This window comes from Natator depressus, chromosome 3 (assembly GCF_965152275.1).
Source record: "Natator depressus isolate rNatDep1 chromosome 3, rNatDep2.hap1, whole genome shotgun sequence".
In the NCBI taxonomy this organism is placed as follows: Eukaryota; Metazoa; Chordata; order Testudines; family Cheloniidae; genus Natator; species Natator depressus.
In genome coordinates this window covers 142,309,340-142,381,428 of record NC_134236.1, presented here as the reverse complement: position 1 = coordinate 142,381,428, position 72,089 = coordinate 142,309,340, and the positions used below count along the sequence as shown (strand labels likewise).

At 44.0% G+C, this 72,089-nt stretch overlaps 1 protein-coding gene across 2 annotated transcripts; it reads right to left on the bottom strand.

Annotated features, from left to right (window-relative positions):
• Positions 1–22,962: 22,962 nt before the first annotated feature.
• Positions 22,963–61,658, bottom strand: DRC8 (dynein regulatory complex subunit 8). 2 transcript variants are annotated; one of them, XM_074948943.1, is made up of 7 exons: positions 61,512–61,658; positions 43,617–43,701; positions 35,431–35,503; positions 29,900–29,979; positions 28,893–28,935; positions 28,720–28,786; positions 22,963–25,326 (listed from the first exon to the last, which is right to left on the bottom strand). In XM_074948943.1, exons 1-7 carry the CDS (start codon positions 61,540–61,542, stop codon positions 25,211–25,213), a joined length of 495 nt encoding a protein of 164 aa, XP_074805044.1. In that variant the 5' UTR covers positions 61,543–61,658; the 3' UTR covers positions 22,963–25,210. The 2 variants fall into 2 exon arrangements, with proteins under 2 accessions (XP_074805044.1, XP_074805043.1); XM_074948942.1 differs by lacking the exon at positions 61,512–61,658 and adding an exon at positions 61,188–61,266.
• Positions 61,659–72,089: the final 10,431 nt, after the last annotated feature.

Genomic DNA, 72,089 nt, shown 5'->3' with positions numbered 1-72,089 from the left:
ACTGGTTGTACTGATAGGAGGAATATAGGCCAGTAGGTATAGAAGGTGGAAAACTGGCAAATGGAAGTGAGTTAATGGCTTCCATGCTGTGGACTAGACTAAAGCTTCTTCCTATGTATACCTAATGGTAGGAGTTAGGTGCACATAAATAAGAAGCACAGAATGGGTGTGGAAGGGTACAAGCACAGAGCAGTGTAAATAAGCCCCATGAAAACCCAAATAAAGAAATGTTTAAGTTGTCCTTGTTAGTGCTGCACTCTTTCATGCAGCTGGAATAACTAATGTTAGTAGGGACTTGACAACAGAACAGACATATGAGGCATTAGGCTATAATAATCCTATAAATGCATCAGATGAAACACAATGTGAGAGGCTAAAGAATTTACTACTCTACACACCAGCACATCTATAGCATACTAATTCTAGTCAAGGCTTGAATATCTGACAAAGAAATGCATTTACAGTGCACTAGGACTGCGGGATCTCTTTCCACTACATCTTTAAGATTTTAAAAACTTTAGGACATGTTCTGTGAGCACAGCAGACCTGAGAGCACCAGTTTCATTTAAAACCATGTTGTCAGCATCTGATTCAGATATATATTTTTTTCACTAAGGTTAAGGCTGAATGTGAATCTTACAGTGAGCAGATTACTGAAAATGTTAATGCCCCATTTCTCTTTTTGATATACATCTATTGCATGCCAGTTAGATTATTTACAGAGAAAATTCAGTGGGCTAGTGACAGGCTTATCTATCTTACATTTCCTTCATATCTTTATAGTACTTGCTTTAGTTTCTTATTGCTCTGAGAGCCACGATATTATGCCTGCTTCTTCCTCCGTTAGCTCGGATGTGCTGGCTGGCAGGTTGGGGACACAGACCCCTGCCTGCCCACTCCTCACCTCCCAGCATAGGAGAAGGTGTAGAAGCCTGTCAGCTGCTCTCTCCATTCTTCCCTGCCCACCCACCTCCACCCCTGCACAGGTGCTGGTTATGTGAGTACAGCAGGATTCACAATTGAGCCCCAAATTACCACCCCTATTTTTGCTTTGGCCAGTTGAGAGGTGCTAAACTTGAAAGAGCAGGTCAGAGGGGCATGGAAGTGGGAAGGTGAGGACAGTTAATTCTGTGGCATGCCTCCCTCTTCAGAGGACCCCACACCCACGGAAGCCTCTCATTTGCAGCATTATGAAAGTTTGGGTGTGTTCCATCAAGTTTAGCCCCACCCATGGAAGGAGTGAAGCCATGAAGCAGCTGCACTCCACAACATGATCCCATCCACAGCCATTTTGATCTAGTCCCTTTCCAGAATATAACTATGCTTTCACTCTACAGCAGAGGGAAAACAGTCAAATACATTGGCAGCTATCAGTGCTAGCATAATTTCAGTGGATGTCAGGCAGCAATTAATAGGTTACTATTTCCACACATTGGAAAGCTTTTGCATAAAATAGAGCAGAATGAGTAACCCAATGTTACCAAGTTTGGCAGAACATAGTTCTTTAACTCTTTAGAGAGGACTTGGTGACACACAGAAGTTGCATCAGTTTAAGTTGATTTGAAAACAGAATCAGTGCAACCCCCTGTGCAGACAGTTACATCAGTTTACAGCTGGTTTATATGGTTTCATCTTGCAACTGTAAATTAAACTGATATGGTGCAAGCTAAACAGAGGCCTGGACTTCACTTAAAATTTAGGTCGACAATACTACGGCACTCAGGGGTATGAAAAATCCATACCCCTGAGCACCAAAGCTATGCTGATCTAGCTCACAGACTAGGTGCAGCTAAGTCAATGGAAGAATACTTGGGGAGGTGATGTTCTTATGGCACTGGGGAAAAAACCCTGTTCTGTCACTGTAAGCTGCATTTACATTAGGAGGTTATGCTGGCGTAGCAATTAAATTTGACATGCAAGCCATTTTCCCCCTAGCACACCTGTAATACAACTGATGTCTACACACAAGAGTTCTAATAGTTCATAGACTTTACAGCCATCATTTATTAGTGTGCTCAAATTACATCCAAGGTTCCCATTGGGGGAAAGCCCACTGCAGTCACTTGCACCCCATCGATCCTTTGTCAATTCTTGGTGGCTCTTACTTTAGGGGGAGCCAATCACCACATGCTGCCACTCAGCCTCTAGCATCCCTCCCCCTTTCGGGGGTTGAGGTGAGGAGACATTGTCCCCCACAGCAGCACCTCCATCAAGCACATTGGTGCTGTGGTTCCCGCCCCAAGTAGTGTCCCACTTCCTGGTTCTCATTTGTCCCCAGGGGTTTAGACACAATGCTCCCATCTCATAAGGAGATGCCCTTGGGATGCCCGCTATGTTACCTTTTTGATTTGTAAATCTACTGGTTCTGTGGATGAAGGGAAAGCAGTGGATGTATTGTTTCTTGACTTTAGCAAAGCTTTTGACACTGTCTCCCACAGTATTCTTGTCAGCAAGTTAAGGAAGTATGGGCTAGATGAATGCACTATAAGGTGGGTAGAAAGCTGGCTAGATTGTCGGGCTCAACGGGTAGTGAAAAATGGCTCCATGTCTAGTTGGCAGCCGGTGTCAAGTGGAGTGCCCCAGGGGTCGGTCCTGGGGCCGGTTTTGTTCAATATCTTCACAAATGATCTGGAGGATGGTGTGGATTGCACTCTCAGCAAATTTGCAGATGATACTAAACTGGGAGGAGTGGTAGATACGCTGGAGGGGAGGGATAGGATACAGAAGGACCTAGACAAATTGGAGGATTGGGCCAAAAGAAATCTGATGAGGTTCAATAAGGATAAGTGCAGGGTCCTGCACTTAGGATGGAAGAATCCAATGCACCGCTACAGACTAGGGACCGAATGGCTAGGCAGCAGTTCTGCGGAAAAGGACCTAGGGGTGACAGTGGACAAGAAGCTGGATATGAGTCAGTGTGCCCTTGTTGCCAAGAAGGCCAATGGCATTTTGGGATGTATAAGTAGGGGCATAGCGAGCAGATCGAGGGACGTGATCGTTCCCCTCTATTCGACACTGGTGAGGCCTCATCTGGAGTACTGTGTCCAGTTTTGGGCCCCACACTACAAGAAGGATGTGGATAAATTGGAGAGAGTCCAGCGAAGGGCAACAAAAATGATTAGGGGTCTAGAGCACATGACTTATGAGGAGAGGCTGAGGGAGCTGGGATTGTTTAGTCTGCGGAAGAGAAGAATGAGGGGGGATTTGATAGCTGCTTTCAACTACCTGAAAGGGGGTTCCAAAGAGGATGGCTCTAGACTGTTCTCAATGGTAGCAGATGACAGAACGAGGAGTAATGGTCTCAAGTTGCAATGGGGGAGGTTTAGATTGGATATTAGGAAAAACTTTTTCACTAAGAGGGTGGTGAAACACTGGAATGCGTTACCTAGGGAGGTGGTAGAATCTCCTTCCTTAGAGGTTTTTAAGGTCAGGCTTGACAAAGCCCTGGCTGGGATGATTTAACTGGGAATTGGTCCTGCTTCGAGCAGGGGGTTGGACTAGATGACCTTCTGGGGTCCCTTCCAACCCTGATATTCTATGATTCTATGATTCTCCCAGTGGTCCCTGACTGTGAACTTACCCTGCTGCAGGGACCAGAGTGTCTCATGTTGCTCTTGACCATTGGCTCAGAGCCCTGAAAAACAATCAGAAATGGACTGCATCATCTCCATGAGTTGCCCTATCCCTGGCTATTTAGGACACAGTTCCCTTCATGGCCTCTTGCTCTTTTCTTTCTCCTTCCTGACCATTCTAGTTACCTCTTGGTCTGGGATAGGCAACACATGGTCCCCTGCATCAAGCAGCTGCAATGGGTCTGTTAGCCAGTCCTGCTGCCCCACTGGGTCTTGGTCCTAGCCCTGCAGCCAGCAGGCCATATGCCTTGCATTATCAAGCAGATTTTGGTCACTGCCAAACTGCTGCCTATGACCCATGTGCTCTGTGTGCTTTGGTCCTTGTTGACTGCTGGCAATCAGCAATTGGGAAGTGGCCCAGAGTGGAGGGTTCCTATTATAGCTCCAAATTTCATATCAAATCCTGCAATATCTTGTGACTTCAAATCCTGTGCCAGATCCCACAAGACCTCAAGCGGAATCTGGGCCTTGCAGGCCTTTTTGCCCTTCCCGTCACAGGAGACACCAAAACTCACCCTTCACTAGGCTTGGGGCCCTCAAGCAGACTTGCTTCAAGAAAAGCTAACCACTGTGTGGTTCTCTACCGTGCATGTCTCCACCTATGCAGCATCCGTGTGGACAGAGACCACTGGTAAAACCATCAAAAATGGTGTAAGCAGCCCTCCCACGGTATAACAGTCACTTCTTAGGTAGCCTTTTGCTCTATTCTCTGCACTCTGCTGCACAGGGGTTAAGCTGGCCAGAAGCCATTTACCTGTACAAATCATGCTGGACATGTGTGGCGTTCAGCTGCAAGCTATTTCCAAAGCAAACAACTTCTACTTCTCAGTGTGATCACCAGAACATGTCAGATAGAGGTCAGTATACAACAAGTAGGACACCAGCTGACTTCAGGTTGCTGAGTGGGCTCTGGTATCTTGCTTGAAAGCAGAGGAAGTCCAGGCTGCATTTGATCATTCATACTGGATAGCTGGATAAAATGGGCATCATCAGGAATGGCAAGAAGTTAAGGGACTGAAGATCCTTTGTATTACGATCTGGAGCAAAAAAAATCAGTCCAGTTCAGTGTGGACAATGTACTCCTTTTATAAAGAGCTAGACTGAATTGTGGGACTCACCCCTACAACTTGTCTGAAGTGCCTGTTGGCAGCTTGAAGGCACCCTGGTGCATTAATGAGAGACAAGGAATATGCAAAGGACAACACCATTTCTGTGAACTGGAGGAGCTAACTAGATGATAAGCTAGACCAGGAGATAGCAGACATGTTGCCTAGACCTACAGGTTTCTTTGGAGTGGACCCAGGATCCAGAAATGGTTGTCAAGCTGGAGGAATCAGCGGACAAGGGCCCTTTTCAGGACGTATGCAGCTTTTCATTTTAAAATGTGCCAATGGTGGCTTCTTTTGCACGGTCAGCGGAAAAACTTAATACAAAAACTTGAAGGTGACCTCTTCACTATTAAGGTAGAATAACATTACACGTGTGGGCTGTGTATCATTCACATGTGCCCATTTCTGGATACAGGAGAGTGTGAAATTGCAGTTAAGGTTTTGCATTAGAGCAACGTTTCTCAAACTGAGGTCTGCGAACCTCTAGGGGTCTGTGAGGTTACTCCAGGGAGTCCGCAAGCCCTGCTGATCAACTCCTCCCCCTCCCTCCCAGCACCTCCCTGACGCTGGGGAACAGCTGTTCAGTGACGTGCAGGAGGCGCTGGGATGGAGGGGAAGGAGCAGCGATGGGGCACGCTCGGGCTCCCTACCTGCTCTGGCTCTGCATGGCTCCTGGAAAAAGCTGCCAGGTCCCTGCAGCCCCTAAGCACATGGGTGGCCAGGGAGGCTCCGCACACTGCCTCTGCCTGAGTGCCGGTTCTGCAGCTCCCGTTGGCTGTGGTTCCCTTAAGTGTCATTCAATTAAGTTTTTGTTTGAGTCAGTTAATGATTCTACTTTCCTCTAGGTAGCTGTGGCAGTACAGAAAGTTATAGGCAGCCCTGAGTGAAACAGGCTCAGTGCAGCAGCAGTAGCTAGAAGATGGACAGCAGCATGGTATTTCTTTAAATTCACACAGTTATGCTGTGTAGATATCATTATTCCTACTATTCAGATAATCTAATGAATTGCCCAACAGTGGTACAACTCACAGCCGTTTATAAACAAGTACTTTTTTACTCCATCTGCTTTCTTTTAAAAAATGCCTTGCAAACAGAGTCAAACTTTCCTTGTTTAAACAAAAGTTTGAGCTCTGTGATATTTATCAGCATTGCACAAGATGCGCTAGACGCCCAATGCACAAGATGGTTCAGATTTGGTTCATAGCGCAGCTTGAGCAAAATGCACTTGGTGGTCTCAGCTCAATGCACATGAGCACTAGACAAACACTAAATACTGCAGTTAAAGAAAGAACAGGAAGAGTGTCCCCATGTTGCCCTTTCTATTGTCCCTGCAACTAATTTGTAATTTACCCATTGGCAACGAAAAGTTAAAATTTGAGCAGTGATGAATGCATTGCTTTTAGAGTCATAGAGTTGAAGGCTAGAAACAACCACTCGATCATTCAGTCTGACCTCAGATGTGTCACAGGCCTCCAACCCCACCCAGCACCCGCACACTAAACCCAACAACCAAAATTGGACCAAAGAATTACTACCCACCAGAGACTAGACTGTTATGCACCACAGGGAGAGAATAGAGGGACCGAAGTGCACCAGTGCCTGAGACCCCCACAGTGGCAGGGAGATCATTAATTGAAATGTAGCCAGATAATCCTGGTAAGTGACCCACACCCACATGCTGCATAGGAAGGTGAACCCCCTTCCCCCTCCAAAATCACTGCCAATCTGACCTGGGGGAAAATTCCGTCCCAACCCCACATACTGCTCTGAGCATGGGAGCAAGAACCAGCCAGCCAAACACCTGGGAGAGAGAATGCTTGTTGCCACCTCAGAGCCCTGGCCCACCCTGTCCAGAGGCCCATCTGTTGCCGCGGCCACCCCTGATGCTTCAGAGGAAGGAGACAAATAAAAAAAACCCACCAGAATACACTGCGGGCAGGGGATGGGGGAGAGAATCCCTTCCCGACCTCTGCAGGTGGCAGGATGAAGCCCTAAAGCATGATCTTTTAGGAACGTAAGACATAATACAGAAGTGAACCCCATGGCTACCAAAACAAGCAATCCCTTCAGACAATCACACTCATGCATTTGTCCAGCTCTCTTCAAATTAACTAAATTGCTTGTCCCCACAAACTCTTATTGGGAAGTTGTTCCAGAAACCTCACCCCTCTGAGGGTTTTTCTAGCTTCCAGACAGAGTTTGATCATGGCCAGTTTATATCCTTTTCTTCTTGTGCCAATGTTGTCCTTTAGCTTAAATAGCTTTTCACCCTTTCTGGTGTTTAACTCTCTGATGTGTTTATAGAGAGTAATCACATCCCCTTTCAGCCTTCTTTTTATGAGGCTGAACAAGCCAAGCTCTTCCAGACCTGTCTCAAGATGGGCTCTCCATTCCCCTGATCATCCTAGTAGCTCTTCTCTGCATCTGTTCCCATTTGAATTCATCCTTCTTAAACATGGGTGAGCAGAACTGTACACAGTATTTCAGATGAGGTTTTACCAGTGCCTGGTACAATGGCATTAATACTGCTCTCTCTCTCTCTACTGGAAATGCCTCACCTGATACATTCTAGGATCACATTTGCCTTTTTCACAGTTGTATCACATTGATTTAAAAATGGTCAGTGATGTAGAATCCACCATGATGCTTGGTAAATTTTTCCAATGTTTAATTACTCTCGCCATTAAAAATGTACAACTTATTTCCTGTCTGAATTTGTCTAGCTTCAACTTCCACTCATTGGATCATGTCCTGCCTTTCTCTGCTAGATTGAAGAGCCCATTATTAAATATTTGTTCCCTATGTAGATACTTATAGACTTTAATCAAGTCACCCCTTAGCCTTCTCTTTGTTAAGCTAAATAGTTTGAGCTCTTTGAATCTATCACTATAAGGCATGTTTTCCAATTCTTTAATCATTCTCGGGGCTCTTCTCTGAACCCTCTCCAATTTATCAACATCCTTCTTGAATTGTGAGCACCAGAACTGGACACAGTATTCCAGCAGCAACCAGTGCCAAATACACAGGCAAAATAAACTCTACTCTGCTCCTTCTCAAAATTCCCATTTATGCATCCCAGGATCACACTTGCTCTTTTTGGCTACAGCATCACACTGGGAGCTCATGTTCAGCTGATGATCTACCACGACCCCCAAATCTTTTTCAGAGTCACTGCTTCCTGGGAGAAAGTCCTCCATCCTGTAAGCATGGTCTACATACTTGTTCCAATATATATACACATTTACATTTAGCTGTGTTAAAATGCAAGTGTTTTGCTTGTGCTCAGTTTACCAAATGATCCAGATCAATCCGTATCAGTCAGAGGCAGATTATGGGTTTGTGGGGCCCTGGGCCAGAGCAAGTGGGGGCACCCGCCTGCAGTCCTTCTTGCCCGCCCCCCACCCCCTGTGCTCCTGCTGGGGAAAAGGGGTCAGGGCATGAGGGCTTGCCCACCTCCCCCCCCTCGTCCGGCACTCCTGCTGGGGAGCTGGGTCAGGGCGTGGGGGCTTGCAGGAGCACCGGGCGGGCAGGTGGAGCAGGGTGCAGGGGCACCCATTTTTCCAGGGGGACCTGCAATTGGCCAGGGCCTCTAGGCATGGGCTCCACTGGCCCAGTGAGTAATCCACCCCTGGCCAGCAGCTGCCACTCTTTGGCTCCTCAACTTGGAAAGCAGTGGCACCGTCAGCAGTGGCACAAAATGAAGGGTGGCAATTGCATACCATGCCACCCTTCCCTTCATTCTGCCCTGCTGCTGGAGGCAGCGCTGTCTTCCAAGCTGGGTGCCCGGTCAGTGGCCACCACTTCCCCAGCTACCCATCTTGGAAAGCAGTGCTCCCACCAGCAGGGGCATGGAAGGAAGGGTGGCGATACCATACCATGCCACCCTTCCTTCTGTGCTGCTGCTGGTGGCGCGGTCATCTGAACTGGGCGCCCGGCCAGAGGCTGCTACTCTCCAGCCGCCCAGCTTGGAAGACAGAGTCACCGCCAGCTGTGACGCAATAGCCACCCTTCCTTCTAGACTGCGGTGGTGGTCACGCTGCTGTCCGAGCTGGCTGCCTGCCCAGTGGCCGCCACTCTCCTGCTGCTTTGAAGGTAAGGAAAAAATCAGAGACATTTTTTTATATTTCCAAAATCTGCCCAGGGGGAGATTGGAGGAGCAAAAAAGAGGTCAAGTCTGGGAAAACCCAGACATATGGTGACCCTACTTGCAACCCCCTACACTAGCCTTGCAACCCCCTCTTGAGTTGGGACCCACAGTTTGAGAAAGGCTGCACTAGGGGATTCCCCAACAACCCTGAGGTCCAACACGGCCAATAATTTCTGGTGGACAGTTTCCCACAACTTCTGCCGAATAAGTCCTAGATTTTCAGTGACCTTTTCCTCAGGGTTGGTGTCCACTTAATGGTAGACTGGGTGGGATTTGTTCTAGAAATGCTAAGAACACCAAGCGGGGGTCTTCGATTAACCATTGCATTTGCTGTTTCTGTTTGGGCCAGAATAATGGATTAAGGTCACTTAAGGGCCGAGTCAGGTTCTGGTGAAAAAGGCATTATGAGGAGGCCTTCTTGGTCCTTTCAAGCCTTCAGTAGGTTCATGTGGTAAACCCTGTCTCTTTTCTCTTCCCTGGAGGGCGGATTTAATAATCAACTGCCCTTGCCCTTTTTACAACCTTGAGTGATCCTTGCCACAGTTTTGAGGTTGGCACCAACAACAAACCCTACCACTGGGCTTAAATTTTCACATCCTGGTCCCATTATTTTAGGTCCATTCCTGGTTCTACTGAGATTTCAATAGGTTCTCGAGAGAGAGAGAGAGACTCCCACAGAGTCTCCAAGTTTTCCTTCAAACAGAACACGTATTGTACCATGTTGGTTGTTCCTGGGTCTGGCTCCTCCCATGTCTTGTGGAGGAGATCTAGGATCCTGTGGGGCTGCCTCCCATGTAGTAGCTCAACTGGGAATAATAGGAGGCATGGGATCAACCAGGCTCAGTGATGGGGATCTGAGGCCTTGGCCCTCCAGCCGGTTCACCAATTGAGTTTGGATTAACATAGTCCAACAAAGAGTATACAGTCCAACGTCCCCACAAAAGAAAGGGTCTTCAACTCACCTTTCATTGCCTGTGAGTGGCACACCTCTGGCTCAGGGTTTATAATGTCTTTATTCCCTCCTCCTCTCCAATGGAGGAAAAGGGGGGGGTCTATGTCCCCTCCATGAAATGGGTGGTTAGTAAGGGAGCCCAGGCCCTCCCTCTCTACCGGGTTTATGGTCAAATGCCTCACCCATAATCCTCTATAAGTTAGATCAAAGGGTTCTGTAGTCTTAGGGAAAGGCTAACCCCTCCTCTCAGGCCTGGGGTAACAGCTGCTAGCAGAATCTCTCCTGCAGCCTGGACTCCTGCTGCACCTTTAGTCAGGATCTCCCCAGGTAAGTCTCTTGTTCTCTGCCGTCTCTTCCCCTTCTGAGCTGTCTGGTTCTGTGAGGTGCTGCATCAGTACAAAGGTACCTCCCCTAGCAAAACAGGGAGAGGATGTGGCTCTGGCTCACTCAGCTCAGGGGGGCTGTCAGTCCACTCCTGGTATCTAGTAATCTGGACATCCTCTCCGTTCTCAGATCTGTCAGGGGGGTTGATAGGGGAACCCAGACCTGCCCCTCCATGGTTCCAGCTCAGGGCCCTCAAACTAGACAAGGAGAGTCAGAGAGTTTGCTGACACTGATACTGACAGTGCCCTGAGCGCCTTCCTACCTTCCCTCAGGCCTTTGTAGGCTCTTCAGGCTGTTGGCCTGTTTACCTCTTTCTGGGGTGTTGTTCCCAGGTAGCTCTCTAGCAAGGTGCTGGCTGACATTCCTGTCTCCTGCCTGCTCACTCCTCTTTAGCCACCCCAAGGTCTGCTTCCCAGCCCTTTTATCCTCCCAGCTGCTGTTAGCCTGCCAATCAGCAGCAGCTGGCAGTGCCTGTATTAACCCTTTGGTTGCTGGGCTAGTGTGGGAGTACATACAACCCACGACAGGCCCCCTTTGAAACTCCTCCTCCTCAGCTTGAACAGGTTCTGCAGGTGTGGTGGGGCAGGATCACAGTGGCCCAGGACTGCTCTCTAACCCCTCCTGGCCTGGTGTGGGGTTATACATCCCATCAGAGGCGTGCTAAAAGGTGCAGCCCCTGCAGAGCCTCGGGCACCCAGTGAAAGGATCAGATGCTTTGGAGCTGGCACATCACCCTGGCCGTGATGTCCTCCTGTCTCAAGAGAACAAAAGATTTTCTGATAGCATTTGGCTCTAAGGCCTGTGGATGCCTTTCCAAAAGACGTGCTCTGGCTCAGCCACACAGATGGGTTTGATGGAGGAACCACTTGGTGACATTCTATGGCCTGTTTACAGAGGCGACCCATGGGAGGGTCACAAAGGGTCAAGTGCCCCCCCCCAAGCAGCCAGCCTGGGTGGGGAGAGGAAGGGGAAGTGCAGCGCAGCTGACTGGGAGAGTGCCTGGCTGCAGCAGCAGCGGGCTGCCCTCTGCCCTGGCTCAGCTTCTGGTGACAGGAACCGACTCTGAGCATGCTGTGGTAGGGGGGCTCCAACTTGCTCAGCCGCTGTCCCAGAAGCTAAGCCCAGGCCAAAGGCAGCCCGTGGGTGCCGCAGCCAGGCACGCTCCCAGGCAGCTGCTGCGCTGCACCAGGCAGCGTCCGGGAGGGGCTCTGTCCCGCTCCCTGCCCGGCTCTGGCTGCCAGGAAGAGCAGCCGAACGTGCCAGGGTGCGGGGGGGGGGGGGGGATGGGGGATGAAGGGGCAGCAAGAGGACAGAGCCCTCTCCACATAACGTGGGGTGGAGAGGGGGTGGGGAGAGCAGGAGGGTCCTGGGCTGTGGGTAGGGAGGAGACACGTGGGGAGGTCAAGTGCCCCCCAGATTTCTGCTTGGCCTGTGGGAGGCGGGGGGTGGGTGGGGGAGGAAGGGGCTCTGTCCTTTTCCCGCTGCGCCTGCCCTGGCATGTTCGGCCCCTGCCTCTGGCCCCGACGGAGAGTGAAAGGAACAAAACCAGCCGCTTCTCATGCCAGCCGAGGGTGGCCACTGTGGGTCACTGCTCTGTGCAGCATGGCGTCTGCCTGCAAGAACCCGGCTGGGGAGGTGGAGGCATCCCACCCCCTTTGCTCACCACCAGGGCCCAGCTGCCAGGGACAGAGCCGAGCAAGCCACAGTCCCCCTTCCCGCCGGCACGATTCCGGCTTGCTTGGCCCCTGTCCCTGGCAGCCGGGAGAGGAGAGAGTGGATCTCTCTCAGGCAGCCACCGTGCTGCACAGAGCCAGCGACCCAGAGCGGCCACCTTCAGCCGGCATGGGAAGTGGCTCCCTCCCGGGGCCTGGCTGCCCCTCAAAGCCTCGACTGGTTTCAAACTTAGCAGGGATTGGTGCTCCGTAACAGACGCTAAGTGCGGTTGGCTGACAAAACAAATGGTTAAAAATAATAATAATAAAAAAAAGAGTAGGTGCCCCCCCCATGAGCAAATGTTGAGATGGCCGTTAAGAGGGATTGAGTGCTCTCAGTAACAGAAGTTTGTAAACAAGTGTGAACAGTGAAGACAAAAAGCATTACAAAATGACCGCATTACAACTCAGCTGCTAGGCTCCCCAGCACAAACCCAGCCCTAAGGTGTTAACCCAGTGGGGGTGCCCTGTTTATGTGTGAATCCTAACAGAAATGAACAGCTAACCACTGTTCACTACAAGGTAACAAACCCCTCACAAAGCTATGTGGCCCCACCCGTATGTGCCAGTGTTCCCGCACACACTTCTCCAGCAGCTGTACAGGGTGTGAAGTTGTCCCTCGCCACAGGCAGATGACATCCTCTGCCTCCCTGCTGTGCCAAAATGTGTGCGCATATGGCATCCCTGATATCCCTCGCCCACTGGGAACCAAGACCAATGTGCACAGGGGTGGGATCCAGTTGCCAGTACACAGTTTGTAAACCAGTCTTGTCCTGAGCCTACTTAGGACAGAAGTACTCCCTTGGACCCTCACAAATGTTATGGTGTGCACAGCAGACAATGATTATGAACAATGTCACACTGGCATCCAGACGAGTGTGTAAGGAGCAACAATGAGATTTCAGCCTACCAAATGCAGACTCCACCACCATTCTGCAGCTAATGAGCTTGTAACTGAACTCTTTCCCCCAGAGTCTTGATGTCGGGATACAATCTCATGAACCAAGTTAGGAGCAGGTATGCAGGGTCCCCCAGAATAAGAGCTGGCACAGCTCAGTATCATTTCTGGGGAATAAAGCTCCTTCTTCCTCCTTCAAGTACAATCCTGATCTCCTCAGCACCCTGCGAGCATGAACCTTTCTAGTGCTTCCCACATTTGTATTCATGAATTTGCCTCTGTGGTCCACTAAGCCTTACAGAATGAGTGAATCAGTAACCTTCTCAGTTCACATACTTGCCCCTTGTGATGGGCAAAGTACTGGGATATGGGTGCCATCAATGGCTCTTACATGGTTTGGATACAGCAGCCTCTCAAATCCAGCTGCTATTTCTGGAATTAGTCTTATAGCAACCTCCCATGAGTAGATCACAGTGTTAATTGCCTACAGTTCTGCACAGTCACAACCCTGACAGTGGACTTTCCAACATCGAACTGGTTTGCAAACGCTCAGTAGCTGTCTGGTGTTGCCAGCTTCCACGGGGCAATAGCCACTCACTTCTACGCTGGCATGGCTTCCCTGAATCACAGGTTCTGGAGCTGGAGGTTGGGTGCAAGCACCTCATACACCTGCTCCCTGAAGGTCTATTTCCTCATTACAGAATTCTGAAGCCACTACTGGTCATCCTAGGTTTCCAAAACAATGTGAGACCACTGCACTATGCTGGTTTTCCTGCACCAGAAGTGACAGTCCACCCAAGGGCACACCTTGTCAATGCCAGCATTCACCATATCTGTACCATGGGAACTGAACTAATTGTCATTGACCCTCAATGGCAGCCATCTTCGATGTGTCAGAAATTCTGTCCAAATTCTATCCAGCAGCTCACTGACCACCTACTCAACTGCATAACCTGGTGTCCTGCAATAAGAAGCAGGAGCGGAACCAAATCATCATCCCATTGCTCCATGTCTTCCTTCCAATATGGCAGGATGGAGACATGACCAGGAACTGCCACAGGCAAATGTGTGAAGGCAGAGCACAGTACCAACACCACACACCAAAGGGGTGGGGTTCCTAGAGTGTCTCCCCGTCAGCCCAGAACCCTGGGATACTGCTCCTGAAATGGTAGTACTAACGTCGCGTAACAGCAGCGGAGTGGAGGCAGGTAGACAGTGTTATGCATATGTGGACACTTGGTGCTCATATGGGGAGCATGCATGAGCATATCCAAGGTCCAGTAACTAACTATGTGTCAGTGTAGACGTGGCCTACATTTGCTTGGAGATTTGTAAGGTACCTATTAAACGGATTGGATTTGTGTACAGTGTCTCATTCCCAGTAATACTCTATTCTATATATTTACTGCTCTGAGAGTGAAAACAGTTTTCCTGAATTCATTCTTTGTGCCTACTAGTTTTGGGACTGGTCCTACTTTCCCTATGTCCCAAAGACTCTCCCTGTGGGAGTTTTGAGAGTGCAGGGAATGCAGAATGAAAATCTTCATCTGTAGAACATTTCATATGATTTCGAGGTTTGTTGCAAGTGTCAAGAGTTTATTGTTCATTATTTTCTTTTGTGATCATATCATTGTAAAGTCTGCTCTTCTCCCTAGAGAATAAGCATAGAGTGAACATTGGCACTCAACTTGTGTGTTATCGGGAGATAACACAAATGTATTCACGCTGTAGTTTATGGCTTTTTTCTTTCAGCTGACATTGCCTCCTATGGGAGCAATGGTTTCTAGCTATCATGGGCTCAGTGGCATGGTTTACAAAACTGCCATGCTTTCGCATTGTTAGTGGGCATTGTCCCCATGTATTTACACAACCATTGCTTTTCTAAATGATCAGGCCCTAAAACAGTGATGTGATAGAAGGAGCTTAAGGAGGCTTGTGGGAGCCCCTTGTTAAAATTTTGCTATTAAGCTAAAAAAAGATTTATAGTGATTTCCCTACATCTGGTGGACTTCACCATCTGTCTGAATACTGCTAAATCATCCCTGCTAGAGAGAACTTATCCCAGGGGCTCAGAAATGTCCTTACGAAGAGCAAGGCTTTTGCTTCTGAAATGTATCATATTGCATCAATTTTTTAATAGTTCCTGGAGAAGATTATCGCCCATATACTCCCTGCAGTCTCCACTTCCACTCACCTTCCACTGTGCTATACTAGAGAATCTAGAGAGTTTTTTTCCCCCCCCAAGAATAAAATATAGACCTTCCCAGCAAACACATTTCACATAAATTGGTTTGCTAAGATGTGGCCTGCCTTTTTAGTTATGGCTCTGAAAAAGCAATTTTTTTACCCGAGCAAAAACAAAAACAAAAAAATGCTTCCCCAGTCCCTCACTCCTCTTCTCTGACAAAACCCCTGAGTCCAAGGTTTTGTCAGGAGGCCAGAAGGGAAACTTTTGTGGTAGCCTCTTGAAATACTGGCAGCATGTCACAAGTATAAAATGAAGAGGCAGACCATTTTCTTCATGTTTGTGCAAAAGAGATGGCTACATATTCTGAATCCAACAGTTCTTTTATGTATCGGTCACCACTTCAAAGCATGTTTAAAACACAATTTTTAAAGCCACACGCATTAAAATATCTGTATGGTTAGACGACATCTGCAAGAAATCAATCTTGGCTGAGGAGAAAGAGGGAGAAATCAATACTTGTTTATATAAATTACAAAATACAAATGTATATATTTATATAAAAAATTTGATTGTCTCACTCACACCTCATGTTTCTCTTTTCTTCTTAGATTGTAAATGCTTTGCATCAGGGACTATGTCTTCATATGTTTGTAGAGCACTTATTCCGATAAGACCCTGATCTCAATGGGCTACTGTAATATAAATATTAAAGAACAACAATAAATTAGGAGATTTAAGAAGAAACTGCCAATGAAAACAAAACTTAATTCACAGAAGAAAACCTTGAGACTCAAGCCAGCTCCCCTAGGGGGAGTAAACAGACAGCCTGAGGAAATAGGCCTTGCAACACGTCCTGCAGATCAACAAACTCTGGTTCTGTTGGACCAATGGGGGAAAAGAGTTCCAGAGTCAAGGGCCCTCTTCACTTAGAATACTCTGCTTCCAGCTCGGAGAGGTACTAATTGTTTCAGCAAGAGCTCCCCTGCTGATCTCAATTGTTAATAAACAGAAATAGTTTATTATTAACTACTCAACTGAACTTCATAAAACTTTCATAAGGAAGCCTGAAGAAACTCATCAGTTTCAAGTTTTGTTACCATTCCAAAACTTGAGACGGGTTCACAAACCATTTGACAGACCTGGCTGAGTTCTTCTGTGAACCTGGGTCTGGGGGGAAACTATGAAGGATTGGGTAGTTTCTGGTAACCCATCTGAAACCAGGTGAAAGTTGGACTCTTGTGTTGAGATTTCTCTTATGCTTTTTAGTTCAAACCTCACAGCGAAACTCCCCCATGCAAACTGAAACTTTAAAAGAGGTTCTCTTGAGCTGTAATTGAAACTGTGAAGTTTTTCACAGCTCTGGTACTGAAAGTTATTTTGAAACTAAATGTCAGCTTTTGCTGTAGTTTTCACCTTGATTGTTTTACTTAATATACTGCTTAATATTTCCACACTAAATTTTCAGCTTCCTTAAAACCAAGGCCAGTAACAGCCTCTGCCTTTAACAGACTGTCTTAAAACAGATGGAACAGCTTCTCTGCTCAATCTTGCAGTATAACCTTAAGAGAATTGTTTTCCTTAACATGTTCATTATAATTTGGTTTAATTATTAATTGTAGTAAGTGGCGAGCCAGATTAATTGGACTGATTGATTATATTTTAATTATAACCTTAAGTGTACTATTGCCTTGTACCCTTGTAAATTAGCTGATATGTATTTCACTTATATTTGTTCGATAACGGCTTGTTTAATCTTCTACTACATTTATAAAAGATAAACCAGTTCAGTGTCTCTCTCAAAACTTTGATGCAGACAAAGTAACCTGTGTAGAGGAAAAAGGTGACAATTACAAATCATTCCTAAGCCCATCCTATATTTTAATTACTGAAAATAACATCCTATTATTCCTACAGGAGTGTAACAAACCATGGCAGCATATGTACAGACCTCTCAGGCATGACCTGGAATTGAACATTTGTACATCAGCTCCAAAAACACAGCTCCCCCTGCAACTTGAGCTGACGGAAAACCTCTCTCTGGGAAAGCAGTAGGCGGATATAATAATTTAGGCAAGCCCCTGGAGGGAGAAGTGACCAGATGCACTAAAGCAGAACCTAGGACCCATACTGCACAGGCAGTTGCTACGCCCCACAGTAGGAAAGGGGTTAATATCTCCGCAAGAAACATTTAAATATTTTCCTACATTAAAGTTTCACATTACAAACTTTGTTTCCTCCCCCAGGATGTGCCTCCCTCCCTCGCACTTCCCGGGCCATCCCACACTGCACCTGCGGCACCCCTTGGGTCACCCTCCCGAGGGTCCCCCCCCCCCAAGTTTTAGTTAGGGGTATATAGTAAAAGTCGTGGACAGGTCACAGGCCCTGAATTTTTGTTTCCTGCCCGTGACCTGTCCATGACTTTTACTAAAAATACCTGTGACTAAAATGTAACCTTAGCTAGAATACATCTGAAGAGGCTGAAAGGTTTTTTTCAGTGCCTTATTATCCTGTACATCACTTAGGGTCAATTCGTGAAGTCCATGTGCAGATCGAACTCCCTTTGAAGTCAATAGGAGTTTTGTCCAAGTCAGGACTTCAGGATTTGGGCCTCAGGGTATAAATGCCGAGGGCCCCCAAGTTGGACAGCAGATGGTGCACAGGCAATTGCAGCAGCAGCAGACAGCTAGACATCAACGAGGTGCAGAATTAAAACTGAACGTGCAGAGGAAGAGGCGCGGCAGTGGCTGTTTCAGCTCTCTCAGGTAGCCAGGCAAATTGGTGAATGAAGCAAGAGGAGAGAGAGGGCAAAAATTGACATCTGCTTGCTTTCTTGAGGAAAAACCCATCTGCTCCAGTCGCTCTCTACCAGGGGCGCCTGGGGTACTCTGGGGCCTGTAGCCAGTATATGTACATTGAATGGGGTAAAGGTGGCTTTCTAGACTATACCTCTAGAGTAAGGCCTCCATACTTGGGATGCTGGGGCATGGGTTTCACAGGCAGAGAGTAGCACTGGGATTGTTTGTTGGGGAGGATTGTGGGAGGTCTCAGCAGGACACTTGTCTTGAGATGAAAGTTACCGGAAAAGAAGGGAAAACTAGGATGCGTGTTTTTGGGAAGGGGAGTGGATGCTAATGTTCTGCAGCTGGTTGGCAGGAAGCCAGGAACAAGTGTTTGTGGGGAGCAGTGGAAAGTGGGAGTAAAGTCAGGAGCAGGCATTCATTGGGGAATAGGCAGTGGGAGCATTTTTGCCAGCTGGCAGGTGGTTAGAATCAAGAACTTGCCATTGGGGACAGCGGGGGTGGGGTTTAGCAGCTGGAAGAGTTTGTCCACACTACAAAGGAAACTCAGAGGACCCTGTTACATAACTCAGTTAAACACATCTAAGGCATTACATGATTTATAGAACATGGTTGAGGTCCTTTCCACCCTAAACTTGCAATCATGTTGTGAAGTTTCCTGACTCAGTTGTATTTATAGTGTAGAAGGCACCCAAACTGTGATTATTATTCAGAATTTGTTTTAGATTTTTTGTACATCTGGGTGATGACCTTCCTTCGCTTCCTCCCTTTCTTCCCTCACCATTCAAAGAGAATAAGAATTTCATTTCCCTACAGCCCTTTACTGGGTTGGAACAGCCCATCCTGGTGTCCATGCTCTTCTCCTTACAACCTTTGGCTTTACCTACCTCCATGAAGTTACTCTGCATTCTAAGTTGGTTCCTTTCTGCAGGTTTCCCAATGCAAAAACCATAGGACCTTTAGGACAATGTCATCAAGAGTAAAATTCCATGCAGGGAGAAAACATGGTAAAGTTGTTAAGAGATATTTATTATTTGTATTACTGTAGAGCCAAGGGGCCCTAGTCATAGACCAAAACCCCATTGTGCTAGACACTGTACAGACAACAAAAAGATGATCTCTGCCGTAGAGACCTTTCAATCTGAGAAATAGATTTGGATAACTGGATCATACAATTTATACCATTAAGTGCAAATCATGCTAAACACTTGTCTATGACAGACAGCAAGCATCACTCTATAGTATATTAAATAACAGATGGAGGTTAAATGATGAGTATTATACATATAATATCAAAGTGGTTATCCAAGGGCCTATGAATCAGGAAAAAAAAAAACAGTTACTCACCTTCTTGAACTGTTTTCTTCGAGATGTGTTGTTCATGTCCATTCCAAATCAGGTGTGTGTGCACAACAGCTGGAAGATTTTCCTCTAGCAGTATCCATAGGGTCGGCTTGGGCTCCCCTTGGAGTTGTGCCTTCATGGCATTTAATATACACCCTGCCGACCCACCACCCCCTCTGTTCCTTCTTGCTGGCTACTCCGACAGAGGGGTAGGAGGGTGGGTATTGGAATGGACATGAACACCACATCTCGAACAACAATTACAAGAAGGTGAGAAACCTTATTTTCTTCGAGTGCTTGTTTATGTCAATTCCAATCAGGTGACTCCCAAGCCTAAATTCCGGAGGCGGGGTTGGAGTTCAGATGTCCACTGACTGGAGCACTGCTCTACCAAAGGCCGCGTTGTCTCTGGCCTGCTGGATGATAGAGTAATGCGATATAAAGGTATGTATTGAGGATCACGTCGCTGGTCTGCATATTTCCTGGGTGGGAACCCTGGTGGGAGTGTGCTGTGAGCAGAGGAGCAGGCATCTCTGCCAGGCTGTAGCACTCTCAGATGCAGGACGTGATCCATGATGAAATTCACTGAGAGGAGACTTTCATCCTGTCTACCACAGCCACAGTTGAATTGACTTTTGGAACAGCTTCGTTCTTTCTACGTAAAAAGCTAGAGCTCTGCGGATGTCCAACGAGTGAAGCCTCTACTCTCTGTCACTTATGTGGGGCTTAGGATAGAACACTGGAAGGAAGATGTCCTGGTTGATGTGAAACTTGGAGACAACCTTCAGGAGGAAAGCTGGGTGGGGCCTGAGCTGAACCTTGTCCTCATAGAACACTGTGTAAGAAGGCTCTGATATTAGGGCCTTGAGCTCAGACACCCTCCTAGAAGAGATTATCACTACCAGAAACACCAACTTGTATGAGAGGTAGAGCAGGGAGCACGTTGCCAGCAGTTTGAAGGGTGGCCCCATCAGTTTGGGGAGGACCAGATTAAGGTCCCAGGCCAGGATCGGTTGTCAGCTTTGTGGATATAGTCTGTCGAGATCTTTCAGGAAACGGCTGACCACAGGGTTGGCAAAGATAGAGTGGCTCTCTGCACCTGGACGAAAAGCAGAAATGGTGGCCAAGTGAACCCTTATTGATGATATGGACAGCTCCTGCTGCTTAAGATGGAGAAGGTAGTCCAGTATAAGTGGTATTGAGGTGAGCATCAGGGATGGACAGTGCTGTGCCGACCAGATTGAAAATCTCTTCCATTTGGCCAGGTAGGTAGCCCTGGTGGAGAGTTTCCTACTGCCAAGGAGGACTTGTCTGACTAGATCCGAGCAGAAGAGCTCCATCAGGTTCAGCCACGGAGCTTCCACGCCGTGAGGTGCAACAACTCGAGATTTGGGTGCTGGAGATGGCAGTGATCCTGAGTTATTAAGTCTGGGAAGAGTGGCAGGGTGACTGGGGCTTCCACGGACATTTTGAGTAGAGATGTGTACCAGTGTTGGCAAGGCCAGGCTGGAGCTATCAATATCACTGCAGTTTCTTCCCTCCATATCTTGAGGAACACCTTGTGAACAAGAGGGATAGGCAGAAACCCATATAGGAGATGGCCTCCCCATGGGAGGAGGAACGTGTCCGCGATAGAGCCTGGGCTGTGATTCAGGGAGGAGCAGAATTGCTGGCACTTGCTGTTGTGTCACATGGTGAACAGATCTGTTTGGGGAAAGCCCCACCATTGAAAGATGGAGTTTGCAACATGCCGGCGTAGGGACCACTCATGGCCGTGGAACGACTTGCAGAGATGGTCCGCCAACTCATTCTGTACTCCCAGGAGGTACGATGCTTGCAGGTGTATCAAATGAGCTACACAAGTCCCACAGCATGAGGGCTTCTTGGCACAGGGGAGAGGAGTGCACCCCCCGTTTGTTGATCTAAAACATCGCCGTGGTGTTGTCTGGCATAACTGATACACATCTCCCTGCCAAGTTGGCTCAGAAAGTCTGATACGCTAAACGCAGTGCTCTCAGCTCTCTGACGTTGATGTGGAGAGCGAGCTCCACCTGTGACCAGAAGCCTTGTGTCCTGAGGTCTTCCAGGTGCGCAACCCAGCCCAAGTCTGACATGTGTGTCATCAGTGAGAGGAATGGCAGAGGACTGTTAAAGGGGACTTCCCCACACACTACCTGCAGGTTGAGCCAGCACTGGAGGGAGTCAAGGACCGGGAGAGGCCGAGTCACAACCTTGTCCACACTGTCCCGAACCGGCTGGTACACTGAGGCTAGCCACGATTGAAGTGGCTGGAGCCTGAGCCTGGCCTGTTGCACAACATAGGTACACATGGCCATGTGTCCCAAGAGCTTCAGGCAATTCCTTGCTGCGTGATGGGGAACCCTCCTGCCTATTCTCAGGATAGTAACTCCTCGGCAGGTGCTGTGGTCTAAAATGCCTCCACCCCAATGCAGGGGTGTGACGGCCAAGGGACTTTAGGGTGGCCCTAGAGTCCTTGAGGCTGTGCAGGTGGGAGTCAGTCTTTTCCAAAAATAAAGTCTGACCTTAAAAGGGGAGGTCCTGGATGGTCTGCTGGACCTCATACAGGAGGCCAGAGACCTGCAGCCAGGAACTCCTCCTCATGGCCTCCCCAGTCGCCATGGTGCATAAAGCCATGTCTGTTGCATCCAAAGCTGCATGCAGAGACACCCAGGAAATTAGTTTACCCTCCTCTACTAGCGCGGAAAACTCAGCACGAGAGTCTAGACACAGGAGTTCAGTAAACTTTGTCAGGGCCCCACATGTATTAAAGTTATATCTGCTGACCACTGCCTGATGGTTAGCGATGCAAAGCTGCAACCACCCTGTTGAGTAAACCTTTCTCCCAAAAAGGTCCAACTTTTTGGCCTCTCAACTTTTCGGGGAGAGCCCCTCGTAGCCCTGGCGCTCATGCTGATTGGCCATGTTCACTACCAGAGTGTCCAGCGGGGGGGGTGATGGGGGGACAGGTGTATACAGATGTTCATACCCCATTGGAGGGGACAAAGTGTCTCCGTTCATACCTTTTTGCAGTGGGTGGCAACAAGGACGGGGTCTGCCACGGTGTCTTAGTGGCTTCGCTGATGGTTTTGATCAGGAGCAGCGTGATACAGGATGGCCCAGGATGGGAAAGGATATTGACCATCGGTCAGTCTCCTCCACCACCTTCTCTGTTTCAATATTGAGGTTCTGAGCCATCCATCTCAGCAGCTCCTGTAAGACCCTGCTGTCCTCCAGGGCTAGGCAGTTGATGTGCTGGCCACGTCTCATCCAGGGAGAAGGAGGACGAAAGGCTGACCGGTACAGGAGCCTGCTCTCTGCCCTCGGCTCCTCTGGGGTCCCAAGGAGCGAGGACCTCCAGTGCCGCAGTCGGTGCCACAGTCGGCGCTGGAACCGTTGACACTGGTATGCAAGTCAGCTGGGTCACCGTTGAAATCCCGAGTGCTGAAAGTGTGGGAGGCTGCCCAAAGGACACCGAGACCACCAGTGCCGATTTGGAACCGTGGCTCTGCCCCTGGCTTTCATGATAGGCCCAGGGTGTCCAGAATGGCCACTGAGGAGCTTGCCACTGGATTGGCCATGGTGCCAGGTAGGGATGGCGGTCTCGGCAGGAGCAGGATCTCCTGCTTATAATGGAGCATGAAGACTCTGCTTCCGACTCCGAGGTCTCCGACAGACAACCAGGAAGGAGCGGAGCCCCTCAGTGCCGGTGATGGGTGCCGCAAACTGGGGGACCGGAATGGCTCCTCCATAAGGGTGGCCAGTGCCGGGGGGGGGGGGGGGGATGCGCCAGGGATGGTGCACATAGTTGTCATCATTGCCGGCTTGTCCATGGATTGCACCGGGGCCTGAACCACTGCCAGCTACCTCTCCTGCCTTGGAGGGGAGGCTGCTGCCATAAGTGCCAGAAGGCCCAATGCAGCCTCAAACGCAGCCAGCATGGAGGGGAACTGCAGGTCTTCTTGTTGGCAGCCTGGCAAGTGAGGAGGGTCTGGACTTGACTGAACCCCCGCTGGGGCAGGAGTCGACATGACCTGTGGTGATTGGGCACGGCCCCGGATGGAGGGTTACCGACTACCTGATCCTTAGACCTGGTCAGGGAACAGCCTCTGAATGACCTCTTTTTGTGAGGCACTGGGATTTGAGACTGGTGCCTCACAGAGGTCAGGGTTCTGTGTGCAGAGCCGTGGTGGTGCCAAGGGTCTCTGGAGGAGCCCTTTCTCAGCACTGGCTCATGCGTCGAGAGTGTCAGCGCACCGTGCACTAAAGGAAACAGTGCTTGGGGTTGGCTCCCTGCACTGGGTTTGGCTCCCTGCACTGGGTTCTGACTGAGGCCGAAGCGCTGCCTCCATGAGCAAAATACGGAGGCACTGATCTCTGTCCTTTAGGGTCCTAGGGCGGAACCCTCTGCAGATCTTACAACGTTCTCTAAGGTGACCCTCACTGAGATATTTCAAGCATGAAGTGTGCGGGTCACTTCTAGGTATAGTCTTGCCACAGTCTGTACATGCCTTAAAGCCCGGGGACAGAGGCATGCCCCGGTACTGGGGGAACGTTGGGTGGAGGAAGAGGAACCCCCCCCACCCCAAAGGAAACTTATGAAGCTATTTACACTAACTATTCTACTACTATATACACTAAAAAGGACACTGCGAAGAACATGCGCTTGCCGAGGCAAGAGCAACAGGGAGCTCCATCTAGGTGTCACAGGCAGTAGAGAAGGAACTGAGGGGGTGGTGGGTTGGCAGGTTGACTCCAGGACATCCACACAACCCTATGGATACTGCTGGGGAAAAATCTTCCAGCTACCGTGCAGGTGGCATACGCACACCTGATTGGAATTGACATGAACAAGCACTCAAAGAAGAGGCTTATGTTCTGTTCTCAACTCTGACACTGACACTGTGAGAGATGGGCGAGTCATTTCATGTCTCACTGCCTCAGTTTTCCCATCTGTAAAAAGGTTTTTTGGCGTAATATAGGAATGTTCTGAGTTTTGCTCAATTAATGTATGCTAAGTGCTTTGAGCTATTTAGATGAAAGGTGAAATGAGTGAAAAATACTTATTCTGTAAGCTTCCCAGAACAAGGACCATTTCTTTCTATATGTATGAGATACAGAACCATGCTTACTGTTGATGCTTAACAAATAACTGAGATAAAAGTAAAAAAAATTGTAAGAGGATAACTTTTATTCACAATGGCCTCAACTGTTCTTCCATAATTTTCCTGTTGTTACACAAAGATTTCTGATTTCCTCACCATTATCTTTCCATTCAAAACTGAGCAGAATTGTTATTTAAAAAGACACACTTAGATAATTGAGACCTCACATTTATGTTATGGTAAAAAGGGGGTGCATTTTTTCTGTCAATTCCCATATTAAACAGAAATGTTTTAATGATTTCTTTTATTTTACATTTAAATTAGCAGCATTTTTGGATTTCCCTGCTCTTTTTAAAACTGAAGCAAAAATACTATGTACTGGTGAATGAGAACCTGAAATGGAACTGACTGGTTTCAATGCTTAATGTGAGTAAAATAAAAAAAGTAAACAAAAAATACATGCTTAAAATAGAGTTGTAAAATACTTTCAATTTTAAGTGTTATTTTAAAATTATAAAATTTTATCTTGGTAGTATTCCTTTAAAATTTCAGCCATCTTAAGAGCCTCTCTGATCTGCAACAGTCCCATTTCCCCCCCCCTCACTTTTTCAAATGTAATTCTAAAATAGTTTCTTGTTCCTTATTTGTCCTGTTTGTGTGTCACTTATACATCTGAATTCCATGCTTTCCAGCTCTCCTCTTTCCCATCTCCTATACAATATTTCTTTCAATAACCCCTTTTCAGACACCTTAAATGTTTCTTGTGTTCAAAGATACAAAATCCAAGGAAATGCTTTCATAAAGATTGTATTGGAATTACAAACACTGTCAGATTCTGATTTCTATGATGCCACTGTATATCCAGACTAACTCCAAATTTACACTGGTGTAACTAAGTGGCCCATTAGTTCTACAGGATGACCCTAATTTTCATCTACTACCATCATTGTAATATAATCTCTGTAACGAACAGTATTTGTTTCAGGATCTACAGCAGCAGACAGCATCTCCTCCATTTCTTCCTGTGTAAAAGGTTCACCTGCAAGAGGACAGAAATGTCAGTTTGTCCTGATACTATATATTACTCAACCTTATCCAATAGACTTAGTGTTTGGGCTCTCCTTTGAAATCCTTTTGGTACTCAGGCAGAAGACAGGCAGACCCAGGACCCAATTCTTTCACTTACACCAGTTACTTGCAGTGTTGTTGTAGCTGTGTTGGTTCCAGGATATGAGACACAAGGCGGGTCAGATAATATCTTTTATTGGACCAATGTTGTTTAGTGGAAGAGACAAGCTTTCAATTTGCACAGTGCTCTTCTTGAGGTCTGGAAAAAGTCACTTTGTGAAAAGTGTTCGCCCATGGGTGATTAAAAAAATGATATAAACATAAAATAAGGTGGTTTTGTCTTTTCATTTTTCTAGAACTTCCCTGAAATGGGGAGTGATTTCAGAACAAAAGCTCTAGTCAATCAGGATGAATTCTTATAGGCAGCATCGTTTTTCAGGAACACAGGAATGGCCATACTGGGTCAGACCAAAGGTCCATCTAGCCAGCACCCTGTCTTCCAACAGTGGCCAATGCCAGGTGCCCCAGAGGGAATGAACAGAACAGGTAATCATTCCCTGTTGTCCATTCCCAGCTTCTGGCAAACAGAGGCTAGGGACACCATCCTTCCAGGAAACTTTCCACCATTTCACTAGCACCAGTGCAGCTAAACTGGGATCATAATAGTGGGACTGTTAATGTAGACAGGGCACAGCCATTTTCACCATGGCTGTACCCTGTCTACACTTGTTCTCCCACTTTTGCCACCACTGGTGGAAGAGCAGCACTGAAATTAGTGAAATGGTGGGAGATTTCCTAATAAACATTAGCTTCTGATTGTCCAAGGAACAGTAGATCTTTCCTACATTAGCGTAACACATTTTCCAACTAGTTACAGGTATTTTGGAGAAATGATTTTACTCCTTATCCCTGCACAGGACTAGCATCCCTGTGGTGAGCAGTGCACTGTATGTGTTAAACTCCTTCCTCCAACAGCAGCTGCACTAGAGATGTTTAAAACTCTCCCATCTAAAACTACCATAGTTTCAGAGTAGTAGCTGTGTTAGTCTGTATTCGCAAAAAGAAAAGGAGTACTTGTGGCACCTTAGAGACTCACCAATTTGAGTATAAGCTTTCGTGAGCTACAGCTCACTTCATCGGATGCAAGTGAGCTGTAGCTCACGAAAGCTTATACCATAGATTGTTTTCCCCACATATTCAGTCATAGATTGACCTTAACACCAAAGGCAAATTAGGTTGTAGATGGAGCAGTATTTTCTCTACTACTGTCCTGTTAGGGACTCTTATCTTCTGTTTTCAGACATGCTGTAAGAGCTTGAGCTTGCAGTCACTCCACATGCTACCAGAAAGAGTTGTTAGTACTGTAATTCTTCAGCAGTGTTGTCTGCATATTCAGACTTGTGGGAGAGAAGCTCCTAGTGGAGCGTGAAGGGAAAAGTGAATTATCAGAAGATACTGCTCCCTCATCCCAAGAAATGTTCAGGTGTGCCTCAAATCCATCATGGAGAGCATCAAGGCTAACTGGGGCACTGAAAAAGACAGTTACATCCTCCAGATCTGAAGATCTCAATCTATTGGTTCTCTTCCAGGAAGAAAGGACACAGTGAAAAATAGAGGCACATTGGCACAGAAGGACCATCACTGTCTCCAAGAGAGGGAGAGCCTAAAAGAGGGACCAACATTTTGAATCCACCCAGCATAAGTGCCAACTTCTTCTGGCGCTGGTTGGTGCTCGAACCCCCTCTGCCTCCAGCCCCGCCCCAGCCCCCTCCTACCCCCATTCCAACCCCTTCCCCAAAGTCCCCACCCCAACTCTGCCTCCTCTCTGCCCCTATTCGACTCCTTCCCCAAATCTCTGCCCCAGCCCCACCTCTTCCTCACCTCCTCCCCTAAGCATTCCATGTTCCCACTCCTCCCTGTCCCTCCCAGCACTTGCTAAAGCGGTTTGGGGGCAGCAAGTGCTGAGAGGGAGGGAGGAGCAGAGACACAGCGTGCTGGGAGCAGGTAGAGGAGGTAGTGAGGCGGGGGAGCTGGGCAGGGAGGTTGGCTACCGGTGGGTGCAGAGCACCCATTAATTTTTCCCTGTGGGTGCTCCAGCCCCAGAGCACCCACAGAGTCGGCATCTATGCCGCCCAGACAATTCCTAGATCCATCGTGGTATTTCCTCTTCCTTCTCTGTGGTGGCACTGACTCCTTCTGTTTGGAGAACGTCTCTGGGCCCCACACTTGAGGGCAAAGAAGAACAGAATCTAGACCTCCACAAATATCAAGCCCAACTGAAAACCCTGATCCAAGGAGAGGTCAGTACATTAGATGCTCCTTCGGTGCTAAGAGAGAGACTCCAGAACGGAGGAAATTGCCCTGGCTGTACCATCTGGTTCTTGTCTGGGAGGAGGCACTGTCCAAGTCCACAGCAGTAAGGATGTCTTGGCACTGAGAGGCTTAGATGATGGAGCTGGCCTGCTAGATGATGGAGCATAGTGTTCCACTGAGCTGGTGCCAGAAAAAGGGCAAACCCCGGCACCAAAGTCTTCTGTTTTCCTGCTGCAGGTGGCTTAAGAGCTGATGAAGGGCTGCTGTGTCCCTGCATGAGAATAGGGCCCTGAACCAAGGAAAGGCCTGGGAGAGTCAGGAGTGAAGTATGTTTGTCTTTTTGAAGTAAAGGCGTAAAGAGCTGGTATGCCAAACAACCCATACAATAAATACAAACATTTCAGGCAACAGATATGTGCATCAAACTTTGGAAAGATGGAAGGGCATAAAAATACACTGCTTAAATCTGGTCTTTTTCTCCGATTCTTTCGGGTTGGACATAATGCTCTTGAACCAGAAAAGAGATGGTCCTGCAAGAAAGATGTGCATTGGCACAGAAACTACCTAAACAACTACAGTTCTAAACATATTAACAGGAGATCTTTGCTTAAAAAAAAGTAGCTCCTCATACACAGAACATAGCAGGTCCCTATATCTACAGGTAGCCATGGAAAGGAAAGAAATGAAGGGGTTGGAAACTGTACAACCTCTTATAAATTTGACTGACTATTTGATGCCACAAGATGGTGCTCATCTGGGCACTGATTTTCTAGAAAGTTCTGGAAGCTCAGTGGTATCAGGGTGCCTGTCACAAGTGGAAATATGTAGATGCCATCTCAAAGAACTGTTCATGATTATTATTAATTTAATTATTAATTTGAATTATTTTTCAAGTACCAGAGGGGTCTAGGATATGGTACAAACAGTTAAAGAGATAACATCCTTTCCCTGGAGAAGTTGCAACTGAAATGTTTTGTTCTGCAGTGTTTACTCAAGTGAGTATTCTTTTATTAAATATATGTTTTATATGTTAATTAGCAAAAATCTTTACCTTCTTCAGTCATATATTTGACTAACTCCTCTTTAGTAAGATGTCCGCATTTATTCGCATCTAAAACCTAAAGAAAAGAAATAAATAAAACCTTTTGGTTTTTAACCTTATGGAGTCAAGATTCAATAATTATTTTCCCCTTAACTAGATGCTTTAAAATTGTGGTTACAGACCTCAAATGCACGTAAAAGTACATCTTCTGGAATAGGCCGGTATCTGAAATCATTGAATTAGGACAATTAGTGCCATGACTTGAAGGGCTATGCAGTTTTGGAAGCAGGACCTCACAACAGTAACAAAACAATACACAATAAATCCTAAACACTAAAGAAAAAGGAAAAACACTGAAATGAAAATGTACTTAAACACACTTGCAGCTTGCAAGTTATGTGTGCTGCAAGAATACATATGCAAGGAAACAATTTAACCTAATCATGCAGAACTACATGCCACTGAAGTCAGTTGGAGTTTTGTATGCAAAAGAACTTTGCAGCATTGGCTATAAAACTGTGGAGTTCACAAAACTTTTAAGTAAAGACACTGCCACCTTTTTTTAAGAATAAAAATAAGTTCATTACAGGTAATACTGTTACAATGAAGGACAAATGAAAACACATCAAGGCCACCTGTAAATGCAAAGACCACTGCATGCCTCTGAATAGTGTATGTATAGCCTTCTACTTCCAGACCAGTTAACCTTTTAGACTGCTAATCATATTTACTGTGCATGGTAGTTATTTTGTTAACACGTTAATATGAAGCTGATTTATGTGTTATTAGAAACACGCTATGTCTACCCATAAATGAAACTCAGGTTTGCAAAAACCTGATGATTAAAGACCTTTATTTTGATAAAATCTCTTTAGAGACACACAAAATCAGATGAATGGGAAGTTTATTTTGATTCACACTATACAAGACAAGAGAAGCAACACATCATAATTCACAGTGACTATAAACTATGTGATATTATTTGTGTGGTTTTAGTGACTGTAAAACATTTTTAGATTAAATCAGTTTGAACTAAAATGCTCACCACTATCAAACTTGGGTAGAGTTAAAAAAAACAAAATATTTACTTTTTCCAGTTACATAAAAATATCTTTGGTCAAAATCAGCCACCCATGGATCTGAACCAAGCTACAACACAGAAAAAAAAAAAAATTTATTTTTCCATTACCTTCTTTCCATTAATACTTTTGTCATCATTGGAAGAAATTTTTCCAAACGAATATACCCAGTAGGTTCTTCTTCTTCTACCTGATATTAAAACAGAAGGATAGTAAATTTAAATCTTAGATGACACATTAGAAAACTAAAAAGAGAACCAGTTGGCTCCTGCATTAAAATAGAAGGGTTAGATTTTGACTAGTCTTAAAGTTCCTAGACAGGAAAGAAGTGGTTGGATCTATAAGGCCTCACTCATCCATTTTTTTTTCCTTGTCAGGTGGCATGTCTACACCCCAGCCCATACGCAGGGCTGATCATAAAAGCTCAATCTAGCCTATAATAAATATATAGTAATGATACATTGTATGAAGTACTTAATTGATTAAACTTAAGTGAATATTACTGGGTTTTGTTCTCAAGCGTGTCAGGCAGAAAATTTAGTATCTAACCAAGGCCATGTTTACACTATGAACTAGGGGGTATGATTCCGCTGCTCATGTACACAAATTTTTGCTCACTCTCATGGAGCTAGTGTGAGTATAAATAGCAGTGTAGCTGCAGTACCATGGAGCAGTGGCAGTGGAAGCACGTCTTAGCTAAATACATACCCACCGGTTTCAGGCAGGTTTGTATTCAGCATGGCTAAGCCATGCCCTCCACTGCTGCTGCCCATGCTACTGCAGCTACACTACTATTTATAGTCCTGCTAGCTTGATAAGTGCTAGCCCAGGTATGTATATGTGAGCAGGGGAATCGTACCCCCTAGCTCATAATGTAGATGTAGGTCAAGAGAGTGTGCCAAAGAGTGTGCAATAATAGATTTTTCACTTTAATTTTCTAAGCAATTTATGTGGTTTTTTTTTTTATAACTCACTCATCATCACAGCATCTGAGTGAAATACTTGTGATCAAATAAAAAAAAAATCAAAAGGAAGAGACTATATCCCCAGACAAGCTACAGGACAACTACAGTGGGAGCTTTGAACGACTCAATATTGTCCTCTAGTGGTTAGAAATTTGTGCAAAATACTCAGTAACTGATGCTAAGTTATCGCACAAAGTGTTTATAAACGATACAGCATACAGTACTCTCTCCCAAAGACTGAATGGTTGTTTCCAGATATTTTACAGCCAGACAGTGCTGTCAAGGGAGAGGCCAAAGTGGCAGAGGCTCTCGGTTCAAGGCAGTCAAACAGACAAAAGGGTGGGGAAAATGACAAATACCATATATACAAAGAAAAGACTTTTCTTGCCAACCAAGTATATTAATGAAAGATTTTCTACACACTATAGGAAAGACTACAGGGACCCCACTGCATTCCTACGCTTCCATAGGGGTCAAGCAGCATGAACAAAAAGAGTTCCTAATTGTTCAGGAACATGCCTGTGTTGAAAACTTCAAGTTTCACTCCTGAAAGGAACACTCTGGGCTACATTGTGCCCATACAAAGGTGGGCACAGAGCAACTGAGTTTAAACCAACCCCATATGGGGACGAGACACACTCAGTCCTTGCACTCTTAGCAGGCAAGAATGGAAGAAGTCTAGCACAGGCAGTGGTTCTAAATTCCTCAGGAAAGAATGGGGCAAGAAGGCTCCTGCTGTCCTTTTCTGCGTGATCAGTGGAGATGGGCCAGAGGAGGGATCACCACATGCAGCACCCAGTTAAAGCATGTAGCAGGAGCTGCTGCGTTCACTCTCTGTGTTCTGAGAGGCATTTTGGTTGCCTCAGGGGCAATGCTTCTAGCACTAGCCACCAATGAATAGTCCATCTTCATTCCCCACCCCTTCAGTTCAGACAATGTCTTGAAGCTACAGTGTTGCCCTCTGTCTGCTGTGCCTTATAACAGAGAATCTTTTGTTAGAAAATGAAGCTGTTCTATACACGAATAACTCTGTTATCATTACAGGGTTGTTTATTTTAATGCTGAATCCACTGCAAAGATGCAATAAAATGGATGGCAAAAATTAATTTCCCTCTAATGACATAACAGTTAGTCAATAAACTGAACTATTTCATGCTTCACAAATATTGAGACAATGTCTGTAGTAAGGGTGTTTTATGAAGCACCTATGTTCCAACGGGCTGTAGGTCAGGAAACCAAAAAGACAGAAGTAGTAATGTGGTAAGTATTTATAGGTACTATACAGAGACATCTTATATTATACATTAACTAAGGTCCCAAAGGGCACATAAAGATCATACTGCAAATAAATCATGTTTAAAAGCCAAAACCATTAGGCCTGATCCAGCAGGTGCTAAGCACTCTCAATTGCCATTTCCATCAATGGGATTTGCAGCTGCTCACCACAGGGCTAAATGTGGTCCTAATTTTCAGCCTGGGAAGAAAAAACACATTAGTAGCAAATAGCCGCTCCAGAATCCACGACATAACAAAAATATGTATTTGTGACTTACAAAATAAAGTATTAGATTTGTCTCTTTGTAGGTTTACTATTTGCATTTTATCCCAATAAAGCATTTCCTGGTAAAAGAAGTGTTTCATCACTGATAATGGACCCGCTACTGTGAGGTGATGAGCAACCTCAACTCCTACTGACGTCAAAGCGAGGGAAGCACCCACCAATTCATTTGTACTGTAGGCCCAGAGGTGTCTTGGGATTTTCTCTACTCTAAAATGCAGAAAGACCGAAAATAGGTTCTTTCCCTAACACTGGACAGGTGGTAATGAGAGGCCAAATAAATGCTTTGCTTTAGGTCCTTCAAGTTTTGCAGATGTTTATCTTAAATCTTATCCACCATCATAGTCACTCCTATCTTAAAATTGCTTTTTCACTAAAATTTCATCTTCTTGCCTGTATTTTTTGCTCTATTTATGGGGGCTATGACAGTAATAGCTACTGCAGGGTGAAATATTTAAAGCATTATACTCATCTATCTATTCAAGGTACTTCTAGGACCTCTATTACCATAGTATCTGAACACTAGTGTCTTGTGAGTATTATTACACTAACCCCCACTGTGACATAGGGTAGTACTATTTTCTCCATTGTACAGAAGGAAAACTAAGTGATTTGCTCAAAGTCACACAAAGTCTATGGTGGAAAAGGTTTGGACCCAAGGTCTCCAGAATCCCAGATCAGTGTCCTAATTCTTGACCATCTTTCCTCCATCTCCTTCCGTTTCTCTTTTGTAAATCTTGGGCCAGGGTGCGGAGATTTTCATTTATCAGTAAATGACAATCCATGTGGGGGGTTTTTTTGTATTATTTATATTTTGGAGCATAAATTTCTCTTTCCTCAGACTGCCTTCTACTTCTTGGTTGAAGATAGGAGTTGGGGAACTCTGCTAATAAGGGGAGCAAAACCACAGCAGGCAGGCTGTAGCAGGCAAGACAACTTTCTATTCTGCTGGTTCTTTGCACTTTCTCTTCATCTAAAGAGCGGAGTCAGCTGAGCCAGGGAGTGGAACCACTGCTATTTGAGACTCTAGGGGGGGATGGAGTTGGCATACGGATAAGAGGTAGGCATAGCAAAATTTTCTGGGTGGGAGCCAAACTCCAGCATCATGACATATGGGGGTGTGTGTATAAGGACACACACACACACACACACACACACCCCTCCCTCCCTTCATGCTACTTCCAAGGGATCTTTCCTTCCCACAAGGTAGCATTTCAACCTGATATCACCTGCAAAGAGAAGAGGAGGCAGTCATGGAAAATATTTCTGCTGCTGTGTCCCGCACTCTGGCTCCACCCTATGCATCATCACTGTGGTGACCCCAGTTTCCTACTAGGAAGTGGAAATAGAGCAGGGACTGAGCGGACAAATTACAATCTAAAATCAAAGTATTCAATTAAAAAAAAATAAAAAACCATTGGACTGGTGTTTACCAGTAGAAGTTCCCTGCACACAATTCGGGGAGTGGGAACTCGGACTTACAGGATGAAGGAAATGAGCAAGAAAGATTACTGACTAGTTACTGTGCATCTTCAAGAGAAAGTTTTGGACATTCACACTCATAGGACTGGCATTTCTGGAACCTTCTAGAAAGCCATGTCTGTTGGGGCTACAAAAGCATCACCTCATGGCACTGAACATTCAGCACCAGGTTATATACAGAGCTGCAGCTTCCAGCTATCTCAGTTTTTTGTTGTCTGCAGCAGAACGCACAAGAACTAAGTTGCTTGTTCAGACCATTGCATGAGTATTCAAAACCTCTTGTTTTGTAAATAGCTACACTGTAGGGTATTACTCCCTTTAAACCTGAATTTAGACTTGTGGGATGCAATTTTTAGTTTCAAAATGTATTTAGTCCAAATTCTGCTTACTAGTTACACTAGCACAACTCCATTAATTTAGAAAAAAAGCAAACCCTTTTAAATGTTATTTTAAAGAATAAAGATTGCATAGCAACTTTAGGAGAAGACAATCCTGGGAGAAAGGATGAAGACTCAAAGAGAATCAGGAAAAAAGGGTTGGAATGAGGAGGTTGAGCCATACAATATTGGTAAAGGTACAGAAGTTCAATGTGCCAATACATTTTTAGCATCACCATAATCAAGGAAACTGGTTTAATAATCCTATTGTATCTCACTTTTATACTGTTCAAATAATTGTGAAAAGGCAATACAATGTTTAAAAGCCAGTTTAAAAACAAAACATTAACGTTATTACAAACCCACGAAAAGGGGAAAAATCACCATTATGGGTACAACCATATCCTTAGCTCCCCCCATTATGTTGAACTGCTGAAATAAAGAAGGGCGCACTGAAATAGACTAAGTAATGCATCAGACATGTGCAATATGTAGGAATCATAGGGGATAAATGAAGAATACATGGCAGGTCTTCCCTCAGAAGCTCTTTGAGGTTAAAGTCACAACTTCAATGCTATTTCATGAGTGAATTGGTATTACTTGTTCATTCTGTTTGGCCTGATTGTGTCAAGAAGTTAATTCAGTTGGAGCTTGTGTAACCTGATGAGTTTGGAACTCACTTTTTTATTTTTCCATCTGCAAAGGGATATTTTTCCTTGGTTCTTGACAAAGAACTCCCCCACCCTCTTGGCAGTGGGTCACTGTAACCATCCTTGGCAGGAGACAAAAGCATTTTGCCTCCCAGACCAGGTTGACAGACTTGAGGCTGTGGGGCTCGCACTTTAAAAATAGCTGCGTAGGCAGCGCTTTGAAGTTGCAGCTTGGGTTGGCGCTTGGACTCTGAAACCTATGGAGGTGGGTGGGCTTCAGACCCCAAGTTCCAGCTTGGACTGTAACTTCAACGCACTGTCTATACAGCTATTTTTAGAGCGCGGGTGCAAGCCCTGCTAGCCCAAGTCTGTCAGCCGATGTGTAGCCAGACCTGGAAAGATTCCTTTTTGTATTCTATCAGTGTTGCTCCCATATCAGCTTTAGGGGTTGCTCAGGGCAATCTGAGGGACCCCCTTGCTGAGTGACTTGTCTCCATAACATTTCCAGCCTCTGGGAAACAAGCTAAGGTCTCCCACACAGTAATGCAGAGATTAAAACTTCTGTAAATTGTAAGATTGAAGAAAAATTACAAGAGACAAACCGCTTACTTCTGCAAGCAGATCATGTAATTCGCCCTCACTTGGGCAGCATCCTAATGACCTGATGATTGTACCAATCTCTCTGAAAAAGAAAAAAACATTTTGGTCAGTAAATCTAGAGTACAAGAAAACCTATGGCAGAACCAGCTATCAACCCAGAGCAAGTGTGTGTGTGGGGGGGGGGGGGGCGGGGGCAGGGAGGGAGAGAAGGAGGGAAGAGGAGGGTGGTGGTTTATAGTGAGGCCTTAAAACTAAGATCCTCTTTGTTTTGTGTGGACATTAAAAAAAATCTCATGGCACTTTTTCTTTGAAAGAGTATGGGTTTGCCCTGTGGCCTTAACCCAAAATCTCCTCTCCCCCTGTTGCAGTGCAGTGTGTTGTGTTGTGTTGTATGTAGGTTGCTTCCTGACTGCAGTTCTCTTTCTCAGTATGGCTGGATTTCAGCAGGGTCTATATTTATACTGTATACCATAGTTAATAAAGCTCTTTGTAATCCATTGAGATGAAAAGTCCTATATGAATGTAAAATGACATTAAAGTTATCCATAATATATTAACGTTACTAGAGATCGAAGGCGGGTGCAGCATTGTTGAGTGAGCTTCAAAGTTGAAAACACCACTACATGGTCAAGATTACCAGCCTGGCTCTATGTTGCATGCACACATTAGTGGTTCATGAGTGGAAGACCTTACTATTAAATCTAGTGCACTTGTTCTGAAGTTCCAAATAAAATTTAGGACCAAACTAGTGATGCCTCAAATAGAAACAAAAAATTAAATATCAAGAGATGCTATCTGACAAATTTAGAAGGGTGTCACAGTGTACATATGAATTCACCTGAGGTTTCTAGAGGTGAAAGATGAGCAAACTGGTTTCAACTGATTAAAAAAAAAAAAAAAAAGACCTGAACCACCTCAAACTTAATTTTTCCAATTTTGAAATTGTGAATTTAAAACAATGAATCCATTCATCTTTGCACTTCCCAGTTGCATCTTAGGCCTTGTCTATATTAAAAATGCTTTGCCAGTATAGCGATACTTGTATTGCTATACTGACACAAATCCCCACAGTGTAAGTGCTAACACAGAATGTTTTTCTGTCAGCATATTAACACTTCCTCCATGAACAACGTTAGCTATACCGATAGAAGAGTGCCTTTGTTGGCATAACTGCATCTATATTTGGGGTTTGGCTGGCAAATCTGTCAACTAAGGGGTGTGGTTTTTTCATATGTCTGGTGTGATGTAAATCAAGAAACACAGGAACTCGTGTGTGTTTCTTGAAATTTTTCTAGTCCAATTCCAGAGCAAAGAAGTTCAGTTAACCTTGCATAAACAACCGTGCTATAGGATTCTTAAACTTTTGAGGTTCATCCATCACTGCCAGTGCATCTAACAGACAATTAGAGTTTTCTATTGGAAGTTGTATAGATAAAAATCAAACACTTACAAAACAATCACATTATTACAGTAACACCCAAAATGTGTTAGGCACCATAGAGATGTAGAGGAAGACAGTCCTTGATTTGAAGAGCTCACATTCAAATTGCACACACGATGAAAAGTAACAGCAGCAGATGGGAATAGTAGAATGGGTGGACAAGGGTTGTAAAAATAAGGCCATGTAGGTTGTTTTAGGTGTCCAGGATTAAAGGAAGCTTGTCATAAATATAAAGGGAAGGGTAAACCCCTTTAAAATCCCTCCTGGCCAGAGGAAAACTCCTCTCACCTGTAAAGGGTTAAGAAGCTAAAGGTAACCTCGCTAGCACCTGACCAAAATGACCAATGAGGAGACAAGATACTTTAAAAAGCTGGCAGGAGGGAGAGAAACAAAGGGTCTCTGTCTGTATGCTGCTTTTGTTGGGGATAGACCAGGAATGGAGTCTTAGAACTTTTAGTAAGTAATCTAGCTAGGTATGTGTTAGATTATGATTTCTTTAAATGGCTGAGAAAAGAATTGTGCTGAATAGAATAACTATTTCTGTCTGTGTATTTTTTTTGTAACTTAAGGTTTTGCCTAGAGGGGTTCTCTATGTTTTGAATCTAATTACCCTGTAAGGTATCTACCATCCTGATTTTACAGAGGGGATTTCTTTACTTCTATTTACTCCTATTTCTATTTAAAGTCTTCTTGTAAGAAAACTGAATGCTTTTTCATTGTTCTCACATCCAAGGGTTTGGGTCTGTGGTCACCTATGCAAATTGGTGAGGCTTTTTACCAAACCTTGTCCAGGAAGTGGGGTGCAAGGTTTTGGGAAGTATTTGGGGGGAAAGATGTTTCCAAACAGCTCTTCCCCAGTAACCAGTATTTGTTTGGTGGTAGTGGCCAATCCAAGGACAAAGGGTGGAATATTTTGTACCTTGGGGAAGTTTTGACCTAAGCTGGTAAAGATAAGGTTAGGAGGTTTTCATGCAGGTCCCCACATCTGTACCCTAGTGTTCAGAGTGGGGAAGGAACCTTGACAAAGCTAAATACCAGGTTCTAGTGGTGGCATAGAGCAAAGAAGCTTTAGAGACCCCAGCTGAATCACTATCTTTCCCTGCCAGCCTCCCCCCTCCACTTGGTGCACCATCTTTGGCTTCTGCTAGCATAGTTTCTAGCACACAGAAGTGATGGTGAATCTAAGCATAATGCTCACCTACTTGATGCATCTGAGTTAGTGAATCACAGTTTAATGCTCATCTAGTTAATCTGAGTTTATACTGCAGATGAAATATAATCCTAATGTCATATTTATCAAATAAAAAGTAATATTTTGCAGGACAAACTTTGCATAAATCACAAAAAACCTCTTTATAATTTATATTGTGAGGAGAAGAAGAGCAGAACATCTTCCAATGCAAAGCTTGTTTCTTTTTAGTTTTGTATGTGCATGCTTAAAGGTCAGGCAGTATATTGGTATTGGCTTTCTGCAAATAGGTTAAAATCTCACCTTCTCTTCAAGGGTACCTGATGTTCCAAGAGATAATATTCATAATACTTTTATGACCATGGTTAAGAATTGTGCAGTACTGCCACCCTCTGACACAACATAATCACCTACTATTATGAATGTGATAAAACATGGAGATAAAAGAAATTGCATTTATGAATCAGGGAAGGATGCGTGAAGAAATACTGTTAATGATTTTTATAGGGTAGTAATTTTGACATGAAGTAGTGAGTTTGTTACATTTAATAGACTTTCTGATCTCCCCTTTCATATCTTATGGTTTATCATCTCAAGAAAAACTGTCAAAGAAAAGTTTATTCATATCATTTCATTGTCCCAGCGTTTCCCTCAAAATACACATCCAACATACAATTAAAAAAAATGAAGATTTTAGCAAACTTCATGGCTGGTAGCATGCTTTGACCACTGTTCATTGGTCATACTGACTAACATTGTCTCATTGTTTCCTTGTACTCCCCTGCCTGTCCATATCTAATCTGTTGTCTTGTCTTATACTTAGCTTTAAGCAACTTGGGAGAGGGACTGGTAATTTTTTTGTGTGCATGCACGTGTGCAGTGCCTGTCACAATGGGGTCAGGGCTCCTGGGGACTAAAGTAATACAAACAATATAGCAGAATATACAGAATAAAATAACAGTTAAAATGGGCACCTAGTAGATAGAAATATCAAAAGGAAAAAGATGACTAATGTAAAAGCTCTTTCCTACCCAGGCCAGGAAAGACAGCAAGGTGTAAGCTGATTTTCTCATTGGTATTCAAAAATACTTCTACAGAAGCAGGAGTAGCTATAAAGGCTATGGCTACTCCTGCTACAGAATTTACAGTAAATGTGTATTGCTGAAAAATTACTGATTTAGGTCACCAGAATATTAAGAAATTTAACAACAAAGACTGTGCAGACAATATAAATAGATGACTTAATTACATAACTTTTTCCCTGGCTCTAGATCAATGAGTAATACTAACTAAATCATATTTTTAGATGGCCATATCCAATAAATATTGGGTAAATGTGTGGAAAAAAATCCACAATCTCTCATTATTGCCCCTGACCCTACAAACATGCTTAAAGTACGTGGTATGTGAAAGTAATGGAAAATACTCCACTTAAAGATAAGCATGTATGAAAGTGTTTCAGCATAAGGGCATGTTTCTTTCAAAATAAAGTATTAAAATAGACACCCTTGGATTCAGGAGAGATTATTTTCAAGTACTCGTCAGATTTTTTTTTTAATTGGGTTCATGTCCCCCTGTTTTTTAACTCTCTTTAGGTTGTATAAAAGAAGGCTGGAACATTTTTAAAAGGAATTTTCTCTGGTTTTACTTTACAAATATCAGGAATGTCAAGTCTTCTCCTTCCTAGTTTTGCTGTAAGGCTTCTTGAGGGGTGATTCTTCAGAAATGTGTACTGTGAGCCCTCATCCCTCAACTGGAGAGGCTGGGGTGCTGAATCTTAAAAAAAAAAAAAAAAAAAAAAAAAAATCCTCTCTAGTGTTTATTGGACATTGACATTAAATAGGGGTGGGGAAAAAAGGGTTTTAAAAAGTCTGAAATAAAAATCTCTTCCACTATCAATTTCAGTCTTTCAGCCTCCAGTCTCTTCTGATATCAATTTCTTTAGCTCTCCAGTCACCCTTAGCTATATTTACACTGGAGAACTGAACTCCTGGTAATTGAATTGATGACATTCCACTAGTGAAGAAGAAAAAATTGTTCAGTGCATCCACACTAGTGAAAATATGAAAAGAATAATGAAAACACGACTGAAAGTAAATGTTAACGATAATGGCCTATCTCTGAAGTCTCTTCTCTGAAACTCGATCCTCTGTTTATTATATAAAAATATATACGTTAAAAGAATGAAAGGTTGCAAAGCTCTGAAGACAGAAGGATTTATTTCCTCATGAACTTTTCAATGGTGCTTATCACTGTAATATCTGAGTGGTTCACATATATTAATAGGTTTCAGAGTAGCAGCTGTGTTAGTCTGTATTAGCAAAAAGAAAATGAGTACTTGTGGCACCTTAGAGACTAACCAATTTATTTGAGTATAAGCTTTCGTGAGAGCTGTAGCTCACGAAAGCACATGCTCAAATAAATTGGTTAGTCTCTAAGGTGCCACAAGTACTCATTTTCTTTTTACTATACCCCATGATACCCTCTGTACCCACATATCCACCACTATCATATGATTATAATATGTTTTGTACAAAGTATGCCTTGTGAAGTATCATTTGAAAAGTCTTAATTTAATGAACCTCATTATCCTGTTTAAATGTGTACATCATTCTATATGAAGTTAAGACTTTGTTTTATGCTTGTTACTGAAACATGTTAAGAGTCTGGGAAACTCCCACCGACTAGCTCTTCAGTAGCAACAAAAGAGTGACCAACACCGAGCCAGGTGTTAAGTAAGCATCACTGGCCATTCACCAGCATGAAGGATGGTCAGCAGCTCATGTACACAATGGAAGTAGCCTAACCCCCATGACAGCATGGATTTTTCCAACACCTGGAGGCGAATATAAAATAAGGGACAGTGACATCAGTTCACCTCTCTCCTCCCCCATCTCAACATCTGGAAGTAAGATCATTTGGAAGACAAAAGTCTCCTTGAACTGGAGGGAAGGGATGGTCCTAAGTAGAAGGCTTTCTAGTTAGTGTGAACTGAAAACTGGCTGCAATGTCCAGTAGGGTGAGAAAAACAGGTTCAAATCTTGCTTAGCCTGAAAGTTTAGAATTTAGTATGCGTGTTTACTTTTATTGGTTATGTAACCAACTCCGATCTTTATGCCTATCACTTAAAAAAAAACCTATCTTTCTCTAGTTGTTTAAACATCAAAATAAGTTTATCTAAACCAATAAGTTTGTCTCAAGTGCTTGGGGGATCTGCTCAGCTTAGAGCCTGGTGCATGTTGACTACCCTCTGACAGAGCGAACACATTTCTGGGTGCAAGGCTGGGGCAATTTTCTGTGGTCTCCCTGTATTCACCTCATGAGTGGCTTGAGAGAGCATTCATATAACTTTGGGCATGCCTCCAGAGAGCAAAGCCTAAAGGGGCTGCAAGTCACTAGCAGAGCCGAGTAAAAGGCACCCTTAGTGAGAGAATTAAGGAGACATAGTAATTCCACAGTCCAAATTGTGCCTCAGGACGTCATACATCCCCAAACCATATCCATCCTGTACAGTGAATGAAGCACAGGTCCTGTGGGAAAAAGTGTGTGAACATATAATACAAGACTATAGCATAATGCATGCGCACAAGGGAACCAAGTTTGGGTTGCACAGGCAACCTTAGTTCTGGTATTTCCTAACTTTTAACTGCTTCATTTACAATCTTAGTGTCCTTTTAACAGTTGTGCATGTGTGTAACTTCCTAGGTTTTTAAAAAAAAAATTAAAAACTTGACGTTCCATCTGTGGCTTCATGTTGACATCTAAATGGATCATCATCAAGGTTGGACCTTTAGATCCACAGTGCAGACCTCTGCCACTTGAGAAACTAATTACAAGAGTAAGTTGTCACCCTCTACGTGGACCAGCATTAGAGGAGGAGGAAACATACTATGCAAGTGGATTTTACAGATATTTACTGTAAGCAGGAATACTGAGACTTGGCAACCTCTGTGTGATCAAAGACACCATTGTAACAATCTTTGTACCAAATATCCCTTGTAAGATATCATTGGAAAACTAATAACTTGCTGGTCAATAATATCATGGTGAGATTTATGTAGTAACATTATATGTAAAGTTATGAATATAACCTGACATCATGACTGAAGGGTGTTCACCAGACAAGTTTGGGGAGTGAATAAACCTGTTTCTCGAAGACAAAGGATAAACTGACCCCTCTAGTCAGGCATCATCAAAGGTGATAGTTAATCACCTATCAAGTGGCCATTCTTTGGCAACAAGGGGTGTATGAAAAGATCTATCTGCATTTTAGCAAACAGCAGCGTGGAACCTCTTTCACCACCAGAGTCCTTGTCTCATTCTCACAGCAAGAATGAATTTTATCTAGGGGTAACCCTCATGAAAATGCATTTCAGAGTATGACTGAACTATAAAAGTGAGGGGCAAAAACACCCCAAGCTCCCTCCCCCATCCATCTCTTGCTGTTTCCCCTAAAATGACAAAAGAAACCAGCCCATTTGACTTTGGGAGAGACGCTGGTCATTTGGTTAGCCTTGCTGCTGGGAGCATGTGGTAAGAATTTTATCTTGAACTAATTTTAGTTTAAGTTTTAGGACTGTAAATCATTTTATCTTTATTTCTCTTGTAACCATTTCTGGTTTTAATGCCTTGTAGTTGCACTCACATAACACCCATCTATTTTTAGTTAAACAAGCTTGTTTTATTATGTAATCAAAACTAATCCAGTGTTGTGAACTGTGTGAGTAATGCCATTTGGGATAGTAAACGATTATATATTGATCCCCTTAGAGGGACAATGGACCTAATATATCTGAACTATGCAGGAGAGGGCTGGACAGTGCAGAACACATGTATTTAGAGGAAACTTTAAGACTGGGAGTGTGTTGGGTTAACCCTGTAAATAGTAACCAAGGCTACTAGAAGCCAGAGTGTATCTGGTGTTTGCTGACAGGCTGCTGGGGTCAGAACTGGCAGACAAGGGCTCTGGCTATACAGACACTCAGGGTGTGACCTGCATGCTGGCAGGCGGTTTGTGTGCAGCTCAGGTAGGAGCTACAGTAGCAAAGCATTGTGAGATACCCCAGGTTGCAGGGCAAGGGTGACACAGCCCCTCACTGGTCTGGACTGCACTGCAGAATGTCATTCTTGGGTTCCATTTCAGGTTCTGGAGGGGTGTGTGCTTCAGTGGCTATAAACCCTTCTGCCCCTCTTCCACTCAAGCCTGACATTGTTCCAGTCTGGCCCTCCCTCTCCCCACCCAGCTTGTCATCTAATCTCAGTCTTCCCCTCCCTGGGTTCCTCATCTCAATCTCCTTGCCCAACCAATCCCAGTTTCTCCCCAACTCCAGCTCCTCATGCCAGCCTCTTTGCCCTGCCAGCCCACTGCCTCCTAATCCAGTATCAGTCTTAAATCAGTAGGACTACGCACACTAGTTCAGTTAAGCATGTGCATAAATGTTTACAGAATCAAGGTCATGGCACATTATTTCAATTTTGTTTCTTGTTAAAGTGGTTTAGGATTTAGGGCAGTGTTTTGCTCTGCAAAAAAAAAGTCATAATATTTCTCTGAGAAGATTTTCAAACCTGACATCCACAGTTTTATTGCATTCATGGTCAAACACTTCAAAAGCATCTGTAATCTTTTTCTGAATGTCTGCTATTACAGCTTCTGCAAAACACAAAACCAAAAAAGTTTCACCAAGCTATTCCAATGAATTTTATCTCTAATTTAAGTATCATCCGAAAGACTCAAATACAGTCTCTACCCTAAAATGGAACGATTCACTTCTCTGAATTTCCCCCTATTCACCCTAACTTTAGGTTTCACACATTCCATTCTACCACCAGGTCTTATGTCTGTCTCTTTCCACTCCTTTATTTCTTTAAGCATCTTACTCTTTGCCTCTAATCTTACCCCTCTTTGTTTGAGGATCCCTTTTTTTGGGAAGGGAGAGATGAAAGGACTCCTTTCTCCTTCTTTCTTCCTCTGTTCAAAGGGCCCACATCATAGCAACAATCCCTCCATCTGTTGAGGGCAATGCATCTATCCCTTTAGTGCCCTCTTTGCATTGCTCTCAGCAGAGTAGCTGTTCCTCCTGTTGTCCATCTTTTTCCTCCTCCCTCCTGCAATTTATTTCTCTTCCATATCTGTCTCCTTCCCTTTTAATTTGTCTCTCTCTTTCATTTTTTTCTTCCTGCATCTACTTATGAGGCGTTTTTGTTTTGGTTTTTTTGTTCCCCCACTTTGATCAATTTGGTAACTCCTCTCTGGACCCTCTCCAGAATGTGTCTGTTCACACAGATGCGCAATTCCCCAAAATGGATGCAATAACTCTACTGGGTCTTCACGATGTATTGTACATAAGTAAAATACTTTATTTCTTTGTGTATATTAAATGTTTTTTGATACAACTTACTGGCCTAATTCTCCTCTGTCTTGCTCCTTGTGTATTAATTTATATCTGTGAAAATAGGTGTGAAATGCTATCACAAGTGTCTGAGAGTAGAGAATTCTGATTCGGTAGAATTTATATATATATTTTACTTGGTTCTCATCCAAGGTACACGTACCCCTAGGGATATGCAGAGGTCTTCCAGAAGGTACAAAAACTCATCGAGGTATTTGCCTAGTTTTACAACAGGCTACATAAAAAGCACTTGTGAAGTCAGTATAAACAAATTTCAAGACAGTAACTTGTTTATACTGCTCTGAAATTTACATAATGAAAAGTGTAATTTATATTCCAATTGATTTTATTTTTACGATAGAATGACGCAAGCAATTTTTCAGCAATAGTGTGCTGTGAAATTTATATTTTTATATCTGATTTTGTAAGCAAATAGTTAAGGGACGTGAAACTTGGGGGCATGCAAGGCAAATTAGACTCCTGAAAGGGGTCTAGTAGTGTGTAAAGGTTGAGAGCCACTGTTCTACACAAGTGTAAACGGCTATAAAAGGCAGGAGAGGATCAGGCACTAACATCTTATTTGTCTTTACTGTAACTTTTATTACCAATTTGGCTTCTTCCATTGTCACTACAATTCTTCATCAGTGTATAGTCTGGTCTTCAGTTAGAGCCTACAGGTCTGATCAAGAGTACACTAAACGCAATGGAAAGACTCCCATTCAGAGAAATGCGTTTGGAGCTAGATCCAAACCTATTACTTTGCATTTGGTGTCTTACACCTTCTCTACACTACAAAACTAGACCACGTAGCAGCACCTTTTCAAAAACTGGCTAAAACCATGAATGTGGTTTGTACTTGTATGCACTTAAAACTAAACTGTTTTCATCATTGCTTTCAGCTGTGGTTAAAACCTAGGTGGACCTAATCCTAAGTGGTGCCGAGCACTTAAAGTCTAATCCTCAGCCTACTGAAGTTAATTGAAGTCTTTCCACTGACTTCAATGGCTCCTGGATCAGGCCCCTACTGAGCACCTGTAATTCCCACTGAACTAAGGCCAGGTCTACACTAACAAGTTAAATCAACCCAGTTACATCACTCAGGGGTGTGAAAAAATCCATACCCCTGAGTAGAGGCACCAACTTTCTAATTTCCCCAGGGGTGCTCGACCCCCCCCCCCCATGCCACCCCAGGCCCAGCCCTCACTCCACCTCTTCCCCCAAGTCCCCACCCCGCCTCTTCCTGTGCCCGCTCCACCTCCACCCCACCTCTTCCCACCCCTCCCCGAGCACATCCTGCCCTTACTCCGCCTCTTCCTGGCCCTCCCCACAGAACCTCCTGGATGCTACTGAACAGCTGATCCTCTGCTAGCACAAGGAGCTGGGAGGGTGGGGGAGGAGCTGATCAGTGGGGTCCACTGGTGGGTCGGAGGTGCTGGGGAAGAGACAGAAGCTGATCGGCCAGGCCACCGGTTGGTTCCGAGTACCCACTATTTTTTTTTCCTGTGGGTGCTCCAGAGCATCCATGGAGTCAGTGCCTATGTCGCTGAGCAACATAGTTAAGCCTACCTAACACTGGGTGTAGACAGCACTAAGTCAATCGAAGACTTCTTCTGTCGACCTAGCTACTGGCTCTCAAGGAGGTGGATTAACTACAGCAACAGGAGAACTCGTCCCATCAGTAGAGAGAGTGGCTACACTAAAGGGCTGCAGCTGTGCCGCCATAGTGGTTTAAGTGTAGAAAGCCTCACTAGGTGTTCAGCTCTTCTCAGGGTCAGGCCTTTAAACGCTATACTACTCCTCTAATGTACGCAAATTTGTGTGTATATGGAGGAGCCTTACTAGGTGCAGATTAGAAGAGCTATGAGCTAGTCCTCTGTATTTTTTTAAAAATGATATACATAACAGGTGCCCAAGTAGAACACCAAGGACTTTTGTGCAATATGTATTCCAAATTATAATGTGAATATACAAACTGGAAAAGGCACAATGTGTAAAAGCACTGGGTAGTAATGGCACAAAATAGCAGATTTTTTATGGCTTGAATGAAACCTAGCATCTATAGGGTGTATGACTGCTCAGAGCTCCGGTACGAAACTGCAGAAAAACCTGAGTGTCTCTGGATTAAGTTTAGAAGTGTGAGCAACAAGAGTGATATAGTGGTGGGAGTCTGCTATAGACCACAGGATCAGGGGGATGAGGCTTTCTTCCGGCAACTCGCAGAAGTTACTAGATCGCACGCCCTGGTTCTCATGGGTGACTTCAATTTTCCTGATATTTGCTGGGAGAGCAATACAGCGGTGCATAGACAATCCAGGAAGTTTTTGGAAAGCGTAGGGGACAATTTCCTGGTGCAAGTGCTAGACGAGCCAACTGGGGGGGAGCTTTTCTTGACCTCCTGCTCACAAACAGGGAAGAATTAGTGGGGGAAGCAAAAGTGGATGGGAATCTGGGAGGCAGTGACCATGAGATGGTCGAGTTCAGGATCCTGACACAGGGAAGGAAGGAGAGCAGCAGAATACGGACCCTGGACTTCAGGAAAGCAGACTTTGACTCCCTCAGGGAGCAGATGGGTAAGATCCCCTGGGGGACTAACATGAAGGGGAAAGGAGTCCAGGAGAGCTGGCTGTATTTCAAGGAATCCCTGTTGAGGTTACAGGGACAAACCATCCCGATGAGTCGAAAGAATAGTAAATATGGCAGGCGACCAGCTTGGCTTAATGGTGAAATCCTAGCGGATCTTAAACATAAAAAAGCTTACAAGAAGTGGAAGGTTGGACATATGACCAGGGAAGAGTATAAAAATATTGCTCGGGCATGTAGGAATGAAATCAGGAGGGCCAAATCGCACCTGGAGCTGCAGATAGCAAGAGATGTCAAGAGTAACAAGAAGGGTTTCTTCAGGTATGTTGGCAACAAGAAGAAAGCCAAGGAAAGTGTGGGCCCCTTATTGAATGAGGGAGGCAACCTAGTGACAGAGGATGTGGAAAAAGCTAATGTGCTCAATGCTTTTTTTGCCTCTGTCTTCACTGACAAGGACAGCTCCCAGACTGCTGCGCTGGGCATCGCAACATGGGGAGTAGATGGCCAGCACTCTGTGGAGAAAGAGGTGGTTAGGGACTATTTAGAAAAGCTGGACGTGCACAAGTCCATGGGGCCGGACGAGTTGCATCCAAGAGTGCTAAAGGAATTGGCGGCTGTGATTGCAGAGCCATTGGCCATTATCTTTGAAAACTTGTGGCGAACGGGGGAAGTCCCAGATGACTGGAAAAAGGCTAATGTAGTGCCAATCTTTAAAAAAGGGAAGAAGGAGGATCCTGGGAACTACAGGCCGGTCAGCCTCACCTCAGTCCCCGGAAAAATCATGGAGCAGGTCCTCAAGGAATCAATCCTGAAGCACTTAGACGAGAGTAAAGTGATCAGGAACAGTCAGCATGGATTCACCAAGGGAAGGTCATGCCTGACTAATCTAATCGCCTTCTATGATGAGATTACTGATTCTGTGGATGAAGGGAAAGCAGTGGATGTATTGTTTCTTGACTTTAGCAAAGCTTTTGACACTGTCTCCCACAGTATTCTTGTCAGCAAGTTAAAGAATTATGGGCTGGATGAATGTACTATAAGGTGGGTAGAAAGTTGGCTAGATTGTCGGGCTCAAACGGGTAGTGATCAATGGCTCCATGTCTAGTTGGCAGCCGGTGTCAAGTGGAGTGCCCCAGGGGTCGGTCCTGGGGCCGGTTTTGTTCAATATCTTCATAAATGATCTGGAGGATGGTGTGGATTGCACTCTTAGCAAATTTGCGGATGATACTAAACTGGGAGGAGTGGTAGATACGTTGGAGGGCAGAGATAGGATACAGAGGGACCTGGACAAATTGGAGGATTGGGCCAAAAGAAACCTGATGAGGTTCAATAAGGATAAATGCAGGGTCCTGCACTTAGGACGGAAGAACCCAATGCACAGCTACAGACTAGGGACCAAATGGCTAGGCAGCAGTTCTGCGGAAAAGGACCTAGGGGTTACAGTGGACGAGAAGCTGGATATGAGTCAGCAGTGTGCCCTTGTTGCCAAGAAGGCCAATGGCATTTTGGGATGTATAAGTAGGGGCATAGCGAGCAGATCGAGGGACGTGATCATTCCCCTCTATTCGACATTGGTGAGGCCTCATCTGGAGTACTGTGTCCAGTTTTGGGCCCCACACTACAAGAAGGATGTGGATAAATTGGAGAGAGTCCAGCGAAGGGCAACAAAAATGATTAGGGGTCTGGAACACATGATTTATGAGGAGAGGCTGAGGGAACTGGGATTGTTTAGTCTGCAGAAGAGAAGAATGAGGGGGGATTTGATAGCTGCTTTCAACTACCTGAGAGGTGGTTCCAAAGAGGATGGTTCTAGACTATTCTCAGTGGTAGAAGATGACAGGATAAGGAGTAATGGTCTCAAGTTGCAGTTGGGGAGATTTCGGTTGGATATTAGGAAAAACTTTTTCACTAGGAGGGTGGTGAAACACTGGAATGCGTTACCTAGGGAGGTGGTAGAATCTCCTTCCTTAGAAGTTTTTAAGGTCAGGCTTGACAAAGCCCTGGCTGGGATGATTTAATTGGGGATTGGTCCTGCTTTGAGCAGGGGGTTGGACTAGATGACCTCCTGAGGTCCCTTCCAACCCTGATATTCTATGATTCTATGATTGTGAATATTCCATTGCATGCAACTACTTATTCCCAGCAAAGTCACACATTGAAAAAAGAGACATTATCTGTTATATCACTAAAATGCTTCATATACTTCTCAATTTTTTCCATTTTCTCAGGTTCAATTAGTTTTTAAAACACTTGAGCAACTGGGAAAGAAGATGCCTTAAAATTCATTCATCAAATGTTAAATATAAAAGCTATTTGCAGACCAATTTCCCCTCTTTATTATCTTTGCCAGATTTCCCAATATTTTAGGATTTTTAAACTCATTCCTTTGAGAGCTACACAAAGCTCCAGACACTCCCACTTTTTGAGAATGGTGGGAATAGAGATTCCCAAATTAATTTTCCTGGCTGCTCTCAATCTGGATTTTTCCTCTTTAGAGGATCCATGCTGTTCTCTACAATGATGAGGCTGTTTAAGCCCACCCCTTAGCAGCGTATCTGTCCTGTTCGTGACATTATTTCTTCAAAGAATTTATTGCTGCAGTCAGGGCAGGGAAGAGAACAAAAACAAACAGATGTGGCTCTGCCACCATCAGAATAATGAGAACTTTAAGAAGTGGCTCTTAAAAAAATCACTTATCATTAGACATATAAGCTTTTTCTTCCTTTCTTTTTTCAAGGCCAGTTGCTCTGACAGTCTATGCAATGGAGCCATGGCAGTTTCAAAGCCTGTCATTCCTTTTGCAGAACTGAGAAGTCACAGTTTGAAGAAACGGCATCAGGACGACAGGCAGGCAGGTTGGACCAAGATGAAACAGCCCCCTAAAATGCTAGGTAGCGGTAGACACTCACAAGAAAAGGTCCAGTCTCAAACAGCCTGATGAATTTGTTATACAATGTTACCTTCTGAAGTGTTCTTGCCCCACATACAAAATGTTAAATTATGGCTGGATTTTCAGAAACACTGAGCGTCCGCAGCTCCTACTGACTGTACTGGGTGATGCAGGTTGCTCAGCACCCTTGAAACGCACAGAATTAATTTCTTTATTTGCTTAAAATGCAATATATATTAACTTCTTATGCTGGTTATTCACACACATGAATTAGGAAAATAGGATATAAATTATTCAGATGTGTATCTATATTAACAATTAACCTAATAAAGTCACAAGTATAATGTAAATTCATAATTGTAAAGCAATTTCCATATATCTCACCTACTAATTCCACTTTGGGTAACCTGCAGAGAATTAAAAGGGCCTCATGCCTCTAGAGAGCAACATCATGAATAGCAATTTAGAAGATCTAGTCAATAGTTCATTGTCACTTTGTCCATATGTAAAGAGTTACTCCATCTCCTCCTCATAGTTATACCCAAAGTATTATATTTTTCCAGTTCTTGACATAATTTGTATTTGTTATTTACAGTCTGTTTATTAGACAAACATATTTCTGTATCCTGGCAATTTGGTTTATGAAACATTCAGAGTATGTGAAAGCAATGTGAGAGAAGCTGTGGTTGCCACTGGTACCTAGAGGTCTTTTAACCCCCATTTTGTTAACACAGAGTTAAAGTTACCCAGTGGGGCCTTGCCCTTCCAGCATGGTGAGTTCATCAACACTCAAATCTTAGAAAATCAGGAATTGAAGAGTTAAGGCAATACAAACAAACTTCTGAAACCCAGTCAATACAGAGTTAAGGTACAAACCATCCCCACAGTTGACCCTTAACTCCTCCCCCTGGAGCCAACAATAGCTATTGGGAATGGTTCAGTAAGTGGGTGGCATAATAAGTAGACATAAGAAAGGACTAAGAGAAAGTGCATTGTTTGTGTTGTGTTCTACAGATATACATCAAAGCTGTAACTACGCACTTTAGCATCCAGGGCAAGCAAGCATATCTGCACCTCATACCAGAGGCGATGCACGGGAGTCATGTGCCCCCCTAGATTTTTTAGTTGCACTCCATCAACCCAGACAGGCTGGGTGGCACGCTGAGGTGAGTTGGGGGGTGGGGTTTCCCCGTGCCCTCCCCCGCAGAGGGCTGGCCTGCCTGGCATCACCAGCCCAAGCTACCCCTGTGGCTTTGCACCCTGGGCAGCTGCCCCACCCTGGCTGAGATAAAGCTTAAGCAGCTGAGATCAGTTTGGGGAGGATTTAAAGCATAATCTGAGCCCCAGGTGAGCATAAAAGTTAGAAGAACCAAGTGATTTTGAAAACAGCTGATTTTAGGGAGAGAGTATCATAGGAATCCCTTGCTCAAATGATCCCAAATTTGGAGCACAAGCCCTACCCAGTGGCGCTGGAACACTTTTTATAGTGGGGGTACTGAAAGCCAGTGAAACTGTAAAGCAGGGATCCCAAAGTTTTTTACCTTGTGCCCCCCTTACCATGGGGCTGGCAGCCAGGACCCCGGGCGTGCGGCCAGGAGCAGAGCCCTGCGTAAAACTCCAACTCTAATCCCCACACCCATAACTCTACCCCACACGCCCACGAGGCATAGCATGTTTTGGCGCTTTTAGAATAGTCATCCTTTAAACAATAAGCAACTCTCAACCTTAACTATAAAGGGATCCCATTGTGCTATAATACCGTACTTTGTAAAGTCATTTGGGATGAAGGACACAATAGATTGCAAAAAAATATTCTTTAAATCCTTAAAATCCAGAAGACTACATTGGATTAGAAGCCAGAAGACTACATTGGATTTCATGCAATTACTTTATAAGAAACAAAGTTTTTAGAAGTATGACTTTTGTATACGTATGTATCTTAACTACTAGAGTTCTGCTGACAAGAGTTGGTCTATGGTAAAACACACATGGTCTGCCTAGTGTACAATCTCAGATTGACCTCTCTGAAGTGCTGGTTTTGGCCCTTCGGAGGAAATCAATGTAAAGCGGGAAAAAAACAGCAGAAGGACTAAGAATTTTAAAAATTGGTCTTAAAATAATTTATATATACAATAGCACATCTTCTGCACATGCCTGTGTCAGGCAATGAATGTCAACTTTTGGTATGTTCAGCTTTTATCTAGGGCCGTCTATGGCCTATATTACTACAGCATGCGAGCATCACACCACAGATAGTGTCCATTTATTGGCTAACACACAAAGCTCATCATGTGTTATTGATTATGTATCATCATTTATTAAGACTGGCTACTAGAAGCCCATGTGCTACATGGCACCTGAGTTTTCTATATGCCTACAATGGAACATTACTCTGCACTTGTACAACATCCCTCAGCTGACATATTCAATGCAGTACATTTATCAATTAATTAATCCTCATAAAAGCCAAATGAATTGGTTGTTTTACAGATACGGAAGCAGAGGGACAGACACTACAAGGAATAATTTCAAAAGTAGCCTCTAATTTTGGGTGCTGTGCTTTAGCTACCTAAGTCAAAATTTCATACGAGTGCTAGAAGTTAGGCATCTGTCACAGGGCGACAACTCACCAGTGCAGTGCCTCCTGTCGGTCGTCCTGCAAATTAGCTCTTCCGGCCAGGAACACCCTCTGCAGGCCGGTGTCTCACCTGCCACTGGCCCCCATGTCCCTCCCAGACCCCAGTGCCCTTCTAGATTAGGGTTCTGCCCCCTGGCTGTACCCCCTCAGTCTGGGTCTCCCTTCCCAGGGGACCCCCCAACCCCCTATCCCTCCCTTACCTCAGTGGCTACTGCCAGTCATCGTCTAGCCCCCGCTCCCTGGAGCAGACTGCAGTCTATGAACCACTCATCAACGGCAAGGGGGGTTGGACCAGCTGCCTCTGCCTATCTCTGGGCTGCCCCTCTGCAGCCCCAGTACCTTTTCATAGGCCTTTAACTAGGCCTACAGCCTGGGGTTTTGCTAGGCTGGAGCTCCCCAGCTCCTCTAGCCTTTCCTCAGCTCTGCTCCACTCAGGTACCCTGCTCAGCTCCCAGACAGCCAAGTCCTTCTCTCTCTACAGATAGAGAGTCTAAATACTTCTGGCCCACCGCCCTCTTATAAGGGTCAGCCGGGCCATGATTGCACTGGCTACAGCTGTGACTGCTTTCCCAAATAGCCCAGCTTTCCTCACTGCAGCCTTCTCCGGGGCTGCTTTATCCCCTTCCGGCAGGAGCAGGATTACCACCCAACTACAGCATCTAAATCCATACTAGAGTCCCTAAGTAAGTGGCCCTATTATTTCAGAGGTTCTGAGCACCCACCATTACCACTTACTTCATTTTGAATTGTGGGTGTTCACAGTTTCTGGGGGGAAAAAAAATCAGAGCCTAGATTTCTAAGGCTGGGCATCCAGAATTAGAAGCCACTTTTAAAAAATTGATGGAACTTTTCACACAGCAGGTCCATTGTAGTGCTATGCTAACCAGTAGATCAAGCTCATCACCTGCACTCCATTTTGCCAAATTTTATTGCAAATGTCATTGAATATATATTTGTTCCCACAACATAAAAGTACTTCTAAACTGGAGAAAATCTAGGATGTGAAAAAATTAGCACACAGATATGGAATGAAAACCTAAATTCTTCTGAACAGCATATTAACTACAGTTGGAGAAAAGATCATTTGTATGAGCACTGCAAATCCCCTTTAGCACTGTGAATCTGATACTTGGCATTGTTCAGAAGACAAAATATTATTGACAGCTTTCTACAAACCTGCTAATTTCTTGTTGAATTAGTGAGCTAGAGGTAGAGTTAATCTGCAAAATTTCTACACTTGTATGCACTATGGAAATAGGAAAATCTTTCTCTGCAAAAAATCCACAATTGCCTTAAAAGTCAGCCATGGCTTTGTCTATAAAAATGACTGCATTTTGTTGTCTACTTCAGTCTCAAATATAAGCTGAACCTTTAAGCTTGAAAGTTTGTGTGTATACAGTCCATAATCAAGTATCAGAGGGGTAGCCAAGATAGTCTGTATCCAAAAAAACAATGAGGAGTCCGGTGGCACCTTAAAGTCTAACAGACTTATTTGGGCATAAGCTTTCCTGGGTAAAAAAACCCACTTCTTCAGATGCATGGAGTGAAAATTACAGACATAGGCATAAATATATATTAGCACATGAAGAGAAGGGAGTTACCTTACTAGTGGAGAACCAATGTTGAAGGCTAATTCAGTCAGGGTGGATGTGGTCCTCTCCCAATAATTGAGGAGGAGGTGTCAATACCAAGAGAGGGAAAATTGCTTTTGTAGTGAGCCAGCCACTCCCAGTCCCTATTCAAGCCCAAATTGATGGTGTTAAGTTTGCAAATGAATTGTAGCTCTGCAGTTTTCTCTTTGAAGTCTGTTTTTGAAGTTTTTTGTTGAAGGATGGCTACTTTTAAATCTGTTATTGACTGTCCAGGGAGATTGAAGTGTTCTCCTACTGACTTTTGTATGTTACCATTCCTGATGTCTGATTTGTGTCCATTTATCCTTTTACATAGAGACTGTCCAGTTTGGCCAATGTACAGGGTAGGGGGCATTGCTGGCACATGATAGCAAATATCACATTAGTAGATGTGCAGGTGAATGAGCCCCTGATGGTGTGGCTGGGTCCTATGATGGTGTCGCTAGTGTAGATATGGGGACGCAGAAGGCAACGAGGTTTGTTACAGGGATTGGTTCCTGGGTTAGTGTTTCTGTGGTGTGATGTGTAGTTGCTGGTGAGTATTTGCTTCAGTTTGGCAGGGGCTGTCGTAAGCGAGTATTGGCCTGCCTCCCAAGGCCTGTGAGAGCAGGGGAAATTGAGTGGCTGTAATGTGCAAAAATTATCAAAATTAGAAAACATGCAGAAAACTGCATAATCCATTTTAAAGCTGTGATGCAGGACAGCACTTAAGTACATGTGTAACTTAAAGTGCATTAGTACTCCCATTCAGTGGTATTCCTTGAAGTTACACATGTGCTTAAGTGGTTTGCTGCATCAGGGCCTAAGCAGTGTATTGATTCTACATGCCCTGAGAAGACCTAAAGGACACAGGATTAGATCCTCAGATATTTAGGGACTTAATTCCCATTGATTTCAATAAAATTTGGGAACCTAAATACCTTTGAAGTTCTGGGCCACAGTGCTTAAAATTTCAATAGCAGCCAGCAACCTGTCTATTGCTAACTGAGTTATGGTCTACACTACAAACTTATATTGGTATAACTTTGTCACTCGGGGGTGTGGATTTTATGAGGGAAAAAACAACACACCCGAGCAACATAAGTTTAGCTGGCATATGTTGGTTGGAGTGCTTCTGCCAACATAGCTACCACTGTTTGTTGGGGGTGGTTTAATTATGTTGACAAGAGAACTCTCTGCTGTCTCTCCCATGGCTACACAAGAGATCTTACAGCAGCGCCACTGTATCAGTACAGATGTGCTGCTGTAAGGTCTCTAGTGTAGACATAGGTAACACACATGTGGAAGGAGTCAGAAGAAGGTATGTGTCACACTAATTCAGGCTACCTGTAATCAGTGTTGCCAGCTCTTGTGATTTTATTGTGAGTTTTGCAATATTTAGTGCTTTTCTTAAAGCCCCATTTCCTGGAATCATGGCATTAAAACAGAAATTCAGATTTCATCTTAGACACTCTGGTAACCTACCCCAGACCTGAAGAGCTCTGTAAAGCTTGAAAGAGCGTCACTTCCACCAACAGAGGTTGGTCAAATAAAAGATATTACCTCACTTACCTTGTATCGCTGATTGAAAAAAGTAGTACATGTCTAGCCTTTAATGTTACAAAGAAAAGCTGGGAAATGGATGTAAGAGTAAACTACAGGGTCAAAATCCAGAAGCAAAGAACCACCACCCTGGGTTATTTTTGGCTTAAAAATTGTGATTTAAAAAAAAAAAATCTCATGATTTTGGGATGGGGTCTCACTCATGGTTTCTGAATGTCTGTGTTGGCAATATTCTGTATTTGATTTTAAATGTAATGTAATCCTATCTATATATGAAATGTTAAATTGCAAAATACAGGTAGGGAAATGAAGTTATCAAGGGTGATTACATATTTCAAACAGTAATCAAACTACCAACAAAAGCAATTTATAACCATTGGAACAAGCTACTAAGGGAAGTGGTAGATTCTCTATTTCCTGAAGTCTTCAAATCAAGACTGAATGCCTTTCTGGAAGATATGCTTTAGTCAAACCCAAAGTTACTGGGCTCAATACAAGTTGTTACTTGGTGAAAATCTATGGCTTCTGTTACGCAAATGATCAGATTAGATGATTTATCTATTGGTCCTTTCTGGCCTTAATATCTATGAATCTTAACTTCACTTCCTTCTCCCGCACGCCCAAGACCATCTTTATTATATCAGAAAGACTGATCAATTACATGACATTCCTATGAAGATATAAGGATGTTCAACACTTGCCTTTTATATGATTACTGGAAGAAGAGAGACCTATTTTCACTAATTCTACATTAGGCTCTAATAGGGCACCATCCGACATCTTGCTTTCAGGTTCTTGCAACAGCAGCATTAATCTATGAGATGTTAAAGCCTGGGAGTATTGACATGTTATGTCAAAGTGTAAGGAAGCCATCAGCACACACAAAAAAGAAAACATTGAATTAAGCATCATGAAAAGGGAAAGAAAACAGAACAACAGAAGGGAAAATACATATAACAGAAACAGTAGAGAGCAAAAAAGAGCAATAGTAGAATCAGCTGAGTATAAAATACATTTTCAGAATACCATTAGGAAAAAAGTAGCAGTACAATAAAGAAACAAAAGATAATGAGAATAGGCATGGAGTCTATGGTCCTGATCCTGCAAACATTTAGGCACATGCATAACTTTGCTCACACAAGTAGTCCCATTAACTTCAGTGAGACTATTCTTGTGAATAATTTATTTAAGTTAACAGGATGACTTGTGCAAATAAAGTTCAGCATGTGCACAAGAATTGGCAGAATTTGGTCCTATACTGTCTCTTGCTGTGTACATCCATAAAACACAGAATCAGGAACTTAAACTCAGATGAAGGAAAAAAAGTTTAAAATAATAGGCCCCAAGGGAAGCACTAACCATGAAAACTAGTAGAAGCCTACAACTAAGAATTTCTGGGAATACCCCAAAGGCTAATTTGGCAATGCAATTAATGTTACTGTGCTCTTTGAACCACAATATACACACTGTAATTTCTATTTTATAGTGCAGAGCACTGCTTAATTGGTGAAAAACTAGGGACAAGATTTTCAAAAGTGACTAGTATAACTGGCCAAAACTCAGGAGTTTTGCTTAACAAATTTGCTTTTGTACCAATTTGGAAGTTTTGTTCTGAAGACACCAAGATATGGCATTTCTAAAACAAAATACGACATCGATATTCTTGTCAGTTTTATTGCTGTTATTGAATGAATAGCAGTTGTGAAACTGACAAATGTCAATTTCTTTCAGCTGCTTCTTGGCAGGGAGCCAAGACTTTCAGCTTTGCTATGGTCCCTGTCATGGACCTGGGAGTCCTAGGACTCACTCCCAGGGTCTGTGGCAGCTCTGCCATGTGGGCTTCCTAGTGTTTCAGCAAACGTGTTGTCAAATCTGTAATAGATTTGGCAAGCCTTCACTTCAGCAACTCAGCATTTTCTGACAAAATGTAGCTTCATTGTAAGATTTCTATCCAGCTCTAGCAACTAGTGATTTTAGATGCCTCAATTCTGAGAGCCCTAATTGATTCCTACCTAGAGTCTGCAGAAACACTTCACCTGAAAGAGAAGCAAACCATTCCCATTCATCTCAGCATAGGATTAATTCTGAAGACTAATGAGGCAAGTAACTTCACCACACTGTTTCAGCTCATCATTGGTAAAAGGGAAATAATACTACCTCACAAGAGCATTATGAGGAATAGCAAATGCACAGCAGCACATCCTCACTTCATGGGCCTCCCCTCATCTCGGATCACAGCATTGCATGGGGTTTTTAGCTCTAGTACCATCTACTGGGGCTCTCCCTTGGATCTGCAATAGCCTTTGAGCCTGTATCTTCTCCTGTCTCCCCTACTAGGTGTTCTGTGGTTTGGCCCTCCAGCCAAGTCACATAAAAGTCTATACCCCTTCAAGGGTAGCACAAATAAGTCCAAACAAATCAAAATAACAGCCCTTCCACCCCCTCAGGCCTCATGGTAGTTCCCTTGTTAGCTCTACCTCAAGGCTTCACTTGCAAGAGCTATCTTGCTTCTGTAGTGTGTATGTACTATCATTTCCTATTATGCCCCCACTCCAAAAATTCTCCATACCAGAGACTGCTTTCTTCTACACAACTGTGCTCCCTCAGTCTACTTATAAGGCCTAGCTCCACCTCCTCTGGCCAGGAGGCAATTATTTAATTACCCCCCAGGTGCAGAGCAGGACTAAGTTCTTTCCCTTGCCTTGCAGGCGATGGGGGTTAAGCTCCATCACAGCAAGATTTTCACAAATGCTAAAAAAGGAAGTTAGGGGCCTATCTCCTATTGATTTTCAATGAGAGTTAGGCACCTGACTCACTTAGATACATTAGAAAATCCCACTGAGTGACTGAAAATCTCTCTACTTAGATGGGCCCCATTACTATATTATCTGGGCACCTCAAAATCTTCACTGTATTGATTCTCACAACCCTCTGAAGTAGGAAAGTATTATCTCCATTTCACAGATGGGGAACTGAGGCACAGAGTGACTAAGTGGCTTGCCCAAGATCTCAAATGAAGTTTAAAAATGCAGGGAACTGCACCTACATCTTCCAAATCCCAAGCTAGTGCCCTTAACCATTGAACTATCTTTCTCAAAGGAGATATTATTATTCTTAACTAGACCTATTAGAAATAACATTCTGGACAATGTTCAAAACTTGAGAAAACAAAACTGAACAAAAGGTGCAGGATTTCTTCAATATCACATTGATTTGTCTTCAGAAAAAATATTCTCACTGTGAAAACTGTGCAGAATGAGCATTAATAACATTAGCTACACAATCCACCAGGAACTCTGACCATCTCCTCTGTCTGGTCTTATATTGGTGCAAAAACCCAATATCCTAATAATGATGGCCAGAAAGATATGGAGCCAGAAATGTCCTGTTACTTTTAGTTGGCCAGGACACTAGCTAGACCTTTTCCACTCAACTTTCTCTAAGTGGTATTATGGGTCAGTAGCTAGACTTCCTGATTTTTAGTCGTGTACCCTAAGTTCTGTTCCCAGTTCTGCCAATGATATGCTGTGTCACTTTGGGCAAAGCTGCTTAGCTGTTCTGTGCCTCAATTTCCTTACCTGTAAAACAGGAATAATAATCATACAACTGAAAGTGCTTTTACAGAAAAGGCTAAGTATGGATGAAAACCATTACATAAGAACTAAGTATCGTCATATTAGAAGATGTGGATCTAGCCACTGTAATTATTTTGAGACTGAATTAATGCAACTCACTCTACCAAACTGCGGGAGCCGGAGGTCTACCACAAACTACACATGCTTCAACATGCAGTAGCTAGTCCGCTGGGCAGACCAATGAAAGTACATCACAATACTCTGTGTGCTACACTGGCAAATTTCAGCTATTATTAAAAGTCCTGGTCCTTATCTTTAAAGTCCTATGTGTCTAAATGAGGGTCAAGCTACTTCAAAGACCCTCTTCAACTCACCATTGTAGCTGCTTCAACATGAACACTGGCTGATACAACCCAGAGTCTAATTTGCTGGTGAATGCTCAGTAAGTAGAAGGCTCTCAGCTGTGGAATCTGTTATGAGCAGAAATCAGGATAAGACCAAGTCTTACTACTTTCAGATTATGATGCAAGACTTCTCCCTTTTGGTAGGCATTCCCCTAAGATTTATGCATAAAGTGGCCCTGACTACAGGACCAAGTGAACTATATAGATTTAACTACTCATTTATTAGCCCCATAACACTGAATGGAGGGAGAAAAAAAAATCAGTTCTTTATTCTGAAGGAAGGTTGATGTTTTTTCTTAATTTATGTATGGTGCCTACATACGACAGTGATGGGTTCTTTAGAAATACATATAACAATAATTTCCAACTTCTCATCACAACTATTAACAACAAATATTTCTGTAGAACTGCTCTATTGATCATACCGTTTTTCATAATTAACAACAAACATTACATTTTTTACTACTGAAATTTGATTATTTCAAATACAATATTTAAAGTTTGCAAATTATGAATAACAACTAATATTAGTAGGGTGTGAAAGGAAAAATAAGGGTTAAAATAAATAAAAATATTGAGAATTATGGGAAATCAAATGTTATTGTTCTTTTATCTTGGGATATAATGAGGTTAGCATTCATGATGTTTGAATATTCTGGTTATAAATCATACTTGTGGTCTATTAAACATAGCCTCTGTTAATGCCTCCTATACTGAAATACCATGAGCACTATCACTTCATTTAATGATATCACACTGATGTCTTTTTCTTGGCAGTGGTTACTAGCTATATTTGAAAATGAAGTATAACAAATTGTTCAGGCAGAGGGAACAGCTGACTGGTTGAAACATCTGATTCCAACTACTTAGATCCTCTGGAAACACAAAGTCAGATCCCAAGAGGAGATTGGTTGTTTGTTCATCCAACGCAGATAAATTGAGTTGCACACAGTTTACTATGAGTGCCTTTCTACTGTGGTAAAAAAAAACCACTGTCTACTCTCCACGGTCATTAACAATCCCATGACACTTTTTGTAAGGTTTGCCCTAGAGTACTTGTCCAAATGCAATCCCCTTCATCTCAGACAAATACACTTCAGTGGTAGATGAATTATTTTCATCATGTATGGTACTGTATATAGTTTGTTAAATCATTTTATGAACTAAGGTGATATATATAATATTTATTATGGTAATAAAGCCCTGCAAAGGGCAAGGTTGTTTTTATTTAGCAAACTAGGAGTTTCACAATGACAAACTGAGCAAGACCATAAATCCAAAAATTAAAACTATAAAGGCAGATTTCATCCTTGGTTCACATGTGAGCTGATATTGGCTTTTAATTCTGGACTGTGAACTCCCTGAAGTTAGTAATAATAACTGTAACGTGATGCGTCGTGATAGGAAACAAAAGCACCGTGGCCGGATAAAAAGGGGGGGACGGGACCCTCTTGACCCCAGCAAAGAATGTGAAGAAACAAACCTACCAGGATGCGCCTTCCACGTGTTGGTCTGGGCAGGTTTGGTCTTCCTGGATCCCAATAGGACCATCTCCCAGCGTCCCTGTGCATCTTCTCCCAGTGTCCCTGTGCACCATCTCCCTGCCCTGCCCCATCTCCCAGCGTGTCCCCCCCCCTCGGCAGTATCTTTATCCCTCCCCCGCCCCACCCTGTCACCAGGCCCCCGGCCCGGCTCAGGCGCGGTCTCTGGGCTTTCGAGGAGCCCGGGGACCGGGGGTGTTTCTAGTGCATGGGGGGGGTGAGGGGGCTGAGCCGCTGCCGGGGCCGCTCTCTGCTCCTGCGGTTTCTTACCCGCGGCGGCTCCCTCCTTCTCCTCCGCCATGTCGGCCCCCAGCCGTAACCATGGCAACGCGGGGCGCCGGCGGCTCCTGCCAACCCGGCCGCGCCCGCGCGCTCCCAGCTCCCGCCAAACCTCGGCCCGGTGCGTGCGCGGCGCCCCCCGCCAGGCCAAACCCCGGCCCGGCGCCTGGCAGCGCCTCCTCCTCCCGTCAGCTTTGGGCCTGAGGGGCGGACGCGGAGGCACCGTCGTGGGCCCGCTGCTGACAAGACCCTGGCCCCCGGGGCGCCGCTGCCCCGCGCTGGGGCCGGCTCCAGCCATCTCCGAGTCCGCTCGCTGAGCGCAGCCCCTGCCTTTGCAGAGCGGCGCGGGGACCCGGCCAAGGGCGAGGAAGTGACTTATTCGAGGTCACAGAGCTGCAGGGACCCCCAGGGCACCTGACTGTCCATCCAGTGGTTCTCAAGCAGGGGTCCATGTAGCCCTGGGGGTACCCAGAGGTCTTCCAGGGGGTACATGAACTCATCTAGATATTTATCGAGTTTTACGCCTGGCTACAGCAAACGGCCTAGTGAAGCCAGTACAAACTAAATTTTCACCCAGACAATGATTTGTTTATACTGCGCTATATACTATACACTGAAATGTAAGGCCAGTATTTATGTTTCCAATTGATTTATAAATATAGGGTAAAAATGAGAAAGTAAGCAAGTTTTCAGTACTAGTGTGCTGTGACACTTCTGAATTTTTATGTCTCATTTTATAAGCAAATAGTTATTGAGTGAGGTGAAACTTGGGGGTACACAAGACAAATCAGACTCCTGAAAGGGGTACAGTTGTCTGGAAAGGTTGAGAGCCACTGCCTTAACCCATCATACAAACTTTCAGCACAGTTTTGGGGTGCAGTTAAAGGTCCACATACAAAGCAAAAATAGGTCACTGTTGTTTACGTTGCAGTGTGAATGGTTCCATGTCTATGCAGCAGCCCTGGAGGAATCTCCTTTTAGGTCTAATTTAGTAACCACTGAAAACCACAGCTCCCATTAATTTGAACAACAATAAATAAACTTGCTTCCCTGTGTTTCTCCCTAGCCCCAATGCTTATGACTCTTCACAAACACTGCAACTACAATCAAACAATATAAAAACAAATAAAATATTTTAAAATGGGGGTCCCTTGGAATCTGACCACTGTGTTTTATCTTCTTCAGGAGAGTACAGGCCACTAGAGAAGGCAGCACACTATCTTTTGTGTAAAAGTTTCAAACTGCTGGCTACACCTAAATACTGAATTTTATTTGTGGAATTTTGTTTATTTATGTTTAGTGTTGCTATTGGTATACTGGTAAATATGTTAACCCTCATACACTCTTTACAAATTATGCTGATTTAAAAGCAGTTTCTACACCACTGATGATCAGAAGAAAAGGCCATGGGCCTGGTTAATTAAGCTGCACTGAGAGTGGTGTGTCTTGTTATTTTGGAGTATTATTTTTTTTTAAAATGAGGAAAAAACACATTAATATCCATAAATAATCTTGTTAAGGATGCACTGAGATGCATCTATAGTATTCATGTAGGATTTCACAGCAAGCGCATTCGTTATAAAAGCCCCAGAACTAGACCCTGGTCCTTCCCTCACTGCTTCTTTTTCTAATGTAGAAGTACAGCAAAAGCAGAGATGGGTGATTTTTTCCTAAACATACAGCTATTGTGTGTTCAGAGTTCATGCAAAATAATTGAAACTTGAACAGCCAGTTCAGCTATAAAATTGAACAGAAGCCAGACCTCTTTGCTTGATAAAAGAAATGTTTTTCTAATACTGTAACATGTTGTTTGCTGAAATGACCACACCATGTACCACTTGCATCAGTTATTTTTGTCTTTCCTTTTACTCAAGCATAATGTAAAATTTAAGAAATGGGCATGATAAGAGTCCTAAGACAACATATAATTAGCCTACTGGGACAACATTTTGTGTTCTCTGAATAAAATAGATGCTTTTGAATGGTTATGAATGGATTGGAAACATTAGGGCAAATTACTCTAAATATTACATACATGCATACAGTCTCTCTTAGTGCAAAGCACCACAGAGTCACATCACAATTAAAAGTAAACACAACAGATGGAAGTCTTTGGCCAGCAATCTTCCTCCACAGTTCCTGGTCTTCACACAGCCTTGAGAAAAATGCCATAATGCATCCCATCCAGTTAGCCACATCGAACCATGTTTGCCATGAGCACTCTCCTGCCACTGGCACCTGGCATCAGTCCCTGCAAACTTGTTTCAGCAATCTTCCTCTGCTCATCCCACCCACATGTCCTGCAAACTCAAATTTTCTTTGATCATCTTGATGATATCAGGTATCACTTCAGGTATGCTGTAAATTTGGGCAATTATCTCCTCATTAGTCAGGGGTACACGGTATAGCTAATGCACAGCAATTGAATGTAGAATTTCAATTTAAGAGACTTTCTGCCTTCAGTGTCCTGTTTCCTAAGGTCATGTCTACACCAGAGCTAACAGCGGCACAGGTGTACCAATACAGTTGCACCACTGAGATCTTTCATGTAGCCGCTATTCCAATGGGAGAGAGCTCTTCCAACAACATAAACCAACCGCCCCCAGTGAGCGGCAGTAGCTATGTTGGCAGGAGATGCTCTCCTGCCGTCATAGCAGTGTCTATACTAGTGCTTCTATTGGTGTAACTTATGTTGCTCCTGTGTGGTTTTTTTCCCCCACAACCCTGATCAACATAGTTATACCTACAAAAGTGGTAGTGTAAACATAGCCTAAGCATCCATATCTCACAAGCATTCAGCATCTTGCTACAGATGAGACGGCAGCAAATTTCATTTTACACTTTATGGTAATTCCTTTGCTTCTCCAAATGTGGCTGTGTCGCTAGAGCAACAGTTGTGATTCCAGTTCTGTGTCAGATCTCTAAGTGATGTTTACCATCCCTTGTAGTCACACTACTTTTGTGAAGTGCTCAATGCACTTCAGGGCCTCCTCAGATTTGGGTAGGAATATCTTTGCCTTTTCAGCAGGCTTAACTGCCACCATTGTCTTTGTGTGTGATATTTTAAGACCTAATTTCTCTTTCCACCACCACTCTGCAGTTCTGGCACCTCTTCTTGCCATGATCCCATCCTGTGAATGTCAGTGAAGCACAGATGACTAATTTTTCAATCCACCAACAGGTACACCCTCCTGTAGGTTTCCATCAGGGCATCTTCTTAAAATTTCTTCAAGATAACAGTTGAAGAGGGTCAGTGATAGCATGCAACCCTGTCTGACACCTATCCTAAAGTCAAACCAACTACTTTGCTCACACCCCATAAATACTGAAGCCATTGCATTTCCATAGAGATATTGTATCAGCCTTATTACATTTTCACCAACTCTACTCAGCCCCAGGATAGCCTGAAGAGATTTGTGCCATATGCTGTCAAATGCCTTAGCAAAATCCAGAGGCATGGGCCACCTGCCCATCTCCATCACTTTTTCCACACAGCACATACCGATTGAATATTTGCTCCATTGTACCTCTTGGGTCCAAACCCAGCTTGTTCTTTAGCCAGAAAGTCCTTTATCTTGGGTACAATTCTCTTCAGGATGATGTGCAATAATATTTTGCTCGGATATGTCAATAATGAGATAGCTTTGTCCCCCTTTGTAGGACTAGGGACCATCAGGGATTGTGTCCAAGTCTTGGACCATTTTTCAGACTCCCAAATCACATTGACAAGCTTATGATATACCAAGATGAGTGCCTTTCAACTACTTTGAATTAGTTCTGATTGTATGTTATCCACTCCAGGGGCCTTATTGCTTTTCAGTGTCTACATCACATCTTCAACTTTGTAGATTGCAGGAGGAGTCAGGATAAGTCAAGCTGCTCAAGTAGATCCCCTCTGCCTCTCACTTCCAACTTAAAGTTCATTTTGATCATATTATACAGTTATCAGCAATACTTACCCCATATGTTGGGTGAAATGGTATTTTCCCTGCCAGGGAAACCTTTCAAAAGAGTTTTGAGGGTTTGGAAGGTTTTCCTAATGGCATTTGCTGCAAAGGATTCTGTATATCAATCCACTGTTGTCCAAGTCAACCTTCTTTTGGCACTTTAATCAGTGCATTTATTTCTCATGTCATGAGACTATTGCTCCCTTGCAGTTTCATCCATCTTCTTTTGTTCTCTTAGCTTCCTTCATTGATCAGACAATTTGATAATATTCTCCATGTGTGTCTTTGTCTGGAGTGGCTCACAAGCAAGAATACCAACAAGGCAGACTGTTAAGAAGGGCACAAACCCCAGACTTATTGTGAGTTCTGTATGTAGATTTCACCAAACAACAAGTGTAAACTCCTCAGGCACAATACAATTGTCAGGCTGCCTTTGTTAGAAATCACAGGCCAGAGATGAGAGGCAGGAATGAGGCAAAGAGGTGATGTCACAGTCTCCAATTTATACCTCCATGTACCTGGAAAAATACTGTCTCAAACATGGAGTCGTGAATCACGTGTTCTAGTGCCTTGCTGAGTCAGGAGGCATCCATTGTCTGTGCTCTTTGAGGCATCTTCAGGAGGGAACCACTGGAAGAGTTGATTCTCCTTAATGACCCATCACCACATGGCTGGCTAGTCTCAATGTAAATCTGTTTTGTGGGTGTTATCCAGGAACACAACATATTTGAGACAAACACATAGCAAAGTTGCATGTATTATCACTGGGTATGAAGTCATGAATTTCAACAAGACAGTATTGTTCAACAGATCACAACTTTTCCAGTGATACCATACAAGGCACACTTTGTATAAGATTTATTGCAATTTTGTAACAGCGGCATTATATTAGTGCAGACAGTCATCTCCCTTTTTATATGGCATCACAAAAGCCTTAACATGGATTCACAGACAGTACCCTTGGGCACTCTGATCTATCTTGCCACCCAGGCAAGCTTAACTGTGATAGATGGTCACTCTACACCAAAGATCACAAAATATTCAGGTTACTCCCAGTCCCCAAAGGACCAGTCACATGCCCCAGGTCAATTTGTACCTTAGATCTCACATCAGAAACAAACACTCATTTATTTTTCTTAGTTAATACTTGGTTTACTATAGGATTGACTACAAGGTTAAAACAGGCAAACACACACACACACACAAATGAGCTGCAGTCTTAGGTTTCAGATGGCAATAGAGCTGCTGAAATAAGCCAGCTCTATAAATCCTTTCGGGCTAATCTAGGTTAATCCTGGGGATCTCTTGTTTATGTTTAGGAATCTTTGCCCCTTAGAGTCCAAACAGCATAAAAAGACTTAAATTCCCTCTGGTCAGAGATTTTTATCCCCATCTCCCTAGAGTCCAAGCTCATGGGATGAGTGCTTCTGGACATCCCCCTTCATGGGTGTGCTGGGAGTAATCAACAAGGTCCTTGTTCTTTGATAGCTTACAATGGCCCATTTGGATTCAATAGGCCTTCCAGATGGGCTGGAGATAACCCATCTTCATGGGTGCAAACCAGTATTTCACACTTGGTGATGTTTCTTTCCTGACTGGATTTACAGTTCCAGAGCAAACATTTTTTTACAGTTACAAAATAGACACTTAAGTATTGCCTTATAATATGGGTTACAGATACCATAAGTGAGATTAATGCTTGCAGCAATTTATAAACATTTCATAAAATAGAATACCTATTTTAGCTATACTAAAAACACTCTGGTAAGCCAGACTGGTTTCCAGCTATGCATTGGTCAGTGTTCAGTGAGGCCTGGGGTCTTGGCATGAGCTGGTACTTGGTCTGCCAGCGTCAAGAGATCCAAGGTTTTGTCTTTAGGATCTGTTTCCCTAGGAGTTCATCCACAGCCTCCGTAATGCAGCAGGAGATGTTGTGGTCTATCTGATCTATGCTACCAGTGCACAGAATTAAATATTACTAAAAAAGAAATTGACCTCATTAGGAGTGTGAGCCCATTCCAGCTGAAGTTGATGAAAGTTCTGGGGGAGGTGGTTTGAGGAGGGTGGCAGGACAGAGGAAAAAAGGGACTCTTTGGACAGGAGAAGGAGGAAGAATCCCAAACATAGCACTCTGAAATCAGTCAAAGTTTACCTCTGCCTTAACTATTAGTGGTCCCACCTCCCTACCAAAATAGAGCTCTCAATTCACACTGGGAAAATGACTAGGAGGGTTTCTGCAGTGGAGCTGCATGATGGGATAGACTAGCTTTGGAGGCCCCCTGCTGGAGGGCTCACAGCCCTGTCACACCCCACCCCAGAAAAGGGCAGAAGAGAAGTCCTCCAAACTGCCTAGAGCAGCTGTGTGGGACACAGCCAATCACAGCTGAGCAGGCTAGTATAAGACTAGCTGTAGGGCCAGTATGAGATCAGTTCCTTGCTGGAGCTGGAAGAGTATAGGGTGAGTGAGTGAAAGAAAATTGCAGGACCTTGGACAGGGCAGTCCTGCCAGTAGCCAGGGAGAGAGAGAAGGAGTTCTGGGCTGGTTGCTTGGACTCCATAAGGACAAGACCCTGAGGTAAGGGTGAAGATGGTGGGGCCATGGGGAAGTGGTCCAGGGAATTAGAGTAGTGGTGTGGCTTAGATGAAGGGACATGGTGGATGGCTGCTATCTACAGGGTCCCTGGCCTGGGACCTGAAGTAGAGGGTGGGCCTGGGTCCTCCTCACCCCATTACTCACTGGGGGAAGTGGCCTGGATTTTGATGCACCCCAGAAGGGGAACTGAACTTTTTAGTGTCCCAGCAGGAGAGCTGGGGCCTGAAACACCCAGAGAGGGCCAGGAAGTATGGTGCTGATCCCAGTGATAGCCTATGGGACTAATTAAGGACCTAAGCCCAAGGAGGTTACAGGGAGAGAAAGTGCAGGCCTGAACACACTTGACCAGGTGCAGCTTGTGAGAGGTGAGTGCACCCCATTGCAAGAAGTTATGCTTGAAACTAAGAAATGGTGAGAAATCATTTCAAAACTAACATAGGGACTTTCCCATTGCCTTCTTTCCCTATTCCCAGCTCTGCAATTTCACTTTTTCTATTACTCCTCTTTCCCTGGCGTTTTCTCCTCTGGTTGCCTAATTCAATAAAAGACTTACAGATACTGTCCTGAATTCAGAAGCTCCAGAGTGCTTATCACATTGACCTAGCACAGGGTTGGAGAGCCTTTTTTCCCTGTCAGGGGCCATTGACTTGTATACAAAATCAGTTGGGGGGGGGGTCACATACAGTCCCATGGGTGGGGCATGGAGGCTCAGGGCTTCCCCTAGGCTCTAGGGTGGGGCCAGAAATGAGGAGGTTGGGGAGTGGGCTCTGGGCTGGGGCCATGGGGTTTGAAGTGTAGGAGCAGGCTTAGGGCTGTGGCAGGGGGTTTGGGCTCCAGGAAGGAGTTGGTGTTCTGCTCTTGTAGTTAGCCAAGAGATTGAAGCCTTGAACATTCAGCACCTGTTTTTCTCCTGAATGTTCAAGGCTTCAATCTCTTGGCTAACTACAACAGCAGAACACAGTGCTGGATGTCTCTTAAAACAGGGATTTTTTTTTTAATTTCCTGGCAATATGCCTTGAAAAATGACATGTAGAAAAACTAACGATTATAGTGATCAAGTGTTTGACCTAAACTATGACACTGTCCCTTTTAAACTTAATGCACAAACATCTCACTCAAGAGTATGAGTGGGTTGAAATTACTAATCATGTTTTGGCACGGACAAATGCTAAAGGAAACCTGGAGCAACTAATTGAACAGCTTGGAATGTCAGCTGCTACACACAAGATTTTTAAGAGTTCTGAAAAGAATGTACCCTTAAGCTTTTTTTAAAAGGAAAAAATGGTGTCAGAAATTTAGGGAAATAATGGAAGGGACAGCAATGGAAGAAGCTAACATTGTTGATATAAGAACTGAATCCACTAAAGTTATTGGTGTTACTCTTAACTCTATCCATTTGTGCCCAGAGATTGCATCACAAACAACCCTCAGACGCTCCCACATTCCAGGGCCCTATTATACATACCCTGGGTGGTACTTTCCGTACAGACTCTAGTACTGTATTTTGAATGCTGAACAAAATGTTAAGTAGAAAAGTGCCTAGCGGTATTTAGTAGTCTGTGAAGTACAGACTCTCTGGGTATGTCTGCACTGCCATATAAGACTGTGGCTGGCTCAGGTCACCTGACATGAGCTCATGGGGCTCCAGCTGTGGGGCTATAAAATTGCAGTGAAGATGTTTGTGCTAGGAGCTGGAGCTGAGTTCTGTAAGGGAAAAGGGTCCCAGAGGCTGGGCTCCACCCCAAGCCCAAACATCTACACTGCAATTTTATAGTCCTGCAGTCCAGGCCAGCCACAGCTGTGCCACAGATCTTTTATTGCAGAGTAGGCATACCTTCTGTGGCCTTGTAGATTCCTCACTGATGCTAAGCCCCCACATGGCAACCTCCATGAGTAGGATTTTAGATAACTTTTGGCTAAGAGTCTGTCTCATCCTAGTGGATGATGATCTGCCCTCGGTTATTCATGCCTTTGTCACCTTTCTGGCGCACTAATATATAAGCCCTCAGCACTTAGGATATTCCAAATAGTACAGAATGCTGCAGAGGTTCTTAATAATGGCTACCACAAGCACATCAAACCTGTCTTCTGGTCTCTACACTGGCTTCCAGCAGACTATCAAGTTCAAGGTCTCAGCCCTTTTCAAAGTGCTCCATGGCCTGGGTCCAGGGTTTCTAAACTACTGTCTAAAAGGTCCAAGATGAAGATCATGGTCCACAGCTTTGCTCCTCTGGCACAATGGAGTGCTCCATAACAAGGCTAAAACTCATCTGTGCAGGAGACAAAACTTTTGCGGGGGCCAATCCAAGAATATGGTGAATGATCTCCCTGAGGAACTAATGACCATCACAAACCTCATCACCTTCCACTCCAAGTGCAAAGTACATTTCTTTGACCTTGCCTTCTATAACAAATAGATAGCAACATTAAAAAACACAGAAAAGCCACCTTACTAAAATAACACTCCACTGCATGTTCTCTTTCCCCAAGGAAGAGAAGGAGAGAACCACCAATATGTGACAGTTATTCACATTGCTTAATGCCCTACTAGAAGGCACTCAGTTGCAATGGTGACAAACATAGTATAAAAACCTCTATACAATAGAATGGCTGCTGTCTTTAAGCACAGAAACTTCGTTCTGAATAATTGTCATAGAAGACATTGACTTTGGAACCTCCCTCTGTTGGAACAATTACAATTTTAAAAAATCCACACAGGTAAGGGCAAGAAAAAAAAATCTATGCATTCTCCCTTATGGAGAAAGTGAATTAGTAACCACTACAAGAGGCAATAATAAAATTAAATACCTATATTCTGTGCAGAACTGGCTTACCTATTTACATCCTCAGTTAAGCCAGACACACATTAGAAGGCTGATATGTGTTTTTAAATATGTGTATTGTCTTTAAATGTTTGAGTTTACACCTACTGTACCTCCTAAAAACCAAAACAAACTAGGGAGTTTGTACGACATTCTTCATTCCTGGAAGACAAGTTAGTGATCACACAGATTTGGGAAGGAAACAGCTTGAGTCTTAATAGTTGAAGGGGAAAAGATCTTGTGGATCCAGGTCCATTGAGAAAGGCTGGCCTTGTGAGGAGGAAATACACAAAATGGGATTATAAAACCATTTTATGCTGTTTCAGACTAAAAGATTCATTGCTACCCCTCAGAATAATCCATGTGAACAGGGAATATCTCAGCAGGAGAAATTAAGTATAACTACCATTGGCTTAGTTCACTCACTGCATTTCTGGCACCCTTCTCCATGCTCTTTCCATTCTCCTTCTCCATTAATTATGGTGTAGCCACAGTACGGAGAAAGCTGTTCATGGCATAAAAATTGGAAATAGTTATACCTTAATTGACAGCTTTAGGATCTATGAAATGGATGGTTAATTTTAACATTAACAATTGTATTTATTCTGCATCTACAAATAAAAAGGCAACCTCTACATTGCTGGATAAAATATTGGAAATTACTAACTATGAAATGGATTTAGGGATTCTGGTTAGCAGTAACATGGAAGGTGGGAACACTGTTCAATTGCAGCAAAGGCCAATAATGGTATGATAGGGGCCTGCATTAAATTATAAACAAGACAAATTATACAGTTGTACAAGGTCATGGTGAATCCCCTCTAGTAATACTACACTGAGCATAGATACGTTACATTCATATTAATATACAACTTCTAGGAAAGCATAGAAAGGAGCCACTAAACTTAGCAAATGGCCTTTGCCTACTCTGGGTTCCATTCTGGGAAATCTTTAAACATGTGCTTAAGCCCTATTAGGCCTTAAGCACATACTTATGTCCTGACCTGGGATGCTGTAACCCTAAAAGTCCCTTTATGCCAGCTGGCAAAGGGCACACTCAACACACTGTCAGAATATTTAGTCAAGCAGTGTCTTATAGGGTATAAGAACTGGTGACACGCTAGTCAAGAATATCCTTGCTTGGTGTGTTTATGGGTTGTGTATAAAGAGTTATTTATGTATGTGTGCTGGAAATATGTTCCTAAAA

Coding starts and splice junctions, on each gene's coding strand:
- DRC8 (XM_074948942.1), bottom strand. CDS start 61,251: ATGGTCCTATTGGGATCCAGGAAGACCAAACCTGCCCAGACCAACACG. Junction 43,702..61,187: donor CACGTGGAAGGCGCATCCTG/GTAGGTTTGTTT, acceptor TGTGTTTTGCAG/AAGCTGTAATAGCAGACATT. Junction 28,936..29,899: donor AAAGTATTAATGGAAAGAAG/GTAATGGAAAAA, acceptor CAATGATTTCAG/ATACCGGCCTATTCCAGAAG.